This window comes from Culex quinquefasciatus, chromosome 2, assembly GCF_015732765.1.
Source record: "Culex quinquefasciatus strain JHB chromosome 2, VPISU_Cqui_1.0_pri_paternal, whole genome shotgun sequence".
NCBI classification, from domain to species: domain Eukaryota; kingdom Metazoa; phylum Arthropoda; class Insecta; order Diptera; family Culicidae; genus Culex; species Culex quinquefasciatus.
In genome coordinates this window covers 180,001,911-180,073,999 of record NC_051862.1, presented here as the reverse complement: position 1 = coordinate 180,073,999, position 72,089 = coordinate 180,001,911, and the positions used below count along the sequence as shown (strand labels likewise).

The 72,089-nt window shown below is 34.1% G+C and overlaps 1 protein-coding gene across 1 annotated transcript; it reads left to right on the top strand.

The window, feature by feature from the left end:
* Positions 1-12,408: 12,408 nt before the first annotated feature.
* On the top strand, positions 12,409-69,938 carry LOC6043178. Its single transcript, XM_038256321.1, has 9 exons — positions 12,409-13,134; positions 18,264-19,860; positions 23,574-23,680; positions 46,811-47,059; positions 53,236-53,347; positions 58,892-59,145; positions 64,817-64,955; positions 65,268-65,422; positions 69,315-69,938. The coding sequence occupies exons 2-9, from the start codon at positions 18,449-18,451 to the stop codon at positions 69,422-69,424; spliced, it is 2,538 nt and encodes an 845-aa protein (XP_038112249.1). The 5' UTR covers positions 12,409-13,134; positions 18,264-18,448; the 3' UTR covers positions 69,425-69,938.
* Positions 69,939-72,089: the final 2,151 nt, after the last annotated feature.

Below are 72,089 nucleotides of genomic sequence, written 5' to 3'. Positions count from 1 at the left end.
TGCGCCGAAAAGATAAAACATCATAATTGCCAAAACAAGATCAGTTGCGAATAGGTAACAGTCATTGGCCAACAACGGCGCCCGCCATGTCAGTTTGTAGATTTCGATTTTAAGGGACGGGAATGTTAGTTAGCGCAGGTTGCTACTAGGGCAGCTGATTTACTCTGTGCTTACACCCCACGAGCGCCAGGAACCTGAAAACTTGTTAGTAGGATAGGGTGTTTGGTCAGGGTTCATCATAAATTGGAATTCTCAAAATACATTAAGCTTAAATTTAGCAATTTTCAATGTGATTTGGTCGAACAAAAAATGCCTATTTTGCACTATAGTTTAGGATTGTGCAAAAGCTGGCAATACCAAATTTTTGAAACTAATTTTTAGATACAGCAATTCCAGCTCAAATCAGGAATTTTTCTGGTACTTTTGTACCCGACCCTCTCCGATTTCAATGAAACTTTTTAGACATGTTATCCTAGGCATATATAAGCCATTTTTGTGTATATGGAGCCAGTTGCACTCCCTAATGGCATTTGAGAAGGGCGTGAGGGTTTTAATTATTTTTGTATTTTGTAAATTAAATATTGCTGTATCTCTAAGCCGTTACATCGTATCAAAAAGTGGTCAAAGACAAATTTGTAAGAAATCAGACGGGCTTTTAAAAAAAAACTAACTTAATCCACCTATGTGGTTGATGCCTTCCTCACTTTTTACCAACAATGGGTAATATGAGTGGTTTGGACACATATTTCAGCTATTTTTTTTAGGTCCAGAAAAATAAGTAAACAGATATAACTTAAGTTGTCATAACTTGAGACAGGGTTGCCAGATTTTCAATTATGTGGACTCGTTGGAAAGGTGTCTTGATTACCTAACCAACGATGGGTCGGATGATGGTTCCGGACATCGTTTACATACATTTAAGTGAGATCCGGCTTCAAAAAAGCACATAAATATCACTTAAGTGGTCATAACTCGAGACAGGGTAGCCAGATTTTCAATTATGTGGACTCGTTGGAAAGGTGTCTTGATTACCTAACCAACAATGGGTCGGATGATGGTTCCGGACATCGTTTACATACATTTAAGTGGGATCCGGCTTCAAAAAAGTACATAAATATCACTTAAGTGGTCATAACTCGAGACAGGGTTGCCAGATCTTCAATGTTGTGGACTCGTTGGAAAGGTCTCTCGATTATTTAACCAACGATGGGTCGGATGATGGTTCCGGACATCGTTTACATACATTAAAGTGAGATCCGGCTTCACAAAGGACATAAATATCACTTAAGTGGTCATAACTCGAGACAGGGTTGCCAGATCTTCGATGTTGAGGACTCGTTGGAAAGGTCTCTTGATTACCTAATCAACGATGGCTCGGATGATGGTTCCGGACATCGTTTACATACATTTAAGTGAGATCCGGCTTCAAAAAAGTACATAAATATCACTTAAGTGGTCATAACTCGAGACAGGGTTGCCAGATTTTCAATTATGTGGACTCGTTGGAAAGGTCTCTTGATTTCCTAACCAACGATGGGTCGGATGATGGTTCCGGACATCGTTTACATACATTTAAGTGAGATCCGGCTTCAAAAAAGCACATAAATATCACTTAAGTGGTCATAACTCGAGACAGGGTAGCCAGATTTTCAATTATGTGGACTCGTTGGAAAGGTGTCTTGATTACCTAACCAACAATGGGTCGGATGATGGTTCCGGACATCGTTTACATACATTTAAGTGAGATCCGGCTTCAAAAAAGTACATAAATATCACTTAAGTGGTCATAACTCGAGACAGGGTTGCCAGATCTTCGATGTTGAGGACTCGTTGGAAAGGTCTCTTGATTTCCTAACCAACGATGGGTTGGATGATGGATCCGGACATCGTTTACATGCATATAATTGAGATCCGGATATATGTGAAAACACATTTTTATACATAACTTTTGAACTACTTATCGAAACTTCAAACAATTCAATAGCGATGTATGGGACCCTAAACCAAGTCGAATGCAACTGGTTTGATCAAAATCGGTTCAGCCAGTGCTGAGAAAACTTGGCAAGATTTTGAACACATACATACATACACACACACACATACACACACACACACATACACATACACACACACAGACATTTGTTCAGTTTTCGATTCTGAGTCGATATGTATATATGAAGGTGGGTCTTCGAGCTTTTAATAAAAAGTTCATTTTTAGAGCAGGATTATAGCCTTACCTCAGTGAGGAAGGCAAAATACACTGAAAGAAAAATACACGTCAATTCTATGATTTTTTTCAATTTTTAAGTTTAAAACTTATGCAATTTAGTTTGATGGTTTTATTAATCTGATTTTTTTTTCATGCTAAGACGAACGAAACATAGAACAATGTTTTTTTTTATTTTGCAATTTGAAAAAAGCACTTCTGGACTTAATTTAATAAAAATTTAAAAAAATAAATTTTGCTAAAAAATAGTTTTTTTTTTGTGTCTAAGCATAGATGGGTTTTAAGCCATATTTTTTCATCGGCAATATCTCGGAAACCATCGGTTTGATTTTAAATGCTAAAAATGTTTTTTTGTGACGCCTTCAAAATATAAGAAAAACGCAGGTAAATCAAAAATTTATTTCTTTCCATTAGAAATTCAACAATTATTGCAAGGTAAACAAAAAAGATTATAAGGGTTAACTAAGAAATTTGTGCAAGTCTTTTTCTATTATCAGCACAAAATTTGATAGATAAAAATTCAGTTTTAGCTCATCAAATTTGCTTAATTTCTTTCTGTCATATTTTTTTCCAATTGCTTCTCCTTTTTTTCATTTAGGAAATTTTGGATCAAAAAATATATAAACTTATAAATAGAATGTCTGCATTTTTCGACATTTTTTATATTAATTGCTGAATAGATCATTTAAATTATAAAAATACCTTTCTTAAATGAACCTTTTCCAAAAATTTCACCTCATTGATCATTCTAATATTAGTAAGTTTTTATGCAAACAAAAAAAAATTCTTTGCAGAAAATATCCGTCCGCCATATTATATAGCTGTCGAGCGCAGCTTTTGATATTTTTGTTTCAAAATATTCTGTTATAGAATAGAATAGGGCGTCCACTTTTCTCGGGTTTTGAATTTCCTGGGAAACGAGAAAAATATTTTTCAAATCCCGGGAAATCCCGAAATCCCGGGATTTTTTGGAAAAAAACGAAGTTGACTTTATAGCTGTCGGCCACCATTGCTAGTACCAACCACTAGTGTCTTCCTTTTATCTACAAGGACTTCGCCGCCCTGGGCTCCTAAGTGTATGAAAGTATGGCACGGAGCGACGGCGCCGAATACCCATATTTACACAAAGAATTTTAGAGCGCCCGCCGCGGGATTCGAACCAGCGACCTCTGGATAGTGAGTTCAGTGCGCAGTCCGATTGATCCACACGGGCGGGACCTTTTGGGGGATTTTTTGGAAACTGTCTTAAAATCTATGCTTTTACTAGATTTGTTATGTTTTAAAAGAAAATCATAGAATTAGCTCAATACCATAAACTGGTAATAATCTACACTTCAATCTAAAAAAGGATAAAAGAAATTATGTCCGTTGTTCTTTGTTGTGCTTTGAATTTTAAATGCACCACCGTGTCTTATCCAATGTGCAAATATATTTGTTATTTCTTTATATTACATGGCTAGAAAAGCTTAATCAAATTCTTTAAAAGTTCTAATAAAGTGATTTTATTAAATTTATAAAAGATATATTTTATTTTAAAATTATATAATACTATTAAGAAGTTTTGACTTTCATTTTTATAAAAAAAAAATTTACTTACATATATTCTGAATACACCCAAACGAAAAATATATCTCAAAATCTGCAACAATGGATTTGCTGCAGAAAATGTTATATTTTATTACATTTTTTGCAGCAAGCCCATGAATCATTTTTGCCCGCGTGTAAACACGTCAGCGATCTGCTTTTCTCACCAACACATAGAATGCTGGCGCGTCCCCGAGCAACACTCTAGAGAGAACATTATGTTCGCGCTCTGTCCCTCACCATTCATCAAGCGTTCATGGCGCGGTGGTAGCGTGTCGGATCAGCAACCTAGAAGTTGATGGTTCAATCCTCGTTCTGTTAAGATTTTTTTTTCTGCAATACAATCAATCTGCCGTCGGTAATGTCGATAATTGTCGGTAACGGGCAAAAATGTCATACCCCTATATCGCAAAAAATGCATGAGGACAGATTTCATGCAGATTCTGATATACTTTCATGCCGCCATGTATCACAATCATGCGACCGCCGGTTGGGTGTAGGTACAGGAGATTTTAGAGCAATAAATTTAGAATCCGGTGTAGAATCCGGTTCTTTTCATGTGTTAACCGGAATCAATCAAGAAAATCACACAAACATGCAAAAAGTAGCTGTCTTAATTCGATTAATTTGTAATTATATATGATATATTTTTTTGAACATAAAATCATGAAACTTATACAATACTCAGTCTGTTCAAAAATAAATAAAAATAAATAGATAATATTTAAAGCACTTTTGCGGTTTTTAAACTAAAATTTTATCAATTTTTCCTTATAAGCCAAACGAATGCTTAATTAAACAATTTAGTAATTTGAATTTCCAGACCAACATTTAATATTTTTTCAATTTCGGGAATTCCCGGGACAAAATATAACAAATCTCGGGATTCGGGAATTCCCGGCTTGGAAAAAATCTCGGGAATTTTGTCCCGGGAATTCCCGGGATGGACGCACTAGAATTGAATATTTGTATTTATATTGGATAAACAAAAATCCTGCCTTTCAAAAAAGTTTGAAATAAATAAATAAATAAAATACATCTTTGTCTAAGTCACAACATCTTTACGAAATTCTATGCTTAAGAAAATTTATATTTTCGTACGAAAACTGATTATGAATACTATAGGCTTATCAATAGTGCTCTATGTTTCCAGAGGATTTTATTTGGCTCTGCCAAAACTATTATAGTCCAGACTCGATTTTCGAAAAAAATCATTTCTGATAATCGAATCACGAAAAATTTATATGTTTCTGATTTGTTTTCGTTGTCTTAGTTTTGATTGTTGAGATTTGATATGACTCTAACACTAATCTAAAGTGATTTGACATTTTAAATCCAAGATGGTGACCAAAATGGTGGTGATAAACATTGAGAAAGGCTTTTGGTATTCTAACAGGCAATAAACCAATCAATTTTTTTTCTAAAATGGATTCACACTACTTGTTTTTGTTGTTAAAATGTAGAATATTTAAAATACATGAATAAATTATTTTTGTTCATGATTCGAATATCCAAAGTTATTAATACTGGTCTGTATTTTTATTTTATTCTTTATTTTAATACAATTATAAATTTAGTTTCAAGGTACAGACATTATATTTAAAACTCTTGAATAACAATTCAAAAATCCATCAGCAAAAAATAATAACTGTAATTTATTTTCGATAAGCATAAGCATAAGCATAAGCATAAGCATAGGTGCCCACGCGCAGTTGCTACTCCGTTATTGACCAGGACCTCCAGAAGTTACATCCACGAGCCGTGGAAGATGAGTGGGTGCTATCTTTCCTCGCTTCGCAACTTCTCAAAGGCCCCTATCATGCTGATCAATACCGGCGCCGGCCACGACCAGTGGTAGGGTCACGGGGAAGTGGATGGGAATGTTAGTCCGATACTTGAGTGATAGAGACCGCCCAATCGACTGCTTCTCCGACAAAGTATCACATGAGTTTTGAGGGGGTTAGTAGATGGGTATGAGGTCAGGATTCACGAGTGGCAGTGATGTGACCATGAGCATTTTGTTTATCGGTTGAAATTTTAAATCTTAGGCAGCCGGCTGCGAAAGATAAATAATTGATTATTTAAAAAGTTTGTTTTAATCGAACGCGTGCCAACCGAGCAGTAGCGCTATGGGCTGGACTTATCAATATATTTTTACTGTTTGTACAATTTAGATAACGCGAGCAAATTTCAAAAATAGTAAATAAATGACGCTTTACTCTTCATAAAATCGATAGATTGATGAATTAATACTAAAACTGAAAGTTGGAATACATTTTTACGATCATTTACGACGAAAATTATCGCGAAAAAATAGGACTGCGCGTCCCCAGAAGCACTGCACTTATGAAGGCATTATTCAATTATTATGACCAATCACCCCATGCACACAAACAGCGACACAAAAGAGACGAAAATAATCACGAAAAAATAGGACTGCGCGTCCCCAGAAGCACTGCACTTATCAATAACTGTAATTTATTTTCGATAATAGAAAAACCGCTTTTGCAAAGTTATAATCAGTCATCTACTAATCTTCCGAAAACCGTAAAACCCCTCTAATGCGTGCTTTCCAAACAAATGATTTTAACACAATTAAAAGCACGACAAGCGACGAACCCGAACCCCCTTCTAAAGCGACTTTAAATGCTTCTAAGCAGACAACCAATTAACGTTTTAGTTTTACTGTCGCGGTCAAAAAAGCAGCAAAAAAAGGCACAACAAAGTGACATGTTAATTTTGTTCAATTTTTCTGAAACGACTCATTGTCGAGGGTGTCTTAGTACAGCTTTTGAAGTAAATTACCTTCGTCTGCTACGAATTTCTCATTCGAACCACCCACTTCTTTCAGTTTGCTTCATTAGGTGGGTGGAAACAATGGTTTAGGTTGTTTTTTTGCTTCTTTTTTCGAAGAAAAATTTCTCGAAAAAAAAAAAACATTTTTGCATAGCTAATTGACCACCAGCTGATCTGCGAGTACAACGCTGTTAGCGGATCTCTGATAAAGTGTTTGCTCGGATGGAACCTTAACACAGGAGGTGATTGTTGGCTTAGTCATAATGTTTTACGATTGTTTTTGCGACTCGTCTAGCTGTTTCAATGCTTGCGGTCAATGTTGAGAACGCAATAAAGTGGAGCATGTTTCAAGGTTGGTGCTCGTGAGAAGATGGGAAAATTTGTTGTTCTTGCTGCTGAATGAGTTGTTAATTTTGAGACAGGAAATTGAGCAATAATTTGTACAACTTATGGTTAAAACGAGTCAAGATGAGTCAGGTCTTGAATCCAGTTAAGTCAGTTAGGCAAATTATGTCGGAAAGTAATAAATAACAAGTTTTGCATTTATTTTTTATTTTTGTTAGAATCAAAATGTATTGTCAATTTAATTCAATTTTGTCAAATCTTTGAATTCTTTTAAAATGTTCCAAGTCTAGCAAAATAGAAAAAAGTTTTCCGAAGAAGGAAACCCAACCTGCTAGTCATGGCAGCAAAAAGGTGAAATTATTTTCTTCTCACTAGCAGCAGCAGCAGCAGCAGCAGCAGCACCATTGCTTTGGTGTTAACCACCTGTTGGAATTCTAGAGTAATTGTTTGCTTTTAGACCTGCCCGGCTGAGGGGAATGAAAGCAACCGCAATCGAAAGTGTATCCAAAGCGAGGGAGGAAGGGAACAAAGTGAATGAACTTTTAACTGGTCTCCGGCTACCAGGGGTTTGACTAGGGAAAGGTCGTTGCTCTCTCTCTTTTTCTTACTTTATTTTTGTAATCGTAAGAGTAAACGTTCTGGAACGGTGATTAGCAATTAGTTTGGAAGTAGAATTCAAAATAATTTTTATTCGAAAAGAAGACTGATTAGTTCAAGATAATCCAACAAGTTACAAATACTGGTAGTTAGCAAAACGCCACACATAATTTACAGCGCCAGTTCCGCTTCCGGCCAATTTCTGGCCACCAGTCCTTAACATTAATCGGCTTATCATAAATATCATCTCCACCACAGCAGCAGCAGCACTCGCCAATCATCGTAAACATAATTTCATCTGCCACCGCAAAAGTGAGGAGAAGGTGCTCGATAACGTGATTCAATCAAGTTTTTTTTTTTTGCTTTGCTTTTCTTAACTCAACTCCTTCAGGGGGGTGGTAAATATCAGGCAGGCAGGCAGTAAGTTACAAACTTTCATTTTTCAGAGACCTTCGAAGATCGACCGCACAAACATCGACGGCTCAGCTGTGCATGCCCTCACAGCACAGCATGCAACATGCAAATTGTGCGGGCTTTAATCGAGAAAAATGTTTCGTTTTTGAGTAGAGCGAAGTAAGGGAGGTGAATTATGAGTGATATAAATGCGTTGCTGAAAATGCAACGATTAATAGATTAAAATGTGTAAATTTATAGAAAAAAAATATTTGTTTGACAGGATACAATTTTTGTTCTATTTCAAAGATTTTGAAACATGGTTTTTTAAATTTGTAAATTTTTTGCGTTAAAAAACATTGTCCAAAATCTTTACCGAATTCAAAACCTAATTCAACCTGCATTATTTACCTCCTTGAACAAAATTAAAAAAGAAATTATCTTTTTATAACTTAATCCTTATTTTTCTCAACTTCTAAATGTATCAAAAAGCATGTGATAAAATAATCCGGCTATTAAGTTGATTTTAATTTAAATACAGCCGATATCAAATTCCCCATTTTTCTCTTGCTTGAGTTGAACCCAGGCCTTACCGGGGTGAGAGGCTTGCAATTTGGGTATCAAATGATCGAGATTTTTTCATACATTTCGAAAGCAATATAACAATTTATTTTAAATACTATTTTTTTTACAAAGCTGCGCATTTTTTGAAAAATTCTCCAAATTTCAGTATTTTACAATATAAGTATCAAATAATCAGAATTTTTCATACACTTCGAAGTCTTAAAACATTTTTTAAAAATATTAAAAATTTCACAAAATCACGTATTATCGTATTATAGGGGAAATATACCCATTTTAATCACTATAAGCCGTTCGACCAATTCTCATCACTTTTGCCATTTTCCGCTATTAAACCAACATTTTCAGATGTATCAACAATGGAGAGTTGCTTGCTCACTTTTATTTGAGCTATTTATTACTTTGGAACAGTCAAAAACACTTTATGAAAACTGTAATTCATGATCAAAGTGCTGATAGGCCGATAATAGAAATAGGCTGAAAAAGGGTATAGTTCCCCTACTCAAAATTTTAATATTTTACAATAAGGGTATCAAATGATCAGGAATTCTGCATAAATTTTGAAAATTATAACATTTTTTTTGAAAATAATAAAAAAAATCACAAAACTACGTATTTTCAAAAAAAAAATTGCAGTTTTTTACAGTATGGGATCAAATCATCGTGATTTTTTCATACATTTCTAAAGTTATAACACAATTTATTGAAAAAAATCAAAATTATAACTAAACTACGTATTTTCACAAAAATACTAAATGTTTCAGAATTTTACAATATGCGTGTCAATAAACCGGGGTTTTTTACATTTCAAAAGTTTGAACACAATTTTTTTTAATATCCATATTGTAAAAAACTGAAATTTAGACTACTTTTCGGAAAAAATCGTAGTTTTGTGATTTTTTTTGTATATTCAAAAATGTGTCTTATTGCTTTCGAAATGTATCAAAAATCCCGATCATTTGATACCCATATTGAAACAAAACTTAATTTTAAGTATTTTTTCGAAATTCTGAGTATTTTTAAAAATTGGTGTTTTAACATATCAAATGAATTAAAAAATTCCGATTATTTGGTACTCATATTTTCAAAACTGTAATTTTGGGTGTTTTTCGAAAATACGTAGTTTTGTTAAAATTTGAGTGTTAAAAAAATGATATGACGTTGAAATGTATGAAAAAATACAGATTATTTAAAACCCATATTGTAAAAAACTGAAATTTCAAGTATTTTTTTTCGAAAATACATAGTTTTATGATAATTTTGAGTGTTTTCAAAAATGTTTGACGTTACATTCGAAAAGTATGAAAAAATCATGATCATTTATTACTCATATTGTAATAAACTGAGATTTTGAGTATTTTTTCAAAAATACGTAGTGTTGTGAAAATTTTGAATATTTCCAAATCTTTTTTATTACATTTGAAATGTATGGAAAAATCCTGATCATTTGATACCCATATTGCAATAACAATAATTTTGAGTTTTTTTTTAGAAGCATAGAATTTTCAAAATACAGGAAAAATACTTACTTTTGTGAAGATTTTCATATAATTATTACCGTAATGCAGCGATTCTCAACCTTCTTCTAGGCTGGTACCCCCTGCCATGTAAATCAAGTAGGCCCGGTACCCCCGTTGAGAATCGCTGCCGTAATGGATATGTGACATCATCCCAATTTCAAAAATCTAAAATAAATTAAGTTTGGATGATTTTTCATACACAGAAAAAAAAATCATGGTAATATTACATCTGGGAAGGGGTACATCTTTTATGTCAGAAAAAAGGTGTAATTTTACCTCTGGAAATGTGTAATTTTACCACTTTTCTGTTGTAATGTCACTTTTTCAGTCTAAATTGAGGTAAAATTACATCATAAAAGAGGTAATATTCAACCTCCCAAAATTAAAGCTTCCAAATTTACATTATTTTTTTCTGTGTAGAATTATAGCCAATGCTGCAATTATTTTTCTTCTAACATACATACATACTGTTTATTACACACCAACATACTTCATACTGTTATTTAATTTGAACTAAATTAATGTTTGAGACAGATTTCACAACATTTTATTAAATTATATACAGTCCAGCCTCGATTATTCGATGGCCTTGGCAAAATTTCACTTCGGATAATTGAATAACGAATTTTTCTTTTCGATGTCTTATTTTTGATTGTTGAGCTTTAGTATTAACATTAAACTACTCTAAAGTGATTAAGAATGTTTAAATCCAAGATGGCGTCCAAAATGGCGGTGATGAAATATTGAAAAATATTTTTTTTTAATTTTACAGGCAATTAATTATTAAAATTTGACTGAAATGGGGTCGAAGAACTCAAATTTGAAGTTTAAAGTAAGAAAATCGAACTTCAGATAATCGAAACATAGGATAATCGAGGCTTCGGATAATTGAGCCTGGAGTATGTTGTATGAGTATGTCTGGACTGTATGTTTAAACAAATATTCTTGAAACATTTTTATATTCACAATTTTGGAAGAATTTATATTATAATAATTTTGGCATTCGTGTAACGTAATCAATTTGTTCTTCGAATAAAGTCCCTCAGGTACAAAGAAATAAGGATTTTTTTAGTGTCGCACAAACTGCACTCAATTTTCAATTATATCCTAAAACCCAACACAATGATTCAATTTTGAATATCATAAAATGAAACTTCTGAAAAATTGTCTAATTTAGATGTTTCTGTAATGTTGTGATATCTGTTTTAAAATAAATTGAGTTCATAGCTATTTACTTACTTGTTACAATCAATAAATATAATATTTAATAAATTTGCCACAACCTTTTGAGTACATTTAAAGAGTTATTCATATTTTTATAGAACCTATTAAAAAAATTCCGGATTTGGAGTTCTTGTTAAACATCGAAATAATATTTATTTTTAACAACTGGGAAACGGTGTACTTTTGATAAAATTTTTAAGTACTATTCTACCGTTCTACGCATAATTGTCCCATGTTCAAAAAAGTACAACTGAGAAAAACGCGATTGAAATTTTTCGATCGATTTCTGTGTTTCTACGCATAATTGTCCCGTGGGTTCTTATTCGTCCTGTGTCTCCAATCGCCCCAGTTAGTAGTTTATCACTCTTATTTATGATCCTCTTGCTATACAGTATGTAAACAAGACTCAATGCTTCGTATAACTAATGATTTCGTGAAAGAGAATACTTGGTGGGACAATTATGCGTAGAAGTGTAACGATGGGACAAACAGACTTGGTGTTGTTTTCGATGAGTTTCCGAACAAAGTACTAGATTTTATGGGTTTTTCGAAAAGTATACGACAAACTAATCTTAAAAATGTCAAAAGGTCAAAATCGTCAAAAAATGACATGGTACAATTATGCTTAGAACGGCAGTATTCACTACATCCAAAAATTGTGGTGAAAAATGAATTTCATTTAAAAAATCCACAATTTCTATTAATAAAGTCATAGCTCGACGATTTTTTTCCCGTAAACCCTTATGGCTCGAAAAATGTTTTTTTTTGTCTCCTAAAAATATACCACAAAATTTTGAAAACAAAAAATATGGATTAATTATATAAAAAATGCAAAAATGGGTATTTTCCTAAGACACAAGATCGCTCTCTAAAATCCTCCCTAAGATACAGATTTTCGAATAGGGAGCGCTCTTTTATTACGTAACGCAGTTAGGAGATTGGGGATGCTGAAAATGTCTGTTAGGCATGATATGATTTTTAAAATGAAGTAACTAATAATTTCTTCTTCTTCTTTCTCCTCCTTCCTCACCAGGATCACGCCCAACCTTCCTGCCCAAAGCCTGCCTCTCCAAGCCCGTCTCCACGCCGTTCCCAGAAGCCTTCTTCTCCCGGAACGGTATCAACGTTAGGCAAAGAGAGAGAGTCACACCCGGGTACCATCCGTCAGGAAGGCGCAGCGCAGCAACTCCAGGTTCTTCCAGGTTCCGAAGCGTTGCGATCGCACGTGCGGTTTTTTGGCGTGAGCGGACGAAAGCGGACATTTCCGAGGAGCACCGTGTGGCCACCAATTGCCGCCGTTTGGCCGCCAAACTAGCCGCCCCCTTTTTTGGAACTGGAAAAAATCAGCTGTAACACAGAAAACGTAGGCAAAACAGGCAGCTCTAGCAACACCAAAAACAACAACAAACCAACAACACGGCAACAACCAACAACAACAACTCAGTGCATATAATCAGAGAAGGAAAAAAAAAGAGTTACAACAAGTGATGGTAATCATAACGTAAGAGAGGCAGACGGCGAAGAGAAGAAAAAAAGAAGTGAAATTATAAATAAAAATATGAAAAGGAAAGTGAATTGAATTTTTTTCCAACTCGACGAAAGCAACAACAGCAGCAGCACAGCGAAAGGGTGAACCGAAACGAAGTCGAAAAATAAAAAGAAGAAGAAAAAGAAGTTTGAAGGTGTGAAGTTGCAGAAAACTTCCACGAAACGAAAAATTAAAAATAAGAAGAAGAAGAAGAAGTAGCAGTTGAAGATTTAGTTTTAATCATTCCGAAAAGTGCACGCGAAAACATGTTTTTCTCAAGCCGCAGCATATGATAATGATAAAGAGTGAGTCCAGTGCTATTAACAGAGCGAACCAAGGTAACGATTGGGGGAGTCCCTGGGCGAGTGTGAGTGTCTGTGTGTGGGGCTGTTGGGGGGTTGTCATGTTAGTGCAAGCAAGACAGAAGAAACCATCTAATCTAAGATATAAATAAAAAGAAAAAAACACGAAGACGAAGACGAAGAAGCACACGAGAGTGCGTGGGTGAATGATCCACTAAGTGTAGTGTTTTGAAGCGTTTTGTGTGTTTATTCACCCCCTCAGCAGTTGGATTAGTGCGGTGTGGAGAAGCGTGATATCAGATAGTTTGAATTTTCCGTTGAATTTTCCTCCCCCTTCTCTTCCGCTAGTTGTATGCAGTTTGACATATCGATTCCCAGAGTAAGGCCAACAACATGAACTATCCAAACAAAAGTTTATGTGAAATAATTCAAATTCTTTAAATGAAAAAAAAAATAAAAAAAAAAAAACATCAAACCTTAAGGAAAGGCTAGAACATAGTGCATGGTGTGTTTTGTAGAACAAACTAATGATAAAAAAAATCGGTATGTCTGACATTTGGCACCGTGAAAGAAGGGATCTTTCCCGACATTTTGAGGGGTATACCGAAATATTTCGTCAAGGGGTCTTGAGCAACTTTCTTTTTAAAGATTATTTTTTCGATTTTTTGGGATATTTGTTCAAAAAAGTCACAAAAAATCGGTGCATTTATGTTGATATTACTAAAATTTCTTATGAATATGGCTTGGGGACTCTAACCAAATATATTTGACCAATATTTGACCTCCAATAAAAATATCGAACCGAATTTACCAGATCTCTAGCTTTCTTTGAAATTACCTCAAAATCCAAGCTGGATACCCCGATACAACCGAAAATAAATCTTTTCTTTGTACAATTTGTTATGAAAATACAGCAACACATTGCCCGGATACTAATTTGAGCAACAAACAATGCAAACATTACCCAATAGGTTCCGAATAATATTTTTTGCAATTCCGTCGTGAAACTACTTACTTTTCCTGTCATTATTGAACGACGAAATAGCCTACTTTTCTGTACCAAAAATAACAGAATCGAATAGCAACACTTTTCAAAAAAAATGCTGAAAAGTTCTACTTTTTTTTCGGAATTGCAAAAAGTGTTGTATGGAACTCGTTGCAAAACTTGATTTTTTCAGCACTCTTCGTATTTATCCAACTCGGTGAACCTCGTTGGATAAATGTACGACTCGTGCTGAAAAAATCCTCTTTTTGCAACTTGTTGCATAAACTACTATTTTCAATCCTCTGCCACATTACACCATAACATTTAAAAACATTTCAGAATCAATCACTTTGTAGAGAAGTTTTCTGGACACATTCCATAAAAAAGTATCAGTTTTGGTTCAATATGAGCAGATATATGCCCAATTTCCTTAAATAAATAGTGACTTTCTCCAAAATTTCTTGATTTCATTCCCTTCCACATCATGGGCACTGCCTACTGAGTTTTAAATGATTGTTATCGAATAATTTTCATGAATTTCGTCAAAACTTGTTATATTTTTATGTTTCAATAAAATATTATCATCATAAAGTGTTCGTTAAATTAATTATTGGGCTTATCAACTTAAAATTGGGTTATTTAAGAAAATTAATTAAATTTCGAAGTACAAATTTGAATAATGCTTGGTTCATTGGATATTTTGCTATGTATATTTATGTATTTTAATGTTTTTTTAGTAAGTATTTCCAATTTTTTTTAACACTTGGTAAACCTTTAGCTAACAGCAAAAATTGTACCAAAATGGAGCTGAAAAGTACTCCAAAACTCTGTGTAGTATGTAGTTCCAAACAAAAGAAATTTATTTATAAAAACAACTTATTTAATCTGAATCCCATTCGATAACGAATTGTGTTTCATTAAAATCCAAATCACAACAAAGTAAGGGAACAACATTTGATGCAATCGTGCCTCTAATCCCGAGCATGGGTAAATAACAAAGGAAATGCAAAATAATACCATTAAGAGGCAGTATTTGTAAATATTGCTCGGTTTGTTCTAGAGGTCGTATCGAGGTGCTCCGATTTGGATGAAACTTTCAGCGTTTGTTTGTCTATACATGAGATGAACTCATGCCAAATATGAGCCCTCTACGACAAAGGAAAGTGGGGTAAAACGGGCTTTGAAGTTTGAGGTCCAAAAAACCAGAAAAATCTTAAAATTGCTCGCATTTCCGTAAAACGTCATCAATTCCAACTCTCTTAGATGAATTCGAAAGGTCTTTTGAAGCCCTTTAAAATGTGCCATAGACATTCAGGATTGGTTCGACTTTTCTCTTAGCTTTTGCAAATTACTGTCAAAATGGATTTTTTAAAACCTTAATATCTTTTGCAGCAGCCTCCAACACCCATACTCCCATAGGTCAAAAGATAGGTAATTACATGGACTATAAGCCTACGGTGTTAACTTTTGGCCAATCGCAGTTTTTCTCATAGTTTTCGATTTTTCTAGAACAAACATTTTACAACGTTAGTTTTGCCCTGTAGGCCGCCATAACGGCACTTTTGGTCTCAATTTTGTCATATTCGGAATCCTCGGACAATTTCACGTAAGTTAGAAGTATTGAGTTGTAAATTTGATTTAAAAATAATTAAATAAAACATTTTTGAAAAAGAAATAGATCTTATTTACCCTATGATCAATACGTCAAATGCTGTATCAAGTAGGCGAAAACCTATTTTACCCCTAATCCAACAAATCGTTAAAAAATATTTTAATTCATTCTAAATGGCATTTTTTCCAATCAAATTTACAACTCCAATACTTCTAACTTACGTGAAATTGTCCGAGGATTCCGAATATGACAAAATTGAGACCAAAAAGTGCCGTTATGGCGGCCTACAGGGCAAAAACTAACGTTGTAAAATGTTTGTTCTAGAAAAATCGAAAAACTATGAGAAAAACTGCGATTGGCCAAAAAGTTAACACCGTAGGCTTATAGTCCATGTAATTACCTATCTTTTGACCTATGGGAGTATGGGTGTTGGAGGCTGCTGCAAAAAGATATTAAGGTTTTAAAAAAATCCATTTTTGACAGTAATTTGCAAAAGCTAAGAGAAAAAGTCGAACCAATCCTGAATGTCTATGGCACATTTTAAAGGGCTTCAAAAGACCTTTCGAATTCATCTAAGAGAGTTGGAATTGATGACGTTTTACGGAAATGCGAGCAATTTTAAGATTTTTCTGGTTTTTTGGACCTCAAACTTCAAAGCCCGTTTTACCCCACTTCCCTTTGTCGTAGAGGGCTCATATTTGGCATGAGTTCATCTCATGTATAGACAAACAAACGCTGAAAGTTTCATCCAAATCGGAGCACCTCGATACGACCTGTTACACATTGGTGAAAAACTCGCTCTTAAATGGTAAAAGCAAAGTAATCCACTTTAACGACCCCCGGGTCTTTTGTGGTCTCAGTTCCAAGTTTCTGCTCATTTCTAGGCGTCCGAAGGTTATGTGTGGTGAGTCACCCAAAACCTCTTTTACGCAAATGGACCGACGTTTTACTTCCCCATCCGATAGAAGGCCAGGAGGATAAGGCGGGAATCGAACCCGCGCCCCATAGCAACTTAGGGATCGGCAGCCGAAGCCGCTAACCACCGCGCCACGAGGCCCTCCATTCAATGGTATCAACACTAAATTTATGTATTCGAGAGCCCTTAAAATGTCTAAAGTGTAAGTAATACCAATCTGTGGTATCAAACCAAATTATGGTATTGTTATGTTATTGGGCAAATTTAAGGAAAATATCAAATTTTGGCAAACTGGTACTTGCATACAGACTAAAAACGCAAATCAACTACAAATTGAAGCCAACTATCTGATTTTGGTCTAAAAAAGCCATTCAATGATCTTTATAATTAAGAGAATACCATACATTGGCATTTATTTTAAGTTATTTGGGCAATTCTCCGCCAACTCACACAGCAGTTTCCCCGAACCCTCTTCGATTTGCGTGAAAATTTGTCTTAGGTAGTAACTTTTGTCTCTGATCACGAATCCAAGCTCCGTTTTTTGATACCTCGTGACGGAGGGGCGGTACGACCCCTTTATTTTTTGAACATGCGAAAAAGGAGGTTTTTCCGTTACCAGGCTTTAATTTTTTTTGGAACATGTCATTTTAAGGAAAATGTTATATACTTTTCGAATTCACATTAACCCAGAAGAGTCATTTTGAAATTTAAACAAAATTTTTCATTTTAAAATTTCGTGTTTTTTAACTTTGCAGAGTTATGTTTTAATAGTGTAATAATGTTCTACAAAGTTGTAGAGGAGACAATTACAAAAATTTTGATTTATAAACATAGGGGGTTTGCTTGTAAACATCACTAGTTATAGCAATTTTACGATTTTTTTTTAAAGTTTGGTCGTCGTTGATCATGGCCGTTCATCGTCACCCGCGACAGACACGGACGACGAAACAAAGAGAAACGCAAAAAGAATCCCAGGTGAAAATTACGTTTTTAAAAACTTTAATGTTTTAGATTGTTGGTACGGATTATTAATTGATCTTTTTTGATCAGCATCCCACCACACGCACAGTAAAGGTGGGTCTAGGTATTCAAATTAAGAATTTCATTTTTGAGTGATTTTATAGCCTTTCCTCATTGAAGTGAGGAATGCAAAAACGACGAAATTGCATGTGCGATCAGGGGCAGTGTACTGGTTAATTTTTTTTAAATACCATAAACAAAATACAAATAAGTGGGTGTTTTCCGTACAAATTATCACAAAAAAATGAAATTCAATGCGCAAAGTGTTAACGCTTCCAAATTTTGGGGAGTTGTTTAGGAGCCCAAATACAACCGATAAAGCCATGTTCGACCAGGTTGAACCACTCTAATATTATGCCTCAAAGTGTCTAAGTGCATTGTTAATTTTTGGACTTTTGATAGTCTGATTTATATCAAAAACAATCACAAATTTTAGAAATATATTATTAATATATTCCCAATTAAGATTTATTCTGGGTCCAGTTTGCTCGAATTTTAATGCAGCAAAGTATGCCTTCATGTTGTTATATGTACATACTTTGGAATCGATATGTGGAACGACCTTTGAACCCTTTGTCTCTATCTCTTTCACTCACCCATCTCTCCCTTCTCGTTCGCCCCTCTCTGAACAGCTCTTGAAACCCATTGATGAAGTGGTCCGGGAAGCACTCCCAAATCGTCGGTCTTGAGCGCAACACACCCACCAAACTAAACCCTTACTCTGTCCAGGTCGTCGAAGTCCCCCCCTTAACGTTTCGACGCCATCCCGCGAAGCCCGCGCGAGCAGAATTCATCTACGCTTCCCCTATGAAGTAAGATGTTAGGTCCCACCAAATGGAGACTCCTAACGATAGTCGCCGGAATATTGCTCGCCCATGCCATTGAATCGCCGAACAGTGCCAAGAGCAACAAGCTCAAGGGTTCAACGGTGCGGACATTCTCGAATCCCGACCTGGGCCTGCGGATAGAACAGATCGAACCGTGGGGCAGCCGGACGATCACGTCGCGGAACTTGCTGGTGCCACATGACACCTTTTCGAACGTGGACAATGTGCGGTACATTGACAGCAGGTCGGCGAATAGTCGATTGCTGAGGAACACTTTTGGAGCATTTAGATTCGCTGGGCCTCCAGCCCAGCCACAGCCACCATATCGGGCTGCAGTCAATCAACGAACGGCCAAAAGTTTCCAGAACCGTCGTTCAGACAACCCGCAACCACAGCCAATAGTTCCGGAAGTACTTCCGGAGTCTGCTCTGCTATACCAGGAGCCTCAACGAATCTTGGAGCTTCAAAATGTGACCCGAGCGCGTCAGTACCGCTACAAGGTCATCCCCATCAACTATTTCTACCAGGAACCCAAGTTCCCTCCGGTCTACAACCCCATTCCGAACAATCTTCCCCCGAAGACCACTCAGAATGACGAGCCCCATGAGGAGGACTTCCCTACCGCGGACGATGCCGACACTGCTCCCTCAGGGAACGCATCATCCGTTGTACCGGACTCCAACGCCATGGGCGCTCGTCGTTCCGGGATCCAATTCCCACCGGGACCGTACAAGGTCGCAAACCCCTTCACCCCGCAAGGCTACAACGAAGAGAGCTTCGCCTACACCGACACTCTTAATCTCTACCAACGGCCAGTCAACACCGCCGAAGATTACGAAGACCCGATAGAACCGTACGACACTCGGCAGCAACGGGCGCAGTCTCCAACCGCCTCCCCGGTTATGCCAACCGAGCTGGAACCTGCCGCAAGCTCCGAAATCTCCCGAAACATGTACGCGTCCCGCTTCTTTCGGGACTTCCCTCGACCTCCCCAGCTTGACCTCCGACCGGCGGAATCCATCCACCGACCGTCCCGTCTCATTGAGTTTCCCGGTCTGGTCAACGTGAAGCAACCTGTTATGCCCTTCCGGGAGGATGTCACCAAGTTCGGAGACGTCAACGGACCCATCACTGCCGTTCAGCGACCGTACATCGACTACGGGGATGGCAAGCGGTACCGGGCGTACGATCCAAACTACTACGTGGATAGTCCGTATCAGCCGCAAGGGTTGGCCAGTGGTAGGCAGCAGCAGCAGCACTACTTTCCGGCGAAGCTCTACACGGAACCACCGGCGCAGAAGATCTACCAGCCGTGGAAGACGCGGTCGCCGCGGGTCGTGTTCCCGCAGGGGGATATTTCCGGACCCGGGTCCGGGTTTGGAATAGATAATGTTGTTTTCAGGTGAGTGATATTTTTGGTTATCTTTATATCTGTTAACTAATCCAAGAATCTAACTGGTGTTTTATTCGTCGTTACACTTCTGAAATAGGATAAGACAGTTGTTAATGAGTTACCGTCATCTAGTGTGAAACGGGACAGCTGATATTTTTGAGAGGTTTCGGTTAGATCAGATTCAGAGCAATTAAATGTGTACATTAGGATGTAACAAAAATGACTTTTTGTCGGGCATTCAAGGGTTTGTTCCGGTGGGCATACTAAGCCCAAATCCAAAATATGAGCTTGATTGGACGTAACAGGAGCTGGCGCTCCGCCCTTCAATTTTAAATGGGATTTAACCCGTAAAAAAAGATTTTTTAAAAAATTACACTTTTTGAGGCATTTTGGCCACTGAAGCGTTTATTTTCAACATCATTGGCGTATAGGCCAGATCCTTGCGCATCTTTTGGTATATATAACATTGAAATTTGGAGCACCCTGGAGCTCGGTATAGACCTTCAAAGTTTGGCATTTTTTTCAAAAAATCGGCCCCGGCTAAAAAGATATGCGTCGCGCCTCGCGACGCCCGAGACGCCATTTGATTTTGCCGGGGCCGATTTTTCGAAACAATGCCAAACTTTGAAGGTCTGTACCGAGCTCCAGGGTGCTCCAAATTTCAATGTTATATATACCAAAAGATGCGCAAAGATCTGGCCTACACGCCAATGATGTTGAAAATAAACGCTTCAGTGGCCAAAATGTCTCAAAAAGTGACATTTTTTAGAAAATCTTTTTTTTACGGGTTAAATCCAATTTAAAATTGAAGGGCGGAGCGCCAGCTCCTGTTGCGTCCAATCAAGCTCATATTTTGGATTTGGGCTTAGTATGCCCACCGGAACAAACCCTTGAATGCCCGACAAAAAGTCATTTTTGTTACATCCTAGTCTCTATATTGATTAGTAGATTTTTAGAACAGAAAAATTATTTTCATTGTTTGATCAGTGTTTAACACTAAAACATCTTTTTTCCTTAGAATGATCAAATTGTTTTTATTCTAGTCTATTCTCTAATCTAACCCTAGCGCAGCCAGTCTATTGAGGGCTTTCTGGAAAATTGATAGGTTGATTAACGCCTAGCATCCTCTTGTCATTATTAACAATTGCAGTGCCCTAATGCAATAAGTTGCTTTGAAACATCACAATCGTTAAAGCAGCCAGGCCAACTGCATAAAGCTAACCGCAAAGATGATTCATTGAATTGGACTGAATTTGAACCAGGCCCGTGATACTGACGTAGCTTGCTGAAGCCGCCACCAAATGTTTAGTGGCGCTGTTTCGCGATTAACATTTCAGAGGGTCTCAAATCAAAATATAATAAATCTTATTTAATTTATTTGGAAAAAAAATCTGTAGCTGCTCAGAATGATTCTGGTAGCATCAGGTCTCAGGCAAACTTCCAAGCAGGTATCTTTTTAAAATCCTCTAAAATGTCCTCCGCAAATTCTAATTTGGCCAATGAACTTAAAGCTCATCATAATGTTATTTAAATCTACAATTTGAGGCGGTTAAACCAATATGTGAGCTAAACCATGTTGTTGAGAAACCTTAAGAGCGAGTCCATGAACAGGGCATAGCCCATTTTTAGGGACGTCGTGGAGCTCTCCAATCTTCCTGAAATTCAAGGGAAGTTTGGACTTATATAGCTAACATCTGGGCTAAATATGAGCATTCTAGCTGAATGGAAAGTGGAACAAATCTGGACACAACATTTGAACTTTTAAATACCCAAAAAAAATTAAAAAAAATCTGCAACTAAGGCAAATTTAAATTCATAAACAGGGCTTAAAAATGCTACAAAATGAAGGGTGAAGCATCTTAATTGTTCAAATCTAACGAAAGTTATAAGCATTTTAGTGAAAAAATGCATTTTTCAACATTTCGACCTGGACCTCATTGGCGACATGTAGAAATAGAAAATTTGATTTTCATCCATTTATGCCTAGTCAAAAAATAAGAATCTGCTTTTGTCGGTTGACATTTCGTATCGTATTTCCAATAAATGTGAATCGGCGATTTTTTTTAATTTTAGTTTAGTAAAGAGTATAATGGCTACATCAGCATCTCAAAACCAGTTACTTTAATCTTTAATGTCAAGAAGAAGTGTCAAAAAGTAGCTCATGCATCAAGTTGCAATATAAAGATTTTTCAACACGAGTCGTATTCAACAAAACTTTGTCATCCTTTTCCTGTTATTCTATTCTTGACATGAATGAACCCTATGTTAAGTTTATTTTAAATGAATTTTCTAACAAAATGAATTACTAAGTTCTTATAAAAGCTTAAGATTTAAAAAAAATATAGCATTTTCACAGAGCAAATCAGGTGATTTCGAAACAAATAAATGAATTTGATTGGCAGAATTTTTCAAAGTTGTATGGCATAAGGCAAGTTTTATCGATGTTTTGCCGCTTAACCATGCTTGGGGTGTTCGTAACGGATGTTGCGTTTGAAACGAAATTCGTATGCGATTTGAATTGAATTCTGTTTCAGAATTCGAATTGAGTCGACTGCACCCAAAATTCACAGTCGAGATAATCGTTCTCTCAAAATTTATTGAGGGATCAGTGCCAAAATCGATAGAATAATGGTACCAACTCACACCATCATAACAAATGAGTTCATTCGTTAGTTGAATCAATAAATTTCCAACAAGTGTCATACATCGACTTCTGACCTCTCCTTGGTCACCAAGCTGTGGTGGCCGAGGCAGTTATGTCATTGGAATGGTATGTCAAAGGTCTCTGGTTCGATTCCCGTAGTCAACACTTTTAGTTTTTTGTTTGACGGATGAACTTTTTTTGCAAATGAACCTCGAGAGAATAGTTATATCGCCGATCTCGAGCTGTGTTCTCTGTGTCCGTGAATGGTACCACTATTCTCTCGACTCGAGACCATCATTATCTTGGACTAGCGCTGCCAGTTTTGGGTGTGGGATGGTTTGAAAAATGTTTAGGAGATTTTCATAATATCGCCAAATTGTAAGTGAAATGGGAACGCCTGCCTGGCACGGCTCAAGCTCAAGGAAATCACCATGAATAACAAAGGTTTTGTGTTGCAGATTTAAAATATAAAAATCTGTTGAGTTCAAAAATGGATTTTAATTGACAGGGATTTGGAAAAACTTGAAATAGGAAGTCCAAGAAATGTCCAAAAACGATTATAATACTTTCGAAAATTCAGTTCAACAAGCATTGCTCAGTTTGTATTTGAAAAGAGCCGAATTTTCACCATTCAAAGCAAATCTGAATTTTGATTTAGACGAAAAATCCACTTGAATAAATAAAATGGTTTAGAGACAAAATTTGGATGAAATTTCAGATGTTCGAATGAGAGTCGCATAGGCATTTTCTTCTCTATTATGTTTATGATACATTACAAAGCTTTTGAAGCTTTGAGTTTAATTGTAATGGTTATGAACAAGATTTTTTAATAAGTATTTTTATGTTGGAATGGTTATCAAATTCGAAAGATTTTTTGAATGCATTCTTAAATTGTAAACGACAATTTCCACACAAAGTAAAAGCAAACCTACTCCCAGCTGCACAACTCGTGACCAAAAATCGAATTTTATTACCCCCAGTGCAATTATGGAAATCACCCTCAATAAAAAGCTCATTTCCATTTCCAAACCCACTCTTAATCTCTCCCCTTCACCTCCCCTCTCCACTCCATTTCCAGGGATCAAAACTTCGGCTTGAACGAGCTGGCGGCGATCCAGGATGTGCGGAACGAGTTCAACCAGGATGACATCAACGACGAACCGTCGACGTCCAGCAAAGATCGAGGTAAGTAGGTGCATGCTCTTTTCTGGGCCCCTGCCTGCCGTGCGTTTTGCAAAGTTTCGTTTTATTTTCGACTTATTTACTTTTGATTTCGCTTGTGGCTGCTGTTGCTGGCATTTCACTGTGTTTACTCTATGCTCCTCTTTCACTTTTTTTTTATTTTGGTTTTTTTCACTTTTTTTTTTGTTTATGTTTTCTTCTTTTTTCACTTTTTTTTGTTTGTTCTGTTTTTATTTGGCTGCTTTCGCAATTTGCATTGAACGAGAGTTAAGGGGAGCTTAACGGCGCGTTCTGTTTTGGGCTTCGACTGTCCTCCTTTTCCGGGTTTAAGTTACTGTCGTGCCATGAAGTTTAATTTTTATTACTTTGTAACCATAATTGGATTATCCGATTCAATCATTTCCAGCGACGCGAACAATGCAAAAGTGGGGGTGGCGACTCCAGAAGAAATTGATTTGCTTCGTTTTTGTCACTGCCTTGGCAGGGCTTGGACTTGGAAATTGCATCCATTTAGCGGAGGAGGAGGTGGATAGAAATCTCGTTTTCCCTTTCGTTTTCTAATAAATCCAACTTGGACACGCTTCTGGGCAAAGCTCATTCGACAAAAGGGGGGCAGGGATCTGAGCATTAAGCATTAGTTATGTTTTAGTGACGCTACCAGCTACTTGTCTCTTCAAAAGCCTAACTAAGCTTAATTTTCATTTGTTGGCGTTCCGCCATTTTTTCCTCCTTCTTGTCTTACGTGAATTTCACTCTTCCATCACGAGATTGGTGGCGCTGTCGGTGGACTCCTCGTGGCCACGTGACTTAAATTAGCAGTCAGCCACACTCTGATGAAGAAATGTTGCACTTTAGTGATGGTCGCTTACGTAGAAAAAAAAAACATGTATCGCAAATGTTCGCTTCACGGACCGTTAACGGCGAGAAGGGAGAGGGATAAACTAATTTAGTGCAAGCTTTACAAATCCAAATGACTTCCCTGTGTGTGTGTGTTGCGTAATGCGTGAGTTTGCTAATGCGCGAATCGTTTTGTCCAAGTTTTGCACCAGTTTCTAACTCAATCTCGTGCGAAGGGTGATTTTAGGTTAATCGCAAAATCACTCAATCTGCAAAAGTCGTTTCTGGGATTATGGAGGCGATTTGGTGGTGATGCTCGTTTGATGGTGTCACGTAATGCTAATGTAATGGATTTTTGAGATCATACTCAAGAGTCGAGTGTATTTTTTTCACTCTGCTACTTCGTTTGATGTGATTAGTTTCAGGTACTTGAAGCTAACTGAAATTGTTTTATGTTTAAGACATTGAATCACGTCTCGTCATAACTGAATTTAATACTTATAGATTTTTTTCCAGAGATTTGTTTATCGAATGGCTTCTGCAAAGTCAAAATCAAATGACTTTTTAAAAGGTTTGATTAAAATTCCACAGTTTCGAAAGCAAAATTTTATTTTTTTGAAATAAATTTTTCAGTTATAACTGAACTGACCATTTTGAACAGAACAGAGGAATGAGGATGCAATCAAAATACAAATTGGTTGAACGTTTTTGCAAAAATAAATAAATATTTATTTAGTACCTTCTTTAAAATTTTAATGATAACAATACATATTAAACATTTGCGAGTTTATTAGAAAAGTAACAGCTGCAATTTTATTTCCTTATAATTATATTTCAAAGCTGACAAAAACTAAAAATAAATAAAAAAACGATTAAATGGGAAGATTTGTCGGATATATTTTTCAATTTTACTGTTTTCAATTGTTTAGCTTTTTTTAAGATAATATTTAAAAAAATTGTGAGCTTTTGTATTCTCTCAAACATGATCAGGTAGTTAAAAATTGGGGTTTCTTGAATCAATTTCTGTGAATTTTCAAGTTTGCTTGAAAAATGAGCCATTCAAAAATATTATTTTTATTATTTTCAAAGCTTTTTCTCTTTCTTTTCCCTTTCCTTTGCAATTTTAGCATGTATTTTATCTTTCTTGCTCTTGTTAGTGCCTTAGTAATAGAAATAATTGTTCCAAAATGAATTATGATGCAACACACAGCTGACAGGAACTCCAAAACTCTGTAATAAATTGCAAAAGAACTGATTGTATCTTGATTATTCGCCAATAAAACTGAATTGAATTGAATTTTATTGTTGTCAAAAATGAGTACTATTAAAAAAAGAAAGAGAAGTTTACATATTCATTCAAAATGAGTAGTTCCTGAGAATATTCAAAAATGCTGAATTTTCCTTAATTTTTATGGTTGTTTCTAACATAAGCTGTTTTTGATTTTTTGGTTAGATTTTTATATTCATGTTTTTGTTAGTTTCAGTTTTTAAAACACTAACAATTCTTTGAAAACTAAATCAAATTAGTTTTTTTTATCGGTGCATTATTTGAAAAAAAAAATGTTTTGCATTCATTCGCTTTTTTCCTTTGGTGAGTTTATTTTCATAAATATGAAAATCATTTAAAAGGAGATCGGAAAAGGTTGGGAATCATCAAAATAAACATTATAAAAACTGTCGACTCTGTGGGGAACTTAAATAACCTCTTGAATTAATTAATGAGGGAGTAACCCATATAACATATAGAAATAGTATTTTTCCATTCCTGTTCAAATATTGTATAATGATTGAATTACATTTTCAAACAATATTTACTAATTTTCCCTAGAAGACATCCTAGATGAAAAAAATAATTTGTAATTTTTCAATGCCAAAGAAATCAACCTCTTTATTTAAATAAAAAAATATTACAAATAAGTAAAGGTTGATTTTGAAATAAGTTTTGAAAATAAATTCAAGCTCTGATCGGATGAAATTCAATATGTAATGCCAAAATGTGTTTTTCCCACATTTTCATTATTACTCGTTGTATTTGGACTTGAAACAAAAAATCAGAATGCTTCAAAAAACATTTTAAGCTTGATAAAATGTGAAATTTGCAATTTTTTTTCAAAATGTTCAGGGTGGACTAAATTGCTTGTCTCCAGGTTATTATGGCTGTGAACATAATGTTGGAATTTATTGTTATATTGAGTATATTTGCAAAAGTTGTTATGCACTATTTGTAAACAATGCCGTTTTTAATTCCGTTTCCGATCAATTTACGAAAAAAATCAGTTCATAAATGCTTTAGATTATTCATCTGCAATTCCTTTAGATCAGGCATGCATCCGCTCTAACTCCTCTTTTAGAAGAACTTGTTTGGCATTTTACGTAGATGATACCCAGCATGTTGTGCCAGTGATTAGAGTACGCTAATTACGCTTGTCTTTAAGGCTCCCGAAGACCCTGAGAGATTATTTTGAAACCCAACTGAGATATAGGGTAAGAACCCTTAATTGCACTCAAAGAGCTTTTAAGAAGTTCTCCTTGAGAGCTTAAGAGAACATTTACCTGAAAATATAGCTGAAATCGGGTTTTCCAATGAACCAATGTTTTCTACACATTATTAAAGCCAAAAACAAGAGGTTTTTACCTGGCAACAAGCATAACATTACTTTAAACGAAAACGCCATCTAGAACAAGCTGAGTGCCGTTAAAAAGAGTTCTTAGTGCCGATGCATGTCTGCTTTAGATGCTCATTTCTGAAAAACAATTTTATTAATATTATTATTTTATTAATATTTGCTCCTGACTTGCTTTAAATACACAGAAAAAAAAATCATGGTAATATAACATCTATGTCAGAAAAAAATGTATAATTTTACCTGTGGAAATGTGTAATTTTACCACTTTTCTGGTGTGATGTCACTTTTTCAGTCTAAATTGAGGTAAAATTACATCATAAAAGAGGTAATAGTTAACCTTTCAAAATTACAGCTTCCAAATTTACATTATTTTTTATTGTGTAGTGCATAGTACATTTGGTCACTTAAGGAAAGGCATAGAACATTCCTCCAAGATTATATATTTTTTAAGCGTCAAACTCTGTGCCAAAATGCTTAAATTTTAGAGAAAATCACTTTTCATTTCACAAAATTGCGTCTAGCTAATCATTTGAAACTTTTTCTGCATTTCTTCTACAATCTGATTGCACTGACAAATGTTTAAAAATTCCATAGTTTAATCAGGTAAATTGATTTTAAAAATATATTCCGGCAATCTCGTTTGCAGTTTTGTACACAAAAAATATGGCAATATTATTCAGGGAATGGTGACAGATTTTCTGTCAAAAAAGTGTAATATTACATCAGGAACTGGTGAATTCTCTTCAGTTTCTGATGAATTTTTATAAAATTTACATTTTTAAACAATTTTTGAAAAAAATTACTCAAAAAAGAGGTAATATGCAACCAACCAAATTTTCAACCTTCAAAAATTCAAGGTTTTTATGTGTAGTTATTTGGTGGAGTTCTCAGTGCTTAGCAATTGAAATGATCAAACTTGCAATCGGTATAGATTTTAATGAATCCTTGAATTTTAAAAAAATGTGTTTAGAAACATTTGTTGGTGTTTAAATAATGGTTAAATATTTTATATGAAGTCTTTGAATTTGTAAGTGAGTTAAGTGAGAAAATAAAAAAAACGGCTTGTTTAATCAACAAAAACATGTTAAGAATTGTATTCGCGGCGATTTTGATGATTTATTTATAAGATGTTTTGACACATTTTGCCATGACATTAAAACATTTAGACGATTTTTTGTTGTTTTTGGTTCGGCTGTCACCTCAAAAAACACCTAAATATTGTAAAGTTAAGTTTGCCAAAAGAATTAGCATTGGGTTTAGGATTTGACGTTTTTTTTTTGTTTTTTTTTTATATTATATAAGAAAAACCGCTGTGATGTTGCTCTATTAATCAACATATATTAGACTTTTTCAAGTTTTTTAAATGTAAAATTGACTGCGTCATTGGTTTTAAAAAAAAAAGATATTGGCATCCGCTTTTAATTTCGCAGACTTTTACAGAAAGGGTGCCCAAAATGTTCGATGCCGTATCTTTGCGACGAATTTACTAACTGTTATCTACCCAGTTGCATTCGACGGAAAATTATTCAGGTTTTAAGGATATGCTGAAGACGGTATTAAGGTTCTATTCTGCTCATTTATGTGCTTGAAATGATGATATTTTGGAAAACGTAAATTTAAATTTCGGTTGCGTCAAAAAATTATTTTATAATTCTTTATATGTTTGTAAAAGTTAGTTTCAGGAGTCTTTGAGTATGTAGAATTCAATCACAACACCAATTTGCATCAAGATAAATTTCTTTTAATGTGATGACGTATGTCTTTTTTTTCAATTTCCCGTTCCATTTCTTTTATGACACAAAATTATCTCAATTTCCAAGAAAAAATAACCACCTCTCGCAAACAAATTCCCAGCAATTACTTACTCTTGCAACAGCAACAGCAATTTGCACCGGGAAGTGTGTGCGGCCGCCATTCGCTAATAGAGTTTGCCAACTGATTTCGCACTTCCCAGTCAATTTCATGCCAACTGGCCCTCAGTCCCTAATGGCAAAAAAGGGGTTCCCCTTCCATTCGCCCGTTGCAATCTCTTGCGTTGATTTTCTGCAACGCACTGCATTACAACACACACACACACACACATCAAGGAAGGCATCGATTTCCTTCTTCCTGACCAGCTCTTGACCAGCTTCTTCGACGACGACTAGTTGGATGAAAACGGAGTGAAAGTTTTTCATCACACACTTACACACACTCGTGATTTGCGAACCGGCTCCGGATCGAGTCTCCACCGCGGTCACGGTATTATGTCACTTTCAACTCACGCACCTCTCGTAATCGTCACGATGTGTGTGAGTGTGTTTGTGTGTGTGCTTGAAAGTCTGCAAGAAAGTGGCCCACTCGTCGTCATCGTTGTAAGTAAACTCAATAGCACTGAAATGGGATCCAAAATTAAATTTAAATTTTAATGATAAAATTTGTTATTAGGTTTGATGATTTTTTACAAAAAAAAATCATGAAACTTTTGAAATGTAAAATCAATTTACAAATTTTCAACTGTAAACTTCGTATAGTTATTGAATTGAATATAAACAACTTTTGACCAAATAAGCTGAAAACTTAAAAAAAAAATTAGACTTCAAAAATTGAAATAATCAGCAATTCAAAAGAAACTGAGTGTAACTGCATCGCCAAGAGATTGTTTCCCTCAGTCCCATTGCGGTTGGTCAACATTTTTGGCATTCGAATGGCAAACATCGTACAAGCACACACACGTGGGTCACGTAGGTGGGGAAGTAATTTTCTCTCTCTGTTTCCCCATTTCGCACGTGATGCAGCACACAATCGATGATTGCAAAAACATACAACACACATAAAGGTGGAAAGGAAGGAAAGATACGTGGACGCGTATTTTGATGAATTTCGTAATCGGTTCGCGATTGGATGTTGGTCAAATTAAGTGTGTTGCGAGGTGATCGTCACAAACACGTACACAGGAAAACACGGTTACGAAATCGATGAATAGTTTTGTAATTGGTTTGGTGGAAGAAATTGGGTTATCACTGTGGTTTGTTTGAATGTCGAACATGAGGATTTATTTTTTCAACAATAACTATTCATATATTTTACATTTATCAAATGAGGGGAAAATATGAGATTGTTGACATTGAACTAGAAGAAATGAGATAAATTAGATGCTAGAAGTTTTTTGAGAGTAGTATAATTATATTGAAAAAATGTTTCAAATTAAAGCATGCAATTCAAACATGGCTAGTTGCGAACTAGCTACTTGCTAGTTGCGAATTGATTAAATTGATAATCATAGTTTCAAAATCTTTGAACAAATGTATGCTTTATTTCGTTTGTTTTTTACATCATAGGATTTTAGATATTTTTTTGAATTCTTAAAAAATATTGTTTTGCTTAAAAGCAAATTTCGTGTTTGTTTTCAATCTATTATTTGAAATCATTACAAATAAGATAAGTCAAAATTGCTCAATAAGTCCCAAGAATAAAATGGGTGTTTAATAATCTTCTTTTCAATCTTTCCAATGAAAAATTATTACTATTACACAATGATCTATGAAAACTTTAAACAGTGGGCCAACAATCTAAACTAAACTTTTAATTAAATCTAGCGGAATATCATGTTATACCATCGGGCATGAAATATTAGCATATCAGCTCATTGCAGTTCAATAACAGGTGATTAATTCTTTACAATTTCCAAATTACTGTCGAGATTTTTAATTTTGTATTTTTTTTTTTGTTTGGTTGAAACTTTGCCCAACTTTGTTTTCCTATGTTGACTTGGTTTCTTCAGCTATGAAGGAGGGTAGGGTAGTCATCAATGAGACACTTTTGGTTTTAAACTTTCAACGATTTTTGTACTATTTTCATCAGCATGTTTTAATGAGATTTTTGTTGCATTTTCTTTCTTTTAATGTGTTCTAACATTGACCAAAATATGAGATCGATCCGACCTCTACAGCCAGAGCTATCCAACTGTCTCATTGTACACGCACTAGGCAGGAACAATGAGACAGGTGGGGAACAGTGAGACACTCTACGAAAATGAATACTTTTCTAGAAAAACATCATGTTTTTGTATTGTTCCATTGCAGGTGACTTGCCTTGAACATTTTAAAGCAATTTTGCCAACTTGAAACTTTAGTTAACAAAAGTTATACTAAAAAGTATTTAAATTCAGTAAAATCCATTTATTTATACCAAATAACTTTATATTTTTGGCTAAATGAAGTCAAAACTCAATCAATATGCCAAAAATCACTCCAATTCATGTTTTGAAAGATTTCCCTTGATTTTGAAAAGCTTCAGCCCATGGGCTGAAAAGAGTGGGGAACAATGAGACAGCCTTGGATTCTGGGTATATTCTTAATTTTGGTCAAATCTAATGAAATTCCATTGAAGCCCAACTCATGCCCTATGAAATGACGAAAGAAATTTGGAGAAATATTAGTTTTTGTATAATTGGCAGCCTATGAGCGAAAATGTAATTTTCATTCATTTTTTACTTTTACACTCCAAAATCAAACATTTCGACGTCGTCGTGCTATCTTGTCGTACCCGCCATTTTGACGTTCCGAGAAAAACGCGTTTTAATGTTTGACCTTGAATATACAAAAACGAGAGCACGCAATGTAAACAATAACAAACACGTTTTGTTTGGCTGACCATTCTGCGCATTGTCCCAAAGTTTGGTTGAAGTTGGTTGCTGGAGTCCCGAGTTATAATTGCAAATGTTTACGGTAGTCTAGCTTGTACGTGCGACAAACGCATCCTGACTTTCCTGGCCTGAAATCCCTTTGGACTTTTGTCGCACTTACATCAATTTTCATGGAGTGACAAGATAGCACGACAAGATTGAAACTTCTTTCATATGCAAAGTGACAAAAATGCACGGAGTTTTTTCGGTTTTTGTTGAATATCTCAGGATTGAAATCGAATTTTGGGGAACTGTGAAGGTCAAAAGATGAGGCATTGTGAGCTGCACAAAATGGCGTTCTTAACTCAATTTGGCCCAAAATGCACGTACGACAAGTTAGCACGATGGCGACGATTTATGAATAACTTTGCAAGGGAGCGTCCATAACCAAAGCCACTATTATGGCAGACGTGTATCCAGTAGACACACCTTTTCCCAAAAAATGAGCCTGATTGGTTGAAAAAACGACTTGTGAGAGCCATTTTATCATTGTTCCTCGTGTCTCATTGATGACTACTCTACCCTAAGTAATAAGACGGACTTTTCAAAAAAAGGTGCATGGATAAAAATATCGGTTATTCGGACTTTATGCTATAAAAGCTTTAATGTCCAAAACACTTATTTATAAATTTTAGATTTTAGCATGGGGCTAAATTTGATACAAAAAATTCGACTTTTCGAAAAAAAATGTTTTTTTTTTGGAAAAAATTTAAATGTCAAAGTGAAAAAAAAAACCACAATCAGATGCAAAATCAAATTTTGCTTTTGAAAATAATACTATTTTTTTTTGAAAAAGTATACTGTTCTAAGTTATAGGCATTTTTGCGTGCATTTCTCGAAAAATGTTTAGTTTTATTTTTCAAAAATAGTTTTTCTCAGTGATATCCAAGAGGATTCATTTTTCAGCTAACGTTCTCTCTGATAAATGATTTTTTTTAATTTTCGAAATTAAAGAAACTCAACATTTTAAAACGTCCTAAGTAAGAGAAAGGCCTACTAAAAAGGATACTCGCGAAATTATTATTTTTAATTATTTTACTGAAATGTGCAGAACATTTCAGAAATTTATAGTTTCTAACTACATATTGAAAATTGAATCAATAGTTTCTAAGTTATCAAGATATTAGAAATTTGGGATAAAATGGTAACACTGAGAAAAACTCAGATTTCACGTCAAACAAAATTATACTTTCAAAAAAACTAAATTAAAACTTTAATTGCTTATAATTCATGATTTTTTTCCATTTTGCAAAAAAACTGAAAATTATTAGAAAAATATCAAAATTAAATGCTTATAACCTGAAAGCGTTGCACTTTATAAAAAAAAGTTAAAAGTAATTTTTGATCGCTAATGTGATTTTGCATCGAAAAATAAATTATTTTTTTCTTGTTTTTGTTTCCTTCTGAAAATTAAATCTTTAACGAAAATGTTTAACTCAATTAAATACAATTTCAAATGCATTTCCTGCGTTTAAAATCATATTTAACATGATAGGGATTGATTGAACCTATTTTGAATTTTGTGAATAACGCGAAAAAAAATTCGTCAGTAGGTACTTGGTAATTTGAAAAACTAAAAATTGCAAACAACTGGCCTGGTAAAAAATGCATTTTAAAACACTTTTTTCATTCAAATGTAAAAACAATGGGTTGAATTTAAAATTTTTACATCATTTTTTTCTTAAACTTCTTTGACTTTATTTATTTTATTTTGAGATTGATTTTTTTGTAATAAAATCATTCGTTTGGGCTAGAGTCGATGTTTTTTTTTTAATCATTAATTATTGTTTGTTTATTGTTCTGAATTCTGATTGCCGAGGATAATTTTCACTTGTTGCATTATTCGCGGAAATACAAAAAAATCATTTATTAGTTAGGCCGTTGCAAATATTTTTCAAAGTTTATGTCGAACCCCTCCCCTCAAAATTGGTCTGAAAAAGCAGAGGGAAAAAAAATATTTTTCCAAAAAAAAAATCAAAATTTCCATGAAAATAGAAGTCTAATCAACTGAAAACAATCTAAAATGCATTCTTCTGCATTGATAATCATATTTAGCATGTTTGGGATTGTTTAAAATGGTTTTGAATTTTTATGAAATTCCAATGTACAGCACCACAAAATTTTTATTTTTCGCGAAAAATAAAATTTTCGTCAATACTTAGATATTATGGAAACTAATGATGGCAAAACAACTGAACAGGTGTATAATGCATTTTAAAACACTTTTTTCATTAAAATATTGAAACCATGGCCCGTTATTTCATTTTTTATAATTTTTTTTGCCCTCCCCCAGCATCCAGAAAAGAAAATTCTGTTGCATGTTTATTCTACATGATTAAGATGGTAATTACTCAGTTTGTTTCAAAATAACAAAATCTTCACTTTGTTATTGTTACTTGTGCCTTTAAATTGCATAACTTTTCGACAATTAACGCACCTACGTGAGCAAACATACTTAAGGTACAACAAAAGGCGTGGCACCATTTCCAAGTGACGCAAAAGTCAAAATGAGCCTTTTTGATGGGTTTTGAAGTACCGCAATGCGGAACCTGCTACGTGACATGACATTTTCGTGAGTCTGACATGAATGTTAAACTCGTTCGACATGTTTTAGTGGACGGCGATCGCAGATGATCATCAGGTATGGTGCCAAAATGGAGAAAGGTGGCGGCAACTTCAGCTGAGTACTCACCTTAAGGTAGATCGTTTAGGCAATCTGGGTTTTTATGTCACCACGCTTGAAGGTGAATTTGTAATTTAAAAGTGTAATGGCTCGTGTGCCGGTGTTTTCCGCAATCATGAAGGTGTTTCGCTGTGTTTTGTTGGAGGGGGTTTTACTCTATGAGCAATGAGCGTGAAATTAAAAGTATGATTTGACTTTTTTTCTTTGGAGTGCAATCTTGGAAGGAATGGGAACAGTGAAGAAAAGAATTCGTTGACCAATTCATCTTCTTGGTTAAGAATTCTGGATTAGTTCCGTGTAGATGAAATTCAAAAGAGATTTCTTTTTTGTATTAAAATGCTGAGTCTGATGATGGTCATATGTTATTTGCTACAGACTTAAATTAAGTTCAGAAATTTTGTGAGACAAGTGAATTATGTAAAATGATTATGAAATTAAATTAATTAAACCAATGGTAATAAAATTCGTTTAACAACATCAAATTTAATAACGATTCACTTTTAAGCATCACATCCTACCTCGTAACATCGCAAAACAAAAACCAAAATTCCAAAAATAACAGCAAAAAAAATCATTAACCCAAAACATCTTCTCCGCACCCCATGATCCACACCATGTCTCTGGGTCTTTGGGGCACCCCACGAAAACCAAAAAAAAAAAACTAAGCCAGGGGTCCATCGCGGAAGCATTAGCTATGCTGCTGCAGATCAAAGCAAAAAACAAAAACCCACATATGTGTGACGACGTCTGTGTGTGTGCGCTCATAGGTGAATCGAGACCCCAATTTCGCAGCCTGCATTGCATAATCCGACATTTCGGGGCCTCCGGGCCAAATCGAACCTGTCTGCGGGGTCATAATTTTCGGTTCCTCTTTCCGTTTTGCTTTGTCTTTCGTGCACGTTTGATGTTTTGTTTTTGTTTTGGACCGGTCGGCGGGGCGATTTGACGTTTATGGCGAAGAAAGGGGGGTAGTCGTGATTGAATGTGGGGTTTGGCTGTGTGTGTTTTTATGTTGATTTTTATGCTGCTCACATAAAATGGACACAAAACAAGGCACGTCTAAACAAACACGTGTGCGCCAATTATGAAACCTGACGTTATCGAGTTGAGGTAGATCAGGTTTACCGGTTGGCTTTCTTGTTTTATGGTGGTCTATTTGGAGTTGATTTGCTTAAAGTGTTTGGCGTTTCGTATTATGTAAAATTTAGAGTCATAAGAGCCATTGTAGAAATGAAAATGTATAAAAATTTAAATGTGATGAAAGATGCCTTTTATGACTTATGCATTTCTGACTTTTGATAATTAAAACAAATGTGTTTATTTTTATACGATGCCTGAATCGTAGCAAAATTTGATCTCGAATACTCAATTGTTTCAATACGACAAAAAAATTAGGTTGAATAAGCTTAACCGCTTTTTTCTTACAACTTCGAATTTGATAAGCTTGAGAAATTTATTTTTTAATGCAACTGAATGATGTTGAATTACAAGATAATTTTTTTTTTAATGTACATCCCAGATTTTTGAAAGTATAGTTTTCTTAAGATTGCAAATTGATTGTTTATATTACTTTTTTACAATATTTTGTCTCATTCCCTTTCAAATTTGTTTTAAGTAAGCATCACAAAAAAACTTGAACGTCATGCTTTAGTAGCTAAAAGTATTTTTTAAACATGGTGTTTTAGTCATTTTTTTCAACCTTTGAGAAAAAAAATATTTGTAATTTCAAAATTTTAAATATACATTAAAAATTTTTAAATTGATATTTTGAAATGTGTCTTCAAATTGGATTTTTTTTGTGGCGATGTGTATTTCTAGTAAAAGAGCAAAATTATTTCGAAATAAAAGAACTGCAACACTTTTATTCTGTGAGTTAAAACCAATAAAGCTTTCCTTGAAATTATTGCTGATTTTAGTGTAACGTGCTTTAAAATGGTGCCAAAATACCGTAAACCGGAGTAACATTGAAAGGATTTCAATATATTCTACAAATATTTTTCAACCGGTAAGACTTGAATCCAGATTTATATTTTAAAAAATTCAAAAAAATCGATAGTGCCTTAAAAAAAAAGTTCATTGAAAATTTTGTTTTAAAATTTGTGATAACTTTGATAGTAACTGTGTTTCTTATAAATTGAAGCTATGAAGAATACAAATTGAATTTATTGCGTCAAATGAACCATAAGTTTTTATTGAAAAAAAAAAACGAAAATATTTTTTACTAAGTTTTTCGACTTTTAACAAAGTGTATAGAACTTTGAGTTTGTGTCAATAAAATCTGCCCAATTTTCCCAAAATTTATTGAAAATAGATTTTATCCATTTTATAGCATGTATCATTATTTATTTACATTTATTATTTAACTCTTTGTACTGAAAATGCCTAAATTCGAGGTAGTTTTTGTATTCTGTTTACATAAAATTTAGAAATTAATTTTATCTGTCCTTAAAGTAGAATTGTCCAAAGAATCCGATATACAGTGCGTTGTTTATTCGAGCTCATTTTCATTGAAAAAAAGTAACACTTTGATAGAATTGTTGACACATTTTCTTAAGGGTTACATATATTTGAAAAATCTTAAAATTTCATATTTCCAATCAGTCTTGATAGTTTTTTGAGGATATTTCATGTTTCAAGTATGTAACAGACGATTTTTGAAATTACTAACTTAAAATAGTTAAATTTATTAATTAATTTTGTATAGTTAGTTAAATTTCAAATTAATTTTGTTAATAGTTGAAAAGGTATATCTGAATGTACTGAAAATAGATTAAGAAAAAGTTTTAATGTGTGTTCACACCAACCCTTGACATTTTCGCCGATTTACATGGAAATAACCCCTTAATTATAGATTATTTATTATATATTTTTTCATACCATTTCATTTTTATTTCAATCGTATTTTTAATTTTATAATAAAAATCTTCAACCTGTTTAACGGCAACATTTTTTTTTAAATTGTTTATTTGAAAAAAATCTGTTGCTCAATCTCGGTCAGAGACGATCAAAATTGTTATTAAATATGTTTTTTTCTCATTTATTTGATTTTTTCTTAACACTGTAGTTTGAAAAAATAAAATAAATAATATCAATTCCAAGGAACAAATTTTCAAAACCAGTAAGAAATTTGTTGTTCGGAAATGAAATATAAACTTAATTTATGCAAAAGGCTTTCCAGTAAAAAAGTTATTCAATGAAAAATTCTATAATTAATTTGAAATAGTTGCCATCTATTTTGCATCGATTTAAAAAAAAACTTACATATAAAAATCATTGAGATATTTTTTTTCTAAAATTAAATTGAAACATTTTGTAGAAAGTAAGGAAATCGGATTTCATTTTGTTTTACAGATATATGAGCAATTATAAGTTTTTAAATATTTGTCGGTCCTCGAATAAAGAATGTTCGTTTTACATTAATTACTTTTGTTGTTGAGGGCTCATATTTGGCACGAGTTCTCAGAGTACATCCAAACAAACGCTCTAATTTTCACCCAAATCGAGACATCTCAAAACGACATCTAGAACAATTTGAGCAAATTATGAAAAAAAGTTACGTAATCCACTGTAAGGTGGTAGATGCCTTCCTTACATTAAAAATTACATGTTTAAGGTCTGGAAGGTATTGAACTTGTCAATTATTTTTTCAGTTTTGCATCATTTCCGGCATTGTTTTGTGGAAAAGTTTCTAATATATTGACCAAAAACCCATATAGGAGGGCCGAGATACCCCAACAGAATCCGGAATATCTCCGGTAAAAATGGATCATATTTGTCCACCATCTGACAGCTCAAAATATAGATTCATCTGGATCAATTGCAACCGGAGGCATCCATTTTCCATGACTCCCCGATCGTAAGAGTTTTAACATCTCTACACTCACACACACAGGTATTTGCTCAGAAAATTGCATTTTTTTCAATGGACAACAATAAACTTTTATGGTGTTCGATTCATCAAATGAAATTTATTTTTCATTATAAAAAAAATTGCACGTAACTTATGTCAACCATTATACATCGTTCTTTCTCTTTCTTAAATTTCTTTAATTACCTTTCACCAATTTGTGGCACTATTACGGGACAATTATCGATCATGCCAAAAAGGAATACGATCGAATAAAACAATAAATCACACAGCCATTTACAGATAAGTGAAACAACAAAACACGTCCATTTCTACTGTCCCCCTTTTTCGTTTTGTTTTGTCCCCGTTATCACATCACAAATTACGTAAACGTTTCTTTCCCCACAAATTATCACTCACTGCAGAGGGTTCATGTATTGGTGTGCTTTCCTCAGCCAAGAGACAAGAGAACTCTCACTTTCGTTTGGCCTTTCGTTCGATACTTTATGGGCTTCCGAGGGGAGCTTCTCCCCCTTTAACCCTCTATCAGCTGGAGATGCACTGGGGAACGTAACTCGTTTTGGTTGTTATTTTTAGTCACATCGAGTCGTCTCGAGTATGGTCACGATCGTGGCCATACCGAGTAAGTGATCATGCAACACGATTTTAGGGGAGAATGGTGTCAGTGAGAAAAAATATTTCGAATACAAAATGTTTGACTAAAAATGTTTTAAATTAAAAATTATAAATGTAAAATTTGAAACCTAAAAATATAATTCATTAATTTCCCTTAATTTTCACCAAATCCATGAAGCCACTATCAACGGATACGACAACCGGATGGTTGCAGCGCTCCGGAGGTCCCTCGCGGCTTCCTGCTGTGGTGCCCGTTCGCTTAAGTGGTTATGATGTAAAAGCATTTCAACCTGTGCGGACGTTGTACGCTGGCACAATGCAGCACAGGACAGCCAGACTCTCCGGTTAATGGTTTCGGTGACTGTGGTCACGATCTTTGCCGTTTTAAGGTTTAACCGGTGATCGGTGACCTATCGGCGGGAACAAGTGCACCGTTGGTTATGAAATCGACGGGGAAATGTTAGGTAATAAGTGAGCAGTTTGATTCCGGAAGCAATCACTGATTCTTAACCCTTTGGCAGTCGCGTGTACTTTTTCAACAACAAAAAATCGAAAAGCATGCACATCGCTTTTATGAGGAAAATCACTTGATAAATACACGCAAAATCGACTGGATTCGAACCAAACACCCACAGAAAGAACTTGTGCCTTGCCCCACACGGCTAACGGACTGCTAAATAGTGAGAAGAATACACGCTTATATAAGCTTGACGTTTCGGTCACGTTGATTTTCTATACTGATGGGCTACATATTTCTGGGTTTAATATTACATAATATTTCTTGAAATAATGAAATTGATGTAAACTCGGGCTTTTGTCCAATTTCCTGTCCTGGGGAAAAAATCCCAGGATTTCCCATAAAATAACCGTTTCTCGGTAAATTTGTAAAAACAAAAAACGAAATTCTCATGCTCATGAAATTCAAGTGGATGAATACACATTAGGGTGACAAGATAAATGAAAAATTATGAAAAATCATAAGAGATACCCTCTGGCTCGATTCTTTAGGTAAAAATAAGTGACTGTGCCAATTTTAACCCAAATCGGTTAAGGTTTAAGGGTCGCAATTGATCGTTGAAGTTTCTCCATTTCGCAAAAATGTATGAGGGAACAATTAATTCAAAATTTCTCCAAAAGGTAGTGTTAAATATTTCAGATCAATGTCAAATGTGAGATACTTATATAAAAATTATATGACAAACAAGTTTGTCCGGGACTGCAAAAAGATCTAAGTTAACCTTTCCAAGTTATTAGCGATTCAAAGAAGACATTTTTGTATTAAACTATTTTTGTCACACTTTCACTTACACTTTAACCATCTTATAGCGACCCTAAAACCGATTTAGCTCATAATTGGCACAGTAACTTTATTTTGCCTAAGGAATCGAGCAAGATGTCGATTTTTTACACTAAATACACATTTTTAACTTATTGGCACCAATTTTCCGAAAATGCATCAGAAAAAAATGATAACATGAAAATTTCATCGTGTTTTGCAATGATTAGTTTTCAAAATATGTAAAATTTGTTAAAAACAAAAATTAAAAAAAAAATTAAGATTTTTAAATCAACACAAACATGCTTAAAAATGATTCAAAACGCAAAGGGATGCATTTTAAATTGATTTCAGCTGATTGCAGTTCAAATTCCATTAAAATTTTAAATTGTACCAGCCTTATTAAAAAAAATTAATTGGCGTTATATAAATTGAAAAAAATGTTAGTAATCGCTTCTCACTTAGAGAAAAGTTTAGATTTTAACGTTTTTATTCAAAGTACCTACTACTGGTTTGACAGAATAAGATAAAATTCAAATTGGTTCAATAAATATCTCGGTTGAAAAATGAAAACATATTTCCAAACTGGCTTCAAATATTTGAAAACTGAGTTGTGATTTCATTAAAAAAGCATGTTCAGTGAATAATATTAAATATTTTTAATTAAGATACCAGTTTCTCTAATAGTGTATTTCGGGAAACTTATTTTTATCAATTTAAATTAGTATTTCAATGGTTATTTCATTGAATCATATTTTTTAAGTTTATGTTCCTCGGCTCAAAGCATAAAATAAAAATGTATAAAAACTTAAATTTCATGCATTTTAATCAATTTTCAATTTAAAAGGGGAAAGCAATAATAAATAAACTGAATTTAAAGAATTTTTCGTAAAATTTCTAAAGGACCACCAGGTAAAACTTTTAAAATGATTAAAATAACAGTAATCATTTATATAAAAGTTTTCTAATGGTATTTAGTGTACTTTATAAAGAACATCGAATTTTCCATAAAGTTATAGGCTGGTACAAATTTTGTTCGAATTTTAAATTCCAAGCACAACTTTTAAAAAATTTGAGCCAAAAGTATCACAATAGCAGTTTATGCAACAAGTTGCAAAAAGAGGATTTTTGTGAACGAGGTTCACCGAGTTGGATAAATACGAAGAGTGCTGAAAAAATCAAGTTTTGCAACGGGTTCCATACAAAATTTTTTGCAATTCCGAAAAACACCCATTGAGTGAAATTTTAGGTCAAATTTTTATGTATTTTGTCAATAAATCATTTAAATCAAAAAAATGTTGAAAAGTGTTACTTTCCGAAACAAGTGCTGAAAAGTGTTGCTATTCGATTCTGTTATTTTTGGTACAGAAAAGTAGGCTATTTCGTCGTTCAAGAATGACAGGAAACGTAAGTAGTTTCACGACGGAATTGCAAAAAATGCTTTATGCTTTATTACAGTTATGCTTCTACCGAAAATTTGCAAAATATCAATAAATTTATGGAATTATTTTTTTCCTGATGTTTTACGTCTTTTTCCTATCTGTGGTTTAAATATTGAAAATTTGAGAAAAATGCCATTTAAAAAAAATACAAAAAAAAAAGTTGAACACATATCAAATGTACAAGTTTTAGAAATAAAATTTTTAAATTTCTCCAATGATTTTTTGCCTACTGATTTTTGGGGATTTTTTAAAAGGGGGGGGGAGGGGAAGTGGACGACCTTGAAAAAATCCCCTCATTCAAAATTTCCCTAAGTATTTAAAAAAAAAAGTTTTTTTTTCAATTTAGGCCGTTGCAAATATTTTTTGAAGTTTATGTCCCTCGTCTCTGAGTAAAATCGAGGAAAGGGGGTTGTTTTAATTGATTTAACATAAATTTTCATTAAAATTTAGAAGTTTTTTGAAAAAATATGTTTGTGCTACCTGATTTTCCGTTGATTTCCCGGCCTTAAATAACATTTATGTTATTTCCAAATAAGACAATTTTCACATTTTATAAATATTGGGTCACTGACCGAAAAGTCGTTTATCAGTAGAGCAATTCTCTACAAAACCGGCCGATTTCGACCATTTTTATTTTTTGTATTTTTTGATTTGGCTCAAACTTTGTGGGGGCCTTCCCTATGACCAAAGAAGCCATTTTGCATCATTAGTTTGTCCATATAAATTTCCATACAAATTTGGCAGCTGTTCATACAAAAATGGTACGTAAAAACGAAACTATTGGCACTACGCCCCCCGGGGCATGGCCTTCCTCTAACGTGGGATTTCTGCTCCAGCGCCTCTGACGAGACAGGAGAAACCGGGACCGACGTTTTACTTCACCATCCGATAGAAGCTCAGTGGATAAGGCGGGAATCGAACCCGCGTCTCATAGCATCATCGGGATCGGCAGCCGAAGCCGCTACCCCTGCGCCACGAGACCCACCCCAAATGGTACGTATATATTCGAAAATCTGTAACTTTTGAAGGAATTTTTTGATCAATTTGGTGTCTTCGGCAAAGTTGTAGGTATTGTTAAGGACTATTTAGAAAAAAATAGGTACACGGAAAAAAAATTTCCCGATTTTTTTAATAACTTTTTTTTCACAAAAACTCAAATTCCCAAAATATGTATTTTTTGATTTTCGAAATTTTTTGATATGTTTTAGGGGACAAAAATCCGCAACTTTTGAGCTATAGAGAAACATGGTCAAAAAATCTGCCGCCGAGTTATGATTTTTTGAAAAACTGGTGATTTTTGGAAAAAATCGAAATTTCATATATAAAATTTTTTTGACCTCATTTTATTATGCAAAATTGAATTTGCAATCGAAAATTACTTTACAGATTTTTTGATAAAGGGCCCCGTTTTCAAGATATAGCCACCGAAAGTTTGATTTCAACGAAATATTTGCAGTTTTTCGATTTTTAAAAATAGTGACCATGAGTGACCATTTCTAAAAATATTTTTTTTGAAAAGTTCAGAAAATTTGCAATAAAATTGTCTAAGAGACATTGAAGATTGGACCTCTGGTTATTGAGATACAGCGGCTTAAAGAAAAAGAAACACGAATATTGAAGTTTTCTAAGTCTCACCAAAACAACCCACCATTTTCTAATGACGATATCTCAGCAACTTATGGTCCGATTTTCAATGTTAATACATGAAACATTCGTGAAATTTTCCGATCTTTTCGAAAAAAATATTTTGAAAAAAATTAAATCAAGACTAACATTTTAAAAGGGCCTAACATTGAATATTATGCCCATTAAAAATGCTAGTATTGATTTAATTTTTTTCAAAATATTTTTTTCGAAAAGATCGGAAAATTTTACTTATGTTTCATGTTTTAACATTGAAAATCGGACCATAAGTTGCTGAGATATCGTCATTAGAAAATGGTGGGCTGTTTGGGTGAGACTTAGAAAACTTCAATATTCGTGTTTCTTTTTCTTTAAGCCGCTGTATCTCAACAACCAGAGGTCCAATCTTCAATGTCTCTTAGACAATTTTATAGCAAATTTTCTGAACTTTTCAAAAAAATATTTTTAGAAATGGTCACTCATGGTCACTATTTTTAAAATCGAAAACTGCAAATATTTCGCTGAAATCAAACTTTCGGTGGCTATATCTTGAAAACGGGGCCCTTTATCAAAATCTGTAAAGTAATTTTCGATTGCAAATTCAATTTTGCATAAAAATGAGGTCAAAAAATTTTATGTATGAAATTTCGATTTTTCCAAAAATCACCAGTTTTCAAAAATCATAACTCGGCGGCAGATTTTTGACCATGTTTCTCTATAGCTCAAAAGTTGCGGATTTTTGTCCCCTAAAACATATCAAAAATTTCGAAAATCAAAAATACGTATTTTGGGAATTTGAGTTTTGTGAAAAAAGTTATTAAAAAATCGGGAAATTTTTTTTTCCGTGTACCTATTTTTTTCTAAATAGTCCTTAACAATACCTACAACTTTGCCGAAGACACCAAATTGATCAAAAAATTCCTTCAAAAGTTACAGATTTTCGAATATATACGTACCATTATTGTATGAACAGCTGCCAAATTTGTATGGAAATTTATATGGACAAACTAATGATGCAAAATGGCTTCTTTGGTCATAGGGAAGGCCCCCACAAAGTTTGAGCCAAATCAAAAAATACAAATAAAATACATTTCCGGTTTTGGTAGAGAATTGCTCAGTAAGCATTTTTTTTCCAGAAATTCTTAGGCCGATACAAATATTAAAAAAAGTTTTTGTCCCTCGGCCCTGGCCGTGGTCAAGGGGGGGGCAAAAAAATAAAGAAATATAAAAATTTAAATAACAAGCCATAGTCTTCACATTTAAATGAAAAAAGTGTTATAAAATGCATTTTACACTAGTTCAGTTGTTTTGCAATCATTAGTTTTCAAAAAATCTAAGATCAGACAAAAACAAAAATTTTATCGAAAAACAAAGATTTTGCATCGAAAATTTTCAAAAAATCTGGAGATTTTTTAATAAACCCAAACATGCTAAAAATGATTTTAAACGCAGGAGAATGTATTTTAATTTGATTTCAGCTGGTTGCACTTGAATTTTCATTGAAATTTTGAAGTTTATTGTAAAAATATTTTTTTTGCCCCCTGATTTTTCGGGCCAATTTTGAAGGGGGGGTGACAAAAACTTTTAAAAATATTTGTACCAGCCTTATATATTTTAGTTTTTAGTCGCAGACCTGCCCCTAATGTTTTATGATACTTCTTATTTATGAATTTAGAAAATTGTGTTTTAAATTAAGTTCAATTTTTTTTGGATCTCCCCTTCTCCTCCTTTTGAGTTTTTCCTAAACTAATGTGAAAGAATAAACAAAATTCAATTCAATGAGTGTTTTTGTTAAAATTAAACCGTTCAGCACTGAGATCAATTCATAAGCACGTGTAGGACTTATGTCTAAGTTTAGATTTAGCTATCTAAGGCCTCACTTCGGGAGAATATTTTTTTAAAGGAAACCGTAGATCTGTGAAGTTAAACTAAATAGATGACAATTTCACCCATTTCTGCTTTGAAATAGCACTTTTTTTTGGACACCAAATCTTTCTGAAAGTTTTCCGGAAAAATGTTTAAGTTTGCATTTAAAACTGGTAATAATTACATAATTTTGAATTTTTATTTAAGTTTTTAATTTAAGCTTTTGTCACTTTTCAAAGTTTACCCTGAAAAAAATGAGGAAAAAAAATGCAAGACAAAATAATCGCTGAAAATATAAATTTTAACAAAATGACTTATACAATGGATTGCAACCTATTTAGATTACATTGTACTGCGTTTTTTTTGCATCTTAAATCAAACAAGACACAGATTGTAGAAGCCGTTAAACATAAAAAATAATAATTTATTAGTATATTACAATTTTTCGTTGTAACATATCTGGGATAATGTTTTGAGTTTTTATGATAAATTTGGCTTTTTAAAAATTTAACTTGAAAGATGAAGTATTAACCAGAAACATTTTGTTGCAGAATACATAATACAATGGAAACTATCTTTTATGGAGACACATGGTGCTCTGAGCTCAATTGATCCACCGATTTTGTTTTGTATCACGTCTCAGGACATTTACTTTTTTAAAGTGCTAATCTGCCCCTTATCGCATAAATGTCCCATATGCATTTTAATCACTTTTGAGTTATTGATGTAGTTTGGTTCAAAACTGTGTGCTCTTTCGAAAGAGCCTATAACATCCAGTACTTTTTTCTAGAAATCAGGAAGAAATTCAGTTTTTTCGCGGAAACTTAACACGTAGCCTTATGTATGGGACAAACTTAAAATGCGTTTTTCTCAGCTTGCTGTTTTTGCATATGGGACATTTATGCGAACATGGGCAGTAATGCCGTTATAGAATAACAATATTTTACAAACAAGTTGTTTTAGAGGATGCATGACTTTATTAGAATTTCACCCACCAACCACTCGCTATTGCTTTGCTTCATTTCTGTAAATACACCAACCACACCTACTCATTCTTGTAGTCTTTGATGTGCATCATTCCATCATGTGCAGTGTTGCCAAAAAACATTGGCGGCTTTTATTTTAATCCAAACCCTCCAATTTTCTCATTCTACATTTTACATTTCATGACCTGCGCGCTCCGGGCGTGTGCGCGTGTGTGTGGCGTGTGTTCTTCTTTTAGTTGACTTTCCCCATTCTAGCCCAAGTAGATTCCCTCCGACACTCCCGAACACACCGACTGTCCAATATCCCACCACCTACCACCCCAAGTTACACCCCAAACTACCACCCCCTCCCCCACCACCATCACCACCACATTCACCACCCCAGCCTCAGTTTCCTTCCGCGAGTTCTAAGGCCGTGGCAGTGGTTCCAGCGAGTCGTCCGAAACCAAACCCGTTGTACCAGCAACGATTTCCGTTGCACAGCAGTAACAACAACAACAACAACTTTAACAACTACAAACCCAGTGGTGCCATCATCTATCGCAAAACTAAAGCAACGTCATCTCAAACCGCAGTTGGTGGTGTTGGCGGCGGTGGGAGTGGAGTGGCAGGTGGAACGGGATCAGGAGGAGGAGCAGGAGCAGCGGCGGCAGCGGCGGGGATTGGCGACTCGGTCCGGTCGGAACTCCAGTGTCAGCACGAGGGCGGCACCTGCGAGTTCTTCCTGCTGTGCTGGATGTCCGGCGGGTTGCTGCAGGGCTCGTGCGGCGGACTGCTCAAGGGGTGCTGCCACCGGACGGCCAAGTCGGCCAACATCGCCATCGACACCGGCAACACGATCGATCTGACAAATCTTCCAAATTACGATTACGGGCCGGTTGAGAACGATCCTAGTGAGTTTGTTGTCACGTTGTGCTAAGAGGGCGCGCCATCCGTTGGCGGAGTGCGCGAACAACTGTTGAACACTTTTACACCTCACAACACACTCTCACACCACCTTGGACACAGTTTTTCTTTACGTTTACACTACCACACACCTACACACTATTTATATCTGACACACCCACAAAGCAAGTTAGAGTTGAGATGAAATCTGTTCTGTTTGTTTTCTTTTTTGAAAAAATGCTGCTTTTTCTTATCTGTTTTATTTTCTCACTGTCTAATATTTTATTTTTTTAGTTTATATATGTTTTTCTGTTGCTACTCTTTGGATTTTGCTATATTTCGTTGTTGGTTTGACGCTTTGGATACACAATACATGCTACAACATGTTAGCAGATGACCAGGTTTTCACACGTTGGCTTTAGGTTTAAAATGTTACACACATGCAGTGTATAAATTGATGTTTGTCATGGTTTAAAGGATTTGAATTGGTTGAAACATAAATCTCATTTCATTTTGTTGCCTTTTTAGAAAATATGCAAATAAAAAATAAAAGGTTTCTATGTCAACTTCAGAAAATATGGTGTTCAATTCGTACGAAACATTTAAAGGCTAAGTTTTTAACACTATAAACACAACTTTTTCGTGAATAATCCTTACAAAAGGATACGTTTGGAATTGGAAAGTTGATTTTTTAAAAGAGAACCATAAATTTAAAGAGAAAATTATGTTTAAAGAAAAAACTAAAAACTCTTAAAAAGACATAATTTTTTTTTATTGTTGTTTTGGAAGTTGTTTTAGAGGCAAAAAATAAGCCCTGAAAGTTGATATCGAAATTCTGGAGGTGTTGAAGTTGCAAAAATGAATCGTGTACAAATTAAAATAACCTGCTTAAAAATATCAAAAAAATTTAACCATTTTTAATTTGATTTGGTGAGAAGCTTGTATTAAATTATTTAACATTTTTTTTAAGTTATCAATACACTTGGATTTACCAAACAAATCAGATATATTGAAAAGTTTAAAGGTAATTTTACCCAGATCTCATAAGAATCAATGCGAATCCCCAGCTTGATTGAAAAAAATTTCAAATTCCAAGCAAAACTAATAATTGTTTTGGTTGTAATTCTTTCCGTTCCCAATGGCATTTAATTCAAAAAAAAAATCAAAAGTTCATGAAATGGTGAAAACATGTTCAAATATTGTACTCTCGATTTCCGGGAAGTTCGGTCGAGACTCCCGGGAAATTTTATGCTTATAAATATCGAAGCAAAATTGTATAAAATAATCGGAAAATTATTTGAAAAAATCTAAATTGTTTAGAACATTGGATGTTCAATGTCCGATGTCCAAGTTCGAATAATATAATTGAGAGAAGCCAAACAAATTGGACCCTAAAATTTATCTTGAAGCAAACTTACCAGAAATGAAACCTAAAGTTTTTTTTAATTATTTTTATTTATTTATTCTAAGAGGGATAAGCTTTTTCAAAACAAGTTCAATTTCCATATCTTCTCTCGAGCATAGCAATCCTCCCTAGAGTAATTTTGCCTCATCAAGCTAATTTCCTTTTTTGATGTCAATAAGTCATTTTGTGTTTCACGTCAACTTCAATATTCAATAACATTTTGGAAAAACCATTGTGAACATTTGGGTTTTCTTGATAACTGTAAATAATTCTTCAATTAATATTTACAGTTGACCTTAAAAAGGAAAAAAAAGTTTAAATTGATGTAATTAATTCGTTGTTAATCATATTGCAAATATCCCGATACTGGGAAATTATATATTAGCTATTTTTTTTAATTGACAAAATCATGCAACAAGCTTGTGAAATTTTTGAAAAATCACTCAGTGCGAATAAAGATTCGTTAACATTTTAAACTACAATTTTGAGTCCCAAAAAGCATAAGAAACGATCTTGTAATTGCGGATTCAGAAAAAAATAATCAGAAATCAGATAAAGAGGATACTGCAATTAACGTTTCATAGAATAACTTAATTGATTGAAAAGAAACAATATTATTACATTGCCTTTTAAATTATTGCCACTATTGACATAGAAAAAAAAACTCCCGGGTCCTTGGAATTCCCGGGAAATGGCCAAATTCAACTCTCAATTCCCGGGAAATTGAAAATCTCGAGAATCCTCACCCTCTATTTACAAAGTTGAATAAATTGAAAATCAAAAACCCAAATTTAAATGGCATATCAGAACGGTCTTTCACGTGCCATTACATGAGCATACTTAGCAACCATTATGAAGAACAATTTATTAGGAACTGTAAGACAGAATGGTTACTCCTGAGATCCATAATGTTGAACTTTTTTTTTTCTCGGAACAGGAACAACTTTTCCGCATAAGTGAATATTAAAAAAGGCAATTTCCTGAAAAAAATAATTTAGAAATCCTCGTAAAAATAAATAAATTTGAAATCAATTGGACTGGAAAATTTAAACTCGAGCTCTTCTTATCAGTTTACAAGAGCCATTGAAAGGTTACAACCATTTTCATCTAAATGATTTGGTTAATGTAATAATCATGTAAGTTTACTTTAATTATGAAAAATTGATAATCATTAAAAAATCCTCATATTTTCATAACTTTCTCAATAAATATGAGTTCAAATCGGAAAAAAACTGCATTAATTGATGCTTTGGACAGTTTTACACTGAGACCGATAAAAATTAATTTCAAATTGTCAAGATTTATTGAATCAGACATTCAAAAATATTTTCAAATTTAATGGCATTTTTAACAGAACGAGTTTCTTAGTGAATTTGATTTTTTAATAATGCTATAAATTTGGTGACTGATTTCTCATAAATAAATATTTGAAAAATAAATTAAAATCCTATCAATCTTATCCTGATATACGGTTTTCAAAAACAATTCAAAAAAAAGTTGTTTAACAGACTGGTTGACTGCTGTCCTTTATGTTTTTTTGCTTTGAGCTTTTAGAAAAAGCTACCAAAGAAGTACGAAAATTAGAAGATTAATATTTTTGACGTTTCATACAAAGACAAAAAGTCTTCAATAAAAACAAACAAATGCTTTGATAAAAATAAACAGAATTCAATTTAATCAGTTTAATTTTGTTAAACAGATAATATGTGTTTGGATAAATGTGAAGATTTTCTTACAGTTTGATACCAAAAATTTAACCATTTAAAACTATTTCAGTAAGCTTTTGGCAATAGTACAATGAACCTTTAGAGAACTGATCAAATCTCATTTTTTAATTAAAAAATCTTTTTTTTTCGCAGTAATTTTGAGTTTTTGACCCAGAAGGAGGGTAACCGTATAAATTAGAGCAACACATGTCTCATGGTGAGAAACATTGGAAAGTGATAAACATTGAATAAAGAAGTTGATTAGCGAAAAAAATGTGCACTGTATTCCGCCGGGGAATTGAACCCCGTTCTATCTCATACCGTGAGAACTCATCACCGATCTGCCAACGGAACCAAACCACCGTGCTCCGTTGGCAGATCGGTGATGAGTTCTCACGGTATGAGATAGAACGGGGTTCAATTCCCCGGCGGAATACAGTGCACATTTTTTTCGCTAATCAACTTCTTTATTCAATGTTTACCACTTTCCAATGTTTCTCACCATGAGACATGTGTTGCTCTAATTTTTTTTTCGCTTCGCAATTTTGTCATTTTGTCACTCTTCCCAGCAAAAATCAGCGAACAACCATCCTTTCTTTTTCCTAAAACTTCAAAATTTCATTGAAAATAGATTGAAAACAATCAAAAATGCATGGATAATATTTCGATTAACAGTTATGCATTTTTTTACATTTTTGTTTTGTTTTTTTTTTTTTATTGTAAAACAACTGTTACAATGTAGAATATAAGGTGTTTTTGAAATGTTAGTCTTATTTTCATCATTTTCAATGTATTTTTTTAGAAAAGATCACAACATTTCATAAATTTTATTTTTTTATGTTTCTTTTTCTTTTCGAAAAAAACACATGGCACATTAAAAAAAAATAATTGTATTTTTTTTTCATTTAAAGGCTTTAAATGTGCATACCTTTTAAATGGTGCATTTTACGAAAATTTCTTAAAAGTACTTTTCGATTGCAAAATCGATTTAACATTAAAAGCTGTTGTCAACCATTTTTTTGGGGTTTCTATTTTTGTATAAAAAATGTTGTGTAAAAAGTTAATTTCAAAATTGTCAATAAAAATTCCTTATACCTTTTTGTTTTAATAGTCCTCATTAATACCTACTATTTTGCTGAAGACACCAAATTATACCATTTTTGTATGGACAGCTACCGAAATTGTATTGAGACTTGTTAAGGTGCCATCAATGACACAAAATAGCTTCTTCCGTCAAGAAGAAAGCCCCCAAAAATTTGAACGATTTTCGGAATTTAGAGAAAATTGCTGTGACTCTGACATAGAAGTTAAAAAAAATCGGGCCTCATTCAGATTATTTTCAAGAATTATGAAACTTTCAAATTTTTACTAAGAATTCTCGCTCGAATATGATATTGGAATTTTTAGAAATTTTGTCTAAGAATTTTCTAATGGAAAGCATTTGGCCATTAGGGTGAAAAGAAAAAAATAATTTGAATAATCTTAGGAGATACTCACTGGCTTTATTCTTTGAGTAAAAATAAGTAGCTGTGTCAATTTTAAGCCAAATCAGTTAAGGTTTAAGGGTTGCTATTGATCGTTGAAGATTTTATGGGAAAATTCACAAAAATGTATGGGAAAAAAATCCAAAATTTCACCAAAAGGTGGCGTTAAACGTGTCGGATCAATTGTGAGATTCTTATTGAAAATTCATGACAAACAACTTTGTCCAAGACTGCAAAACGATCCAAGTTAACCCTAACGAGTTATTAGTGATTTAAAGAAGTCGTTTTTGTATAAAGAGATGTTTTTTCCACCATCTATATAGCGACCCTTAAACCTTAACCGATTTGGTTCAAAATTGGCACAGTTCTTGCCTAAGGAATCAAGTCAGAAGATATCCCTGATGTATTTTTTTTATTGTCACCCTACTGGCAATGTTACAATTACTTGATCGAATATATTTATACAGGATAAATACAAATAATTTTATATATTCGTTTTGTTTTTCTTTTTACAACCAATCAACCATGCTACGTGTTATCCAAAAGCCTCAAGCATCAATCGAATACACTGCAAACACACTGACTCTTTCCTTAACTGTCCAACACAAACTGTTCTCTTAACAATCAGTATAACAACACGTGTGAGCATGTTTGAAACCACTTCTTACAAGTAACAGAAACTTTATACTAAAACCACCACAATCTGTTAACAAAGATTTGATTTCTTCAGACTAAAATAAACAAAATAGTTAAAATTGTTCTTCAACCTCCCCCTTGTAATTCGCTAGTTTGGAAGATTTGTCATTTAATCGTTGAGTTGATGTTCACCTGCACCTCCTGTTCCCTAACCTCCTCCCACCTCCTGAATCCCATTCCGTAATCCACAAATTTGACAGTATCAATTTAATGAAGGAACTAGATTTAAGTCAATTTGGTTGACCAAAGGTCAGACCACAGAAAATGTTAAAAGGAAAGAGTTCAGATTTTCAAAACCGTAATCAAAGATTGGAGAACAGTGTTGCCAGAACGCGAACTTGGCTGACGGTGAGTCGATTCTGATTCTGATTGTGTTATTGTTATGATATTTTTTTAAGGTACGTACTCATTTGACATCTGTAAATTTTATTCATCTTTATCGATACAATTACCTGTGTAAATACAGTACTCAGTTTTGGCTAAAATGTGCTTCGAAAAACAAATTTCAACTATTTTGATCTACTGAACCATTTCTTCGACCAAATTGACTTAATCTTGTTCTAGTCTTTTTCAAAAACTATACAACACATACACACATAATGCTCGTTTGTTTGTGACCTGTGTAACTCACCCAAAAGCCTCACAAAAACCACACTCACTCACATCGTTCACACTAGTTTGTTTATGTTGTTTACTAATCATGTACTAACAAATCACAACTTATCATTATTTTTTCCAGTATTTTCTCGTAGATTTTCGTTTCTTCATCTAGCTTGCTCGCTTTTCACCATAGTTTGATTATTCTACCTGCCAATTTTTGAACTGTTTTTCCCACCCAAAATTCTAACCTCACTTTTCTCCCCATTCCACCTTTTTCGTTTCATTTTCTGCAGGCTGTGGGATCTCGCTCGCGAAGCAGACGGCTCAGCGGCGGATTGTCGGCGGTGACGACGCCGGTTTCGGTTCGTTCCCCTGGCAAGCCTATATTCGAATAGGTTCATCGAGGTAACGTGCAAAAAGAAGGGCCCCAACAGGATCACATCAAGAAAGACACACACTCTGAGCAAGATCTCTCGGAACTACTTGTCCGACCCAGAAAACTTGGTGGCATACAGTCGGACGAACATTACGTGACCTTTTTCTAGGAAACCACACTGGCACTGGGCCCCAGGAACTCAGTGCTCGCCAAATCAGACGCGGGGTTCTTGCTTTGCTTTCAGTGTTTTGTTGGACAGTTGGACGTGCTGACCTACGTGAAGAAAAGCGAACGGAAACTTCGCGCGGGAGATTTTCAGACGAAAGAAAACTGATGCATTTCGTGTGCACTTCACTTTCAGATGTACACTACTCTGTACCATACCTGTGGCTGGACGAGCTTTTTTAACATTTTGAAGTTAACGTTTTGACTAACCAGCGTAGAAAGGATTTTGCCTTGCATGACATCATCGCTAACAGTTGAAAATTCTTGAATTAACCATGTGTAGAATTGTGATTGGCTTGTTTTTTCGCAGAACACTAAAAAAATACAATATCTATTCCATTGAAAAATTACCTTAACCCTACGGTATTGGGCTCCTTTTTGGCCTTTTTCAACATTTAAATGAGCTTTTGTCAGAAAAATTCTAGGGCCTTGAAATTTTACCACATGAAACTCATAGCTAAAACACACAATTCACTTAACAAACGAACTTTGGTGACCCCTAGGAGAGCGTTCATAGCAAAAGTTACTACAAGGGTAATGAGATTCTTTTCTACCTCAAACTTTTAGAAATCCCAAAAATTTCAGGTTATTACCAAATTACTTTTCTCTGAGTCTCAAATAAGAATCCAGAAGCAGCTAACGATAACCGGTAGATTTTTATGTACCGATTGCTTAATTTCACGAATGTCAATGTTTCAAGAATTGATAAAAATCATTCTATTCATAAACAACTATTTTTACGAAATTCAAAAATGACAATATCGCATCAATATTCAAAAGAGTATCAATGAACATATTTGACATATTTGAATTGTGAAAACACATTCGGTAAAGTCTAACGTTCAACATGGGAATGTATCATTGAGTTCTAAATTCCCCCTTTTTTTAAGGGCTATCTTAAATAAATAAATTACACAATTTTTGGGTGATGCATATTTCTTTCTATGTTAAACGTAAATGAGGAAACACTAAATTGCATGAGAATTTTTCTCTCGGTGCACAGCTAAAAAAGTAGTAATCCAGCTGCATGTAAAAGGCCTGGGTGTAAAATAAATATTGCATTATTTTATGCAATTTTATGGGATTTTACACCCTTAAATAAGTAGCCCATCAGTATGGGAAACCTAGTTGACCGAAATGTCAAGCTCATATATGCGTTTATCCTTACAGCTTTTCATCGGTCTGATGGCCGAGTGGGCTAAGGCGCCAGTCCTTACTGTTGGTGCTGGGTTTGAATCCCGTCGGTTGCAACTTTTTTTTTGTGTTTGCAAAAATTGTACATGCAGTGTGTAATATTAAGTGTTTATTTTGACGAAGGTGATGTGCATGCTTTTGCGTGCGATTTTACCATCGGATTTTTTGCTGTGTGAATACCGTAAACTGGGGTGACTTTGGTAGCCCGGGGTGACTTTGATTGGTTTTTCAAATGCCCGTCAAATTAATATCTAAATTTTTTTGAGAATTTTGAGTATGTAAGCATTAAGGGATAGCTTATTATCGAACATGTATGCAAAAATGTGACTGTTACATTGAATGTATAAAAATTAGTGGCCAAATCAAATTTCTATTAAAGTCACCCCGGGCTATCAAAGTCACCCCAGTTTACGGTACTCAGAATAATTATTTGAAATAGATTTCTGTGTGCCGATGCACGCAAAATTAATTTAGTTATTTATTATTATTTTTTTCAGAAATTCAAAAATATTCAAGTTTGATTTAAAAATCTTAAGTTAACTTCAAAAAGTTGAATCAAAAATGAAACGAAATACTACAGGCATTGTAACAATTGCGTTGTTCAAAATATCGTTGTTTTGAGAAATATTACACAAATATTTTACCTTCAACAGAAATTAAAGAGAAATTAAATTTTGGTTTGTTGCAGTTTTTTGATGACTGCTATTTGATTGAAACGTATTTTTTTTCTCCCTAGTTTCAATCAGTACTGGAACTCAAGGAAACATAATTTATTTCTAAGTAAATTATAATTGAAATATATCACATTAATATTTACATGATAGAATATTACAAATCCTAGAAATAAAACATTACAAAACCATTTTATTAAATCTTTTGTTAAATGTTTTCAATGTCAGTAATCAAATAACAGAAATAAAATAAAATGGTATTATTTATTAAAACGAGAATTTGTGATAATTTCGAGCATTAAAAAAAGCTATAATTATCGATAAATTTGAGAATATCTGGATTATTTGAAATCAATATACCAAATAAGTAAAATCTTAGTGTTTTTTCGTAAATTTGAGAAAAATATGACTATCAAAAAAAAATGAAATGTTTTTGATAGTACCTTAGATCATAAAATTTTTATTGTCAAATTCTTAGTTTTGTGAAAATTTTGAAAATTTTCGAAAGTAAAGTTATTGTGACTGTCAAAATCTATGAAAAACAAGCTAACCCCGACAAACTTCGTCTTGTCATTTTTTCACTTCTTGACGTTTTTAGCCTCCTGTGATCAAAATTTGATTTTACGCAACTTTTCCCATACAATCTGCAGATCTTCCGGAGTGGTCAAAGTTGTCACTCTTTAGCGTAAGAACCTTCCTTGGACTTATACGAACCCAACGCAGCAAAGAGCGCTCCGATCCGACTTTTCGTTATCAACTGATGCGCGTTCGAACAAAACCGTCGAAATTTTTTATATATATAGAAGAAGATACCCGATCGATTTATCTTCTAAAATACAACAAAAACAACAAATAGGAGTTTTTTTAAAAACGTATGACAAAATTTTGAGTGTTTAAAAAAAAATGCTAGAACCATTAAAATTTATTAGCAATTCTAAATCATTTGATACCATATTGCAAAAATGTATATGTTTTTTATGTTAAAATTGTGTATTATGAAATTTCTGACAAATGTTTAGCATGACTGTAAATTTAGAAATAATAAAATTTCAAAAACCCTTTGTCATTCAACCTTCTACTGCCCAAATTTTCTTTAGAAATTTTTTTTTGAGCGAAAAACTTTACTTCTTTTGTTTTATGTTTCTTGTTTAATTTTTAGTGTTTGAGATAAATGCACATTAAAATTTATCTTGTTTAATTTATGTTTCTTTTTTGTAGTATTTGGCAAATTCTACCACTTCCTATCGTTACATTTTGCCTATCTTATTTTTTTCATGCTTTTACAGTAACTTTTTCAATGTTTGTTTGTTTTTCATTGTCATTTAAAATTACAATCTTTGACACTAGAAAATTTACTGCATACTTTTTTTACCTATAATATAGGAAATGTTAGTTAATAAAAATACAGCCAAAGCTGACCCCTAAAAAATACATTTTTGAAAACATTGGCAAAATTACATAAAACAAGTAAAATTGATTGATTGATTGATTTTTTATTCGGTAGGAAAAGCCACCAAAGCAGTAGCACCAAAAACCTATATCGTTGTAATACAATATACAATAAATTTTAGTGTTTACAATTAACTTTTAAATAAACTTCCAACCCTAAAATTTTCTAAAATTTTAAGAGTTCTTCTTTCCAATGTTTTTTAAAGTTTAAAAATTTGTTGAAAAATGGATATTTGGCGATTTTTTAAATCGAAGCCCGTCTAAAGGCGAGGTTGGGCTGTAGAGGGTTAAAAATATTTGCCAGAAGCAGCATTACTGTTATCATGTGAATATTTTAACCTGAAAATTTTGAAAATGAGTGTTGAATTTGAAACGTTGATAATCAATTATCAAAAATTAGAAACTACATAATTTCATACCAACAAATAAACACAAATGATTGTTCTTAGATATTTTAATCTAATAAAGCAACATGAAATAACAGATTTCAAAATTATGAAATTTTCCTTCAAACTCGTAAAGCATTGCATTATATTGTGAATCCAGAATGTGAAAATTAAACAGAAAATAAATCAGCGTAATAATTGTAAATAACAGTACATATCTGGAAATAATGACTTTTGCCATTTTTTAAAAAAGTTGTTCTTAAATTTTTTGAAAACCAATGATTGCAAAACAGCTGAACTAGTTCAAAACGCATTTTAAAACACTTTTTTTACTATGGCTTGTCATTAAATCAAATATCATATTTTTAGATAATCGATAATATTAATATATTTCTCTGAAAGGCACAGTTATGTGCAGTGTTTAGAATGAAATATGTGCATCTTCCAGTTTTTTTTTTAAATATAAACGAGACAATTTTTATATTTAACTATGAAAAACTTGTTATACTTAATTATTTTAAACCATGTTTATCAAATTTTAAATTGCAAAATGCTTAATTTAACAAAACTACTATTTTTCCATAAATTTTCCAAACGTTTCTGAATAATCTCTGATAAAATGTACTTTAGCAACCATTCAAACAGAGCTCTCAACAAAAAGATTTTCTTCACACGGTCAGCTGACCGTGACATTGAACATGAAGGCCCAGCCTTCAAAGGCTTCAGCAAAATGCCAACCTGGTCTAATTATCCCACGCCATCACTACTGCAGCAGTATCGCTAACCGTTCAAACCCATTTTAATTAATCACTCATCTAATCCACGCCAGTCCATCCATCGCATTTGTGTGCCCAGTAGCGAAACACTAACAGCTGTTTAACACAGAAGTGCTGTGTCCAGTGCTGCCAGCACCAGTGCTGTGTCCAGTGCTCTTGAGTAGATTTGCGCATAATTAACCTTCATCCATCCTCATCCAACATCCGTCTAATTCCATCTTGTGTTTTTTTTCTCTCTTTCTTTCCTTCTTTGTTTTGTTTTACCCTCTTTTTTCTTTTTGTGTTTTCTTTTTGTTTTCTTCCCCCCCCCTCCGATCTCCCTCACCGGCCCACTTCCCCACTTTGTTTTGTCAGTCTTCTAGTTCGCAAACCGCATAGTTTGTAATTACCCCCGCCCTCCGTTTTTTCCTTTTTGTTTTGTTTAATGAATCCGCGACTAATCGGGTTAACTAATCCCACTAACATGTTTTTTCTCTTGTCTTTTTTGCTCTCTTGTCACCCTCACCGTCACGGCACTTCTCTTTTCTTCCTGATTACTGTCTCTTTGTCTCTTTCTTTGTGTTTTCGAACGCTCTTCGCTGCTGTGCACGGAACGCTTGGTGTTTGGACGCTCTTTGTTCACCGCGCGGTGTTGGTCCTGTCATCATCTGTCATCATCTGTACACACGTGACCACAACAAACAATGACATCAACCTCGCTGACACTCACACCAAAACCAAAACCCAAAACCCAAAACAAACAAACAATTCTTCCGTCACCCCCCTCTCTCTCTCTCTTTCTCTCTCTCTGGTCTCCCCCGCTGTCTTCTGTCTGTCCCCCTCCACCCCCTCACCCTGTCCTGTTTCTACAAACACAGATCTATGCTTTCCAGATGCGGGGGTTCGCTGATTTCGCGGCGCCACGTGGTCACCGCCGGGCACTGTGTGGCCCGGGCCACGCCCCGGCAGGTCCACGTGACCCTCGGCGATTACGTGATCAACTCGGCCGTCGAGCCGCTGCCGGCGTACACCTTTGGGGTGCGCTCGATCAACGTGCACCCGTACTTCAAGTTCACCCCGCAGGCGGACCGCTTCGACGTGGCGGTGCTCACGCTGGAGCGAACCGTGCACTTTATGCCGCACATCGGTAAGGAACAACACACACACACACACGGCTCGGGAAAGGGGGGGTCCTCCTAACCTCGTCTCCTGGAAGCGTAGTGAAGATCTGGAGGAATGACCGAAGACATGACTCCGACTCCGACTCCGAATCTGAATACAGCTTCTGAAGATTTGGCAACTCCAACTCCAACTTTGACAACGAATCCAATTCAAAGTTGTGGAAACTAAGGTGACTTCGACTCCGATTCAGTTCAATACGCTCCGAGACAGGAGGAGGGCCCTGAAAAGGATGCTGGCTTCCACAATGGGATACGGTGGAAGCTGGGACCAGATTGCTTCTAGGGTTTGTTCATCACGTGGTTTATCTGAGGGGAATTATACTCGTACACCAATAGACAAGGCAAGGCATTTAATAAGAGCAAGAGCTATAATATCATGGATTCTCATAGATCATGCTACGTACACGGAGAAAAATAAATTTCCAGAAACCGTTAATGAAAATGGAAACCACGAAAAAAGTGTTAAAATTCCATGGTACCTTTTTGAAAATGTCGATTCCCGTGGTTTGCGTTAACCTTGACCTTGGACATCAACCAAAAATAATTGGCTTAGAAGTGCGAACCAAGAACACTTGCATGCAAAACCGTAACGAGGGATTGAAAATTACATATTCATACGTAACCAAAAATGGCGAACGGAGATTTAGAACAATTTTTGGAATGCTTATTAATACTTCAAGCGTATTTTTTTTCAAATGTGCTGTGTTCATGTGCATCGGATTCAATCACAGAATAAATTTCTCGCTTTGACTAATAGGTAAATTCTAAAGGAAACAACAAATTTAACAAATTGGCATGGAATTAATCCGGGATTTAAAGTTTTTTAAATTTGATTCCAGCTTTCGAAGACTCATCGACTCCAACTCTAATAATTCCTCACTTAAGAAAATTTAAAGAATGACAGGAAAATAATTTTAAAAGCATATATAATTTCAAAATTGGACACAAATGAAAAAAAAAATATTCAGGAAAATTTCTAGCAAAAGTACCGTCATTAAAATGCAAATGCAGTCATGCAGAAATTTGTATAACCCAAGCTCAACCCTCAGACCGAATGTCACCCCTAGTGAGATTTTTTTTAAAGACATTTTTGAATTATTTGATATTGAAAAAAATTATCCTCGTGCGCTATCTTGTGGCATGCATCACGAGATACAAAATAGCAAACAGGCAACGCTTTTTAACTATAGGAAATAAGGAAATTATAGAAATTTAATACATTTGATTTATTTAAGAACATTTTTTTTAAATTAAGTATTTTAACAAAATTATGTAATTAAGAAAAGTAATAAAATTATAAAGATAAAAAATATTAGATTTTTTTTAAGTATTTCAACATTGAAAGATTTTAAAGTTAATGAAATATTGAATGATTAAGGAATTAAAAAATACAAGCAAAACAATTTGAAAGGGCCGAAGCCGAAGTAAAAACAAAAAAGTCTATCTTGCTCACGTCAGTTGATGTTTACATTAGGAACGAGCAGAATAGCCTCTTTGTGCACACTTCGTATTCGGCCCTATTGCAATGTTTTACTTGAATATAAAATTGTTACGGAAATATTTCGAGTGTTTATTTTTTTCAATTCAATCATAGGACCTTTTTGAAAATTACTCTAGAAATCTAATTCAGACACAATATTTTTCCATAAATTAATGTAACACAAATATAATGATTGTCCCGAATTAACATTTTTAAAGACATTATTTTCAAAGTGCTTTTCCCCTTCTATATTGATAAAGTTGAAATCTGTGAGTGAAAAAAAGAACAATAAATAAAACTATTATATGAAATAAATTATTTTTGTTTTAAAGGGCTTCTTTCTTAAGATTATTAGGGGAAATCTACCCTTTCCAATCAAACACCTATCTTCGTCATATGGAGAGTTTGATGCTCGATTAAAGCTCCAAAAATACTATTTGGGCTATAAACTTACCAGCAACAGCACCGCCTCGAGTAAGCACGCAAATGTATGCCACTTACTGGCCAAAAAGATCACATTTAATGCACTTTTGATCATAATTTGTATTTTGCGAGACCACTTCTCATCATTTTGTTGGCACACACAGTGACAAACACGAGAATCCCTCAAACGCTTAATGAATATCGCCAAAATTAACTTTTCACTTTCGCTTACTTTTTCACGGCGCTTAAGATATGAAATTGCTTCAACTACCGGCAACATGTTCTTTTGATCATTAGTAAGGCACTCACTTGAAGAATAATCCCGAAAAATGTAATAAATTAGCAAGCGCCATCAAAAAAACAAACGCGCCAAGTCGTTTGACGTTTCAATTTTCACTTTGCATTCTAATCGAAGGCTGAAGAAAACCGAGCGAGAGACGAAGGCTGGCCGTCAACACCACCAGCAGCACAGCCAGCGATGCCAGGAAACTTTCCCTATAAATGCTACTTTTCGTGAGTGTTCGTTTGAACTGTCAGCGCAAATGGCAACACTCGACAGAGTGTTGGAAGAAAAAAGAACTAAGCCGATATTAGAAAAATGGGCGTGGCCCAATGCATTCGCCTCTATTAGAATACCCTTGGGAATTTTTTTTGTTAAATGCTTGGTAAAGAAATAGAATAACTTTTAGTGAAAGTGAAAATAAACAGAAATGTTCACAAAAACTTGCTCTACTCGTTGGTGTACTTGGTTTTAGTAAAATTCAAGGGAGACTCTAGATTATCCAGCATCATTCAAACACGACCGCTTATTAGGATTAAAATGGGTAGATTTCCCCTATTTTAAATTATTTTTATTGATACGTTCACGTCTTTGAAAACACTCAAATTATTTTTTCGACTTTATAACTTAAATTTGAAACATTAAAAGATAATTTTATGTAAAATAATTTAATAAAGAAGATATTCCACAAAGCTGTCACATTACTTACAAACCTCTGGAGAGTTTGTGTTTCTATAATTAAATGTATTTCAGATTTCTTGCATTGTTTTAAACATTTACCTAGCAAGTACTAAAATTGAAAAAAAAAAACATCTGCATCTGAAAAACAACTTTCTGCAAGCTGTATTTTGGAAAAATTAGTTGATCTCAATTTTTGTAAGAAAAATTTCTACAAGATTATTTCAGATACTAGGACCTAATAAAGTCAGATTATGAAAAAAATATAATATTTGTGAGAGTTACTTCCTTCAGACAAGTTTGTGTAAGATAACTTTCTGCCAGATAAAAAAAAATTGTTAGATAACTTCCTGCATGATAACTTCTGGTTATTTTTTGTAAGATAACTTTCTGCAAGATGACTTCTGATCATTTTTTGAAAGGTTTTGAATGATAAATTTGTAAATAAACATTCTGAAAGATAACTTCAAGTTTTGTATAATTGCTTTTTGCAGGATTACTTCAGTTTTTTTTAACAAAATAATTCAATTAATAAAACAAAATAAGTAAAATTTAAGCCATTCTTAATATTTTATCTTGCAAGATAAGATAAATGATTAATTCATAGAAAAAGGTCCATTTATGCAAGATAATCTATTCCATGATAATTCCAGATACATTTTTTAAAGGATATTTTTTTGCAAAATAACTTAATAAGATTTTTGTAAAATGACTTTATTGCAAAAAAATTTCAGATGAGTTTTGTACGAGAACTTTGTGCAAGAAAAATAACTTCCTGTATATTTTTGTAATATAATATTCGTCATGGTAACTTTAGGTCTTTTTTGTGAGATAACATTCTGAAAAATAACTTCAGGTTTCGTTAAAAAATACTTTCTGCAAGAATGCTTTAATTTTGGAGAAAATTATGAAACGACTATTATCTTCAGAAAAAAAAGTAAATTTAAAGTCATTCTTTCTATCCTGACGTGCAAGATAACCTCAGCTTATTTCAAACAAAACATTACTTTTCTGCAAAATAAACTCTTCCATGATAATTTCCGATAAATTTTAGTATGAAGAATTTCTGCAAGATAATTGAGCATCATAAATAAATGGGATATTTTTTTTTAAAGATAACTTCTTATTTTGTAATTTTGTTAAATTTCTTTCTGCAGTTTAACTTTATTTTTAACAAAATTATTAACTCAATATTTTCGAAAAAAGTAAAATCAAAGCCGTTCCTAACAATTCATGTTGAAAGTTAACTTCAAAATTATTCCATATAATGATGAAATCGAAAAAAAGTTGAACATTTCTTCTTAAATACAGTACCTTCCCGTTTATGGTAACAGGAAATTTTCGCCAAATGCCAAAAATCAACGCAAATTTTAAAAATGTTGATTATTGTGTGATTTGTTAGATTGGTTTTCTATCAAGGATATAGAAGAAAATTGAAATCAGTCTTATTCATCAGAAAGACGACAGAAAATATTTCAAAAAATCGTGTTGCCAAAAACGTTATCGAACTGTATTATGACCATTTATTTTGAATGATTTTTTTCTGTTTTGATTTCTCAACAAGATCTGGATGGAGAGGATTACTTATTAGTTCATTTTCGGCCGGTACAGAAAAACTAATTTTGATAAAATAATTGATATAAATGTATTGGAATCATTAAAAATACAAGACAAATTACCTTTCTAGGATAAAGTCACGCTAATAAAATAAACAGCAACATTAAAAATACACTTCCACCTTTTTGAACTCCTCCTTGAACAGAACCATGATGATCGTATAAATGTCCCATATGCATTTTCATCACTTTTGAGTTATTGATTCAGTTTGGTTCAAAATCGTGTGCTCTTTCAAAAGAGCCTATAACATCCAGTACTTTGTTCTAGAAATCAGGAGGAAATCCAGTTTTTTCGTGAAAACTTAACACGTAGCCTTATGTGTGGGACAAACTTCAAATGCGTTTTTCTCAGTTTGCTGTTTTTGCATATGGGACATTTATGCGAACATGGGCAGCATAGTACATATTACATATATCCGAAATTAATAATTGTCTGTATTGGCAGGACATGAACTCAAATTTATTTTTGTCAATTTGTGTGAGTTGAGGTAATCCAACTTATACAAAACATGGCAAGAAATCAACAATGAAAAAAAAAACTTTCATAATGTAGAGTTGTTTGATTTTGAAATCGTTCTTTGCTCGTATAAGATGCCTTGTCTTTGTCTATATCATACATCAAACATGTCTTTCGAATAAGTTTTCCATTATCCCTATTCGTATTCCAAACGAGTTTAACTCAAGTATTCATTCTTCGGTAATCACAAACATATCTGCTAATGCCAATTTGCTTCAAACATATACCTCTTCTCGTTATCTCTTTCCGCTTGAATTTTCTGTGTATATTTCTTTTTCAAAACAAAAAAAAACTTCCTCTTCTCGGTCCCACGCGTGCCAAAAATTCACGAAACCAATCCCAAAAAACCGCGCGATGACCGCCATCACCACCACTTCCGATACTTCTACTTCCGGGCCACTTCTATCCACGTCCAAAAACAACAAAAAAAAAAAATCAAAATCTCCACAACCACCTCAATCGTGCACCACCACCACCACCACCACCTTGATGATCCCACACCCAAACTGTTGCCCCGGTGTGTGCGGGTGTGTGTGTTTGTTCGTGTGACCTCCCCTACTGTTCTCCCTTTGGAATCTGTGTGCGTGGTCCGGTCCTCAACGAAATCAACAAACCCCCCCAACCCAAACAAAAAACCCTGTAGCGCCAATCTGCTTGCCGGAGAAGAACGAGGACTTCCTGGGCAAGTTCGGCTGGGCCGCCGGCTGGGGTGCCCTCAATCCGGGCTCGAGGCTGCGACCAAAGACGCTGCAGGCGGTGGACGTTCCTGTGCTGGATAACAGGTAACATGCCCTGAAGGGGAGCTCATCTCCGGGGGATCGCATTTTGAAATTTCTATTTGCAAAAAAAAAAACAATTCTGTGTTTACATTTCAAAGATTAAAAATCATCAAAATTAACAGTAAAACACCGTTGGTTTGACATTTTCAAATCCTCATAATGTCAGTCTCATTTGTTACTCACAAATCACTGTCGAACCATCGTTGTTTTAACATTTCACGATTCGCCCTTTTGAAATGTAAGCACAGAATTCCTCTTAATACGACTCTTTTTTGTTTGCTTTCCCCAATCAACCCCAACCCCCAAACAAAACAGAGTTTGCGAACGGTGGCACCGCTCGAACGGAATCAACGTGGTGATCTACCCGGAGATGCTGTGCGCCGGCTACCGGGGTGGAGGCAAGGATTCCTGCCAGGGCGACTCCGGGGGGCCGCTGATGCACGAAAAAAGCGGACGATGGTTCCTGATAGGTGAGTTGGGTTTGGGAAGGGAACGCATGGTAAGATAGTGCTGTTAGCTATAGATTTTCAATAATATTCATGAGAAATCCTGAGATATTTAACAAAGTTGTAAAAATCCAGTGTAGATTTTACACTTCTCTCATGAAATGTGGTTCAAAACTGATCGCACCATTTCCCACATATCGTCGTAATCGTGCTATACCCAAAATTTGATTTCAATCCTGAGGTACTCAACAAAAACCAGAAAAACTCCGTGCATTGTTGTCACTATTAACATAAAAGAAGTTTCGATCTGATCGTGCTATCTTGACACAACCTTGCCATAAGTTGCTGCGACAACTGGTCAAAGGGAATTTAGTCAGAGGTCATTTTTTCATACGTACCATGCCCGACTACCATAAACATTTCTAATTCTCCGGGAATCAAATTCAACCAAACATCGAGACAATGCAGAGAATGGTTTTATCAATCTATTAAACTATCTTTCAGTTAATGATTTAGAAATATAACATTTTTAAGAAATTTTAATTATTTATAAGTGATAAAAAATAACACTACTCCAACAGTTTTGTTCAAAAATGCTTCCAATCAATTGGTTTCACACATTTGCAATGTTCATGCTTCAACAAATATTGAAAACAGGTCATACAACATTTTTGTAAGAAGGTCTGGTCAGATCGGTCAAGGTCAAGGAAAATGCACTTGTCTTTTCATTGCAATTTTGATTATTTTATTTTTATCACAAATATTTTAGAGGGACACAAACTTTGAAAAATCCCGTAATTAAATTTTACACAACTATAATGATAAAACGTTGCTAAAAGGATTTTTACTAATAATTCCTTCATTTTATTGCAAATTTTCTTTAAAAAAATTATTCTTATGTAAAGTCGTCTGGGGAACATGATGGTGACATTTATTTCAAAAATAAATCGCATGTTTATTAAGAAAATTGCTTGTATAATTTTAAATTGCGCAAAATACACAAAAGTTTGAATCTAACTAAAAATCTGATAGCACTATTAAATTCAACTTACAATTTCCTTTGAAAAATACCGTCGAATTTTGCTCTGTCATTTTTTGCTTCAAAGATACGGTCATTTGAAAAAAGAGTTTTTTTTTTTTGAAAATTGGTTAAAATCGCAAAATATTTGGGCGGTGCCAAAAAAGAAGAGGGTGTCAAATTTGGTTTAAAATGGAGATACTATCATTTTTTGATAGTATCAATATCACCACCAAATTTGAGCTTGATCAGAGAAAGTCAATTTCGAGTGATGTGCCACTTGCCACGAAATGACCCCCATAATTTTGCTATCTTAACAGTTGTCAGTTGGCTTTTGTAAAATTTGAACATTTTAAAACTTATTTCAAAATATTTGTTTTGTTTAATAGAGATCAAAGTACAAATATATCATCACTTTATTCACAAACACGACAAAGGTTCACAAAAACCAGACCCCGCAGACCACATTTGCCTTACTGTGGTCATTCCTGATATACTCAAAAATGTAAAATTTCGATTTTCCAAAATAGTCTGACTATTTACTTTTCCATGAAATTTTGTTCTTAGAATTAAAGAAAAGTGTCAAAATAACGGTTTTTAATTTTATGTTGGTTTCTTTGTAAAATATCCATAAATATAATATATAGTCCCATAGAAATCCAAAATATGTCCAAAAACCTTTTTTTACATTTTATCTCAATCTATATGGCAGATTGGAAACACCTTGATTTTTCTATAAATTAGTCAAGTTATTTGAAGAAGAATTCTGAAAAAAATATTGCTGTTGACTAGCTGCAGTCAGTTTTGTTCAAAATGTTGTGTGTACAATCATTTTCAGCCTTTGTAAACAAGCTTCTAATGAATTAGTAAACAAATAGATTGTTTTATGTAAATCTTATAATAATGCAGGCCTGAATCAATCATCCGAATGAAGTTTTTTTTTGTCGTCCTACTATTCTAGCCAAAATGGCGGTGATGAAATATTGAGAAAAAGCCAACGTGAATTTAATAGGCAATGAACCATTCAAATTTATCTAAAATTAAGTCTCAGAATTTGAATTTGATGTCCCAAGTAACAATAAGTTTCAGGAATTCAATAAGAGCTCTTCAAAATAGCTACTGCACAGCAATTTGGATCTCTTCAAGTAATCTTTCAAGCTTGAAGAAGAATTGACGAGAATTTTAACCTGCCGTGGTCCAAAGTTAATTTTTTTACAATAAATTGATTAATATTGCAAATAGCGTCATTTTAAAACAAAATAATTGTTTACAAATAATAATTTAAAAAAAAATTATTCTTAAGTTACCAAACTAAACGGGTTTAATCTATAAATAACTGTACTGTAAACTAAGGTGACATTGATAGAATATGAATTTAATTTTCATATATTATTCAAACGATAAGGCTTTTCTCAAGCTTTATGATTTTCAAACTTTTTTTTTGTACTGGGTAGGGCACACTATGTCCACATTAACTTTACTAAAAATGATTTTTAAGTGCTTTAAAAACTAGTTTCGATGAAAAATTTATATTTCAAAACATGGGGGACTTTGACAGTCACTGTGTTTTTTTACAAAATTCATCCAAAAAATGTGTAATAGGGTGGTCCGAATTCGGTATTTTCGGGGCTACCTCCTGAAATTGAATGTTGCCTCAGTATTAGGCTAAATTCCAAACATGAGCTCATTCTGACCATGGATATAATCTGAGAAATGGTTAGAATTGGATATTTATGGCGCTCTCTACAGGTAAAAAAGAAAAACAGTTGCTTTTCTTCATACATGATGATTTTTCCCATACAAACTTTAAGCGATTAGAGGGAAGGGTTTCCCTTGGTCAGGATGAGCTCAAATTCGGAATTTAGCTTTGTGATGGGCCAACCCAGATTTGGACCACCCTAGTGTGTTAATTTAATTGATTACGTCAAATTGACTATTTGTAGGATTACTCTTAATATTTTAATGAATTTTTTTTTACAAGTTATTGTTTTGTTAACCAAGTTCATTAACTTTTAATGAAAATTATATAAATTTGAAGCTAAATTAATTAAAAGTTCCTAGTTTGATTAAAATACATTGTAAATTGATTTATGCATTCAAATATAAATTTTTATTGCTACCAAAACCAATTTTGCAGCATTATTCAGAAGTTTTCTAAATTGAATTAGAAATTTTTTCTACTGAAAATGCCTGTCAATATAAAGGTATTTTTGATTTCGTTATAGGGGCCATCCATCCTCTTAACTTACTTATGAAACTTTTCAAAATTGATTGAAAACTTTTTTTAAACCTACTCCGAATTGTTCTTTACCAAGCTCAGTATTGTTCCATACCATTTCGTTTGTAATTAATTTGTATTTTCGGTTTACGGTACTTTAAAAAAAGATTTTTTTGTCTATATGGCCCTCAAAAAAGTTGGAACGGTAATTTTAACTCGCTTGTTCGCGGGCATAACTTAGCCAATCAGGACGATTCTTTTTTCAAGTGTTTTGTTAGGATGTCTAGATGATCCTAGAACTTTGCAGAACTCAATTTGATCAAATCTGTATTTTTTGCAATCAAAAACATCGTTCCAACTTTTTTTCGCGTGTAAAAAACAATCGCCAAAAAATCCGCAGCGGCAGACGCTTTAAAAAAGTTGGAACGATGTTTTCGGTCACAAAAATTACAGATTTGATCAAATCGAGTTATGCAAAATGTTAAGATCATCTAGACATTCTTACAAATCACTGGAAACAAAAATCGTTCCGTTTGGTTGAGTTATCGCCAAGAACCAGCGAGTTGAAGTTACCGTTCCAACTTTTTTGGGAGGCTTGGGCGTCCGTGTAAGTTGAACATGCTTTGGGCGTTCCAGTATTAAGTTAAGAGAGCTGCTAATCTCCCCCGTCTCATTTTTAGGTATCGTGTCAGCGGGCTACTCCTGCGCCACCCGGGGCCAACCCGGCATCTATCATCGTGTCGCCAACACCGTGGACTGGATCTCACACATTGTGCAAACGGCACCCTAAACCACAACAACAACCCCAAACGCGCGCTCGAGAGTCCAGTCCAGCCCCGGTGTTCAGTCAGTCAGTCAGCCACAACCATTTCATCATTTGCTGGGGCCAACAAAAAAAAGTGCGACAGGAAGCTGCAAGTTATTGTTCGAGAAAGTTATTACAACAAAAACCAGAATCTTGCTTGAAGTCGAAGGAGAGAATGAGAATGACAGCAAAATATTTATGTATTTATTATGCTTCTATGTTCGAGGAATTGTGCAACAAAGAAACGTTTACAAAAATGGTGCGCAGCAGCTGCGTTTTAACGAAATTCGACGTATTTATGCTTCTGTATTTGTTTTTTTTTTCTGTAATTATCAAAAAAATGTCAACTTTCGCAAAACCTTCACTGATGACGATGTAATTAGGGACGAAACCGAATGCTTCCGGAAGACTAGCTCTTATCTCATATGATGTACTTAGAGAAGAAAGGAATAAAAAAAACTTAATTGTGATATATGTACTGAGGAAAACCCACAAAAAAGCTACAATGATTAATTATGCCGGTGATGGATGTAGAAAAAAAAGTGTATAAATCACCCACCAAGAAAGGATAGTAAAAAGGAAGAAGTGAAGAAAGATGACACTAATAACATGTTTCTGTGAAACTGTTCAATTAGTTAGAAAACCTGTACGTAAAACTAAACAAGTAAACAAAACAAACCAAGCTACAAACGAAGACGACATATCAAGCGCACAGTTTTCTGGAGGCGAATCCGAGCAGAAATCTCCGCCAGGAGCGCCTCCGGCCAGAACTAGTTAGAATCAACCAACCAACTAAGCAAGACCCAGAATAAAAAGTTATTTTATGTAAATACAACCCCGCTGTCTCAATCTGTCCCCATCACCCCAGCACAACTCCCAAAACAGACAGAGAACAAAAAAGCCCCCCACATTTCCCCCCATTCCACATGGTAGGTTAGAGCAAACTTAGGTGACTCGTTAGTTTATGTTTTAGAAAGAAAAAAAAATGCGGTGAGAACCTCAACAAAAAGACATCGAAGCAAATCGAAACAAACTATGAATTAGTAGGAGGAAACCGATTGTTACCAACCCCGTTGAAATTAGCAAACAAATGTATTTTTTGTAATTAAACAATAAAAGAAAAGTCAAAAAGGCCTAGAGTTCCCAAAAAAAAATAAATAAAACAAACTATAGGTTGAGTATGAGCGCATCACTCCCTAGTGCTTTTAAAAGAAAAAAAAGAAACAAAACTATGTTAACGTTAGGGTATCGCAGCGAGCAAAGGGTGAAAACTCGGCTGCGATGATGTAGAGAAACGCTCGACGAAGCTGTTCGATGAAGTAATAAACAAAAAGTGCCTGGATCTATGCTACGAATAAGCGTTGTGTGTGTTTCATTTTCTGCGATGTTCCTTTTCTTCGGGGTGGAAGTTTTTGAGGGGGAGCTTTTTGGGTGGAATAAAAATATGTTGAAATGTAAGCTTTCAGCACTACATAATACATTTTCACAATGGGATGACTTGTTTTTTATTCGTCTTGATTTTAAAAGGCTTCAACATTTTATTTGAGTATCAAATTTGCTTTATCTCTTACCTAAAGGTGAAACTTAGGACATTTTGATCGTAGCAAATATTTTCAAAAGTTTATGTCCCTTGACTCAGAGAAATCACCCTTTTCCCACTTAGAATTAAATATTTGCTTTGGAGTACTGAAATTGCATTTTTCTCTTAAATTTTCGTGGTAAAATTTACTCGAAGAGCATTTAGAAAAAAGCTTTTGACATCATAATCCACCGTTTATGAAGAGATGGATTGGAATTTTTACAAAAAAAAATCCAAATATATTTTAAACGAGCCCAAACACGGCAATTATGACTATCAACGCAGGAAATTGACTTTCAAATTGTTTCCAGTAGATTTAGTTTTATTTCCATAAAATTATAAAGTTTGTTTCCAAACAAAACTAATAATATGGAAAAGAGGCCAGCTTTTTTTACAATTAAAGTTTTATGAAGTTTTAGTAAACTTCGAGTTTTATGAAAATTCTGGATTCTGATCATTAGCATAAAAAAAATTAACTGTCCAAACTGCTTATCCACCCTTTGCTTGTGCTGGTCCAGATTTCAATTACATATGTTTATCAATTCGATCCCAGACGGTCCCGGTGGCATTTTTTGCGACGAGATTTGTCTGATCACGCCTTCCGTCGGAAGGGAAGTAAATGTTGGTCCCGGAATAACCTAAAAAAGGTTAGGTCGTTAGGCTCAGTCCAGGTGTAGGAGAAGTCTCCCTTTGTCCTGTCCTCGGTGGAGTCGCTGGTAGGCAGTTGAACTAACAATCCAAAGGTTGTCAGTTCGAATCCCGGGGTGGATGGAAGCTACGGTGTAAAAAAAAATGGTTTGCAATTGCCTCAACAATCAAGCCTTCGGACACCTAGTTTCGAGTAGGAATCTCGCAATCGAGAACGCCAAGGCAATGCTGTAGAGCGAATAATTTGAATTTGATTTGATGTTTATCAATTGTCAAATTTTAAATCTACGTTTAGACAGTTTTTACCGTGAGTTTCCATATAAAAATAAAGTTTGAAGTTAATAGTAACACTGTGTGTAAAAAGACATTTCATGTAATATTACACCCAGAAATATGTAATCCATTATTATGAAAAACCTACTT

What these genes read in the sequence shown, in the direction of transcription:
- LOC6043178 (XM_038256321.1), top strand. Translation starts at nt 18,449, where the DNA reads ATGTTAGGTCCCACCAAATGGAGACTCCTAACGATAGTCGCCGGAATA. An exon ending in GCACTTTATGCCGCACATCG is followed by an intron (nt 59,146 to 64,816) that starts GTAAGGAACAAC and finishes AAAACCCTGTAG; the next exon opens with CGCCAATCTGCTTGCCGGAG. An exon ending in CGGACGATGGTTCCTGATAG is followed by an intron (nt 65,423 to 69,314) that starts GTGAGTTGGGTT and finishes TCTCATTTTTAG; the next exon opens with GTATCGTGTCAGCGGGCTAC.